Genomic DNA, 72,089 nt, shown 5'->3' on the forward strand with positions numbered 1-72,089 from the left:
ACTGGCACGTTGACTCTCCGCCTCGTATTGTGACCCATGGGTCTTGGTGCCTATTGTTGTATGGTGGATGTCCTATCAGATATCTTCATTGGGATCCTGGGTGAGTGGAAGTAGATTGATGTGCAGCCAATCCTATGAACAGAACCTTTTCACATTATCTATAATGCCACGCTCCTTTTACTTGGACACATTTCGAGGACTCCTACATTTAGGTCGCACTTGGAGAGTTACGACATCACCCCATTGATTCAAAAGAGGCTTTGATACATTGTGGCACTCATATAGGAGGAGGAGCAAGATTTCGCACTTCTTTTGGTTATTCTTACATGATGGCCTCCTCATTAATCTCAATGGAGGATTATTTTTAGAGTAAACATCACTTGTCCCAAATGCCAAGTAGCTTTTGAGACAGTTTTAACATTGCATATGGGGGTGCAAGTTGTTGAGAGGATTTGGGACTCTATAGCTCAGTTTTTGTGTAGATCGAGGAGATACATTTATGTTACTTGGAGTGCTATTCCTTGGCTCACTCCGTCTAGTCCATAAATATTTTTTGAGGGTAGGTGTCTAGACACCGCCATAATGATATGTAGAGGTGTGGCCCAATGTTGCATGCTATTTGCTCATACACAATATAGACCACCTTTGCAGGGGATGATACTACTTGGGAGATCATCGTCATATCATAGCGTGGCAGATTTGGATGGCCATATGCACAGAGGCTATTGAGGGCATTCAGATATACCACACTCGTTGCATTTGTACTATATGGAGAGATATTATTCACACTGCCACGTGCGCTTATATACAGGGACCATCTTGATCTGTACAAGCAAAGCAGACTATTTTCATGAGGGAGTCGGATCAAGGGATCTTTTTGTCATCGACCCTTGCGGCACCCTTTGTGCCCCATATTGGTTGAGATTACTCTATATTCTAGGATGACGTTAAAAAAAAAAAAAGAGGGAGTGGGATCAAGGGAGCTTTTTCTTATCGATCCCTAAGTGACTCTCTTTTAATTCATACTTCCATCCTTGATTTTGTATGGTCTATTCATACTTAACATAAGTCTCCTTTTTGCAAACAACAACTACAATAATAATAATAATATAAATAAAGAGATGTTAGAAGACCTTAGCTAATCTTTGGACTAGCTTCAAATTAAGCTTTGGGATCAAGCTTCGGACTAAACTTTTGCTTAAGCTTTAGATAAGTTTAAGCTTTTGTTAAGCTCTTTGGGCTAAGCAAAAATCGAGCACAAAAGTTTTAAAAATCCTCTAATCAAGTAAATTTCCTTAGTCTCGGAACCAATCAAGCTCTAGCATCGCTCGAAAATCAAGTAAAAAATTAGCTCAAAATCAAGCTCTAACACTGCGGCTCCAAAATCAAGTAAAAAATTAGCTCAAAATCTTGTCTCAAGATTGTATCTTAGGCCATCATTCGTGGGCAAAGAATGAGGTAACTTGACACAATTAGTGATCAATGAAGCCCAAAATTCAATAGTTAAAAATCGATTGATACAAATTGCCAACAGTTAATGCTCAACTCAGCCAACCGGTTTATCGTTTACACAAATTGTCAATAGTTAATGCTCAATTCAACCAAATTGACATAATTAGAACTAACGGAGAGTTCTTATCACTTAAATATGCATTGACTGTGTAATACATTTCAATCACTAACTGCGTCATTGCATTGACTATGTAATACTAATACAACACTAAAGTAATCCGCTCAAATATTATACTCACAATTAAGCCATAATTAGTGTCAATTTGATCCAATCAATAACTAATCAACCCAATATGCAACACATAAGTAGTGGTCAAAGCTTGTGACTTGTAACCTCTAGGTTATGAGTTCAAGTCCCACTAGGCTCTCTCATGTTATAAAGGGACACCTATGCTCGTTTGATGTGTTTGGTTGCTCGGGCTCTTGCCCCTTGAACACTCGAGTGACTCTTCCTCCTCGGGTGGTGGATCACCCGAGATAGGAGGATCCATACGAGACCCCTCCGCTGTTCTAGCGCTCGACTCATCGCAGTGGTCATGGGGGATGCCTAATTCGTGGCTCTTGCCCGATGGTACGTGGCCCTTGCCCGACCATGATAATTGGCTAATTGTTGTAAGGGGAAATCGGCTCCACCCACTTGAGTGGGCCCCGGGTGTGTACGAAAAAAAAATATGCAACACATAATCACGTAAATTTAATGTGATTGTAGTCCTAATTAAGCTAAAATTTTAAGCACAAATAGTAATGAGATTATTATCAATTACTAATACTAATTAGCCTCTAATGAGCCTAAATGTTTATATAAAATTAGGATTGGGAGAATAGAAATTAAGCTTATTAAATAATCCCCAATGCTTAACATCCAATGTAAAATCCTACCTTAATTTAGCAACAATTGGCTTTGTAATGAAACATAACTGAGAGCATGAGGATAGAAACTAGATGAATTCTACAAGAAAAAAAGCAAAAGAATCTACTTTGATTACTACGTAAAGCAATAGAAAAAAATTAGCAATGTAAATGTATCAATTACTCTCATACCATACAAGAATTGAGTAAAATTACTCTCATACCATGCAAGAATTAAGTAAAATGAAGCATAAACAAGCTAATGCACATGCTATTTCTCTTGACTACGCAACCATTCCATGTAAGAATTGAGTAAAATGAACCACAAACAAGCTAATGCACAAAGCGAGGCTTCAAGGTAGTACATTGTCCAACCCCTCCACAAAGCAAGGCTAGACATCATCGATCCCTTGACTTAGAGGAGAGCTTTGTTGGGCAGGCCAATTTTCAATGGCAAGGGGAGATGTGTTTGGAAGGAATTTCTTTTTGTCCCCATCATTGCCTTAAAAAAAAAAACGACATTCTAGTGTATTTGTACTAGCCATAATTAAGAAAAATCGATTGAGATTTAAATCAGTGCCTCGAAAAAAAAACAACATTTCTAGTGTACTTGAACCAGTCAGAATAAAGAAAATCAACTGGGATTTGAAGTAGCCCTTATTTTAAGTAATGATTTTTCATATATTTTATTTATAAAACTTGCATATTGTAGAGATTTTGGAAACAAAAATTGGATAGATTTAAGAGTTATCTTTATTTTGATTTGTTTGAAAATATGTTTTTGTAAAGCATTGTGTTGCCGTCGCCGCCCCCATTTTGACACGTATCCCCTCCGATGATGGCCCTTGGCCCACGAGCACACGTTGTCGTGTGGCCTACGTCTTCGAAGCAATGTTCGGGAAATTTTTTTTACTGAACCTTACATGAATCCTTTTTGCCCATGGTTGAGGAGGAAATTATCATTTTGAGCATGCATTTTCTTTATATTTTCTCCAAAATATAACTAAATCTTGAAATTTTTGAAGAGGGTTTTTTTCTTCTCCTATAATTTTGAAAAGGTTTTTCCTCAAGTTGAACAAGTTTTAGGCTAAATCAAACCTTTCTTTCCCCAAACCCTACTTCTGAGCCTAGGCTCTTCCCTCTCTCACATTACTTGAGGCCATCTCAACTTGCGTGACCCAAAAGGTCTCTTGGTTGCAATTCTAAGACAGAGAGCCAACCCCCTCCCCTCTCCTCTCCTCTCCACAGATGTAGCAGTAGAGAGGCTAGCAAGGGGGGGGGGTCCTCCCTCTCTTTGTTGTAGTTGGCGGCCAAGGCCGGCTACAACCAAGTTTTTCTTCCTCGGACGAGGACTACCCAACTATCCTCATCGATCCAGGTTGCACACGACCCATCGTCGCGCTTGTGGATTGAAGAGAATTACTCAGCTTTAATGGGACCCAAAGGAGTGACATTAGCTGTGCTGTAAAAAAATATGGCATTCTAGTGTGATTGTATCAACAATAATCAAGAAAATATGGCGTTCTAGTGTGATTGTATCAACAATAATCAAGAAAAACCAGCTGAGAAATTAAGTAACCTATATTTTAAGAAATGATTTTTCATTTATAAAACCAACATATTGTAGAGATTTTGAAAAAAAAAAAACAGATACATTGGTTTTTTAAAAGCAGAGGGCATTAGCAAGAACCCATCATTTGGTCAAAGACCCTTTGGTGTTTCCTTTCTTTCAATACTAGCCTATGATGGGCCTACGCATTTTGTTGGAGGAGTGGACAGCATCCAACTTCTGTTGACTTCTTTCAAGCCCAAGGCCTCTTTAGGCTCTGAGAGGGTTTTGTGGCCTCACGAAATTACCCTCTTCCTTAGACTACCCGTAGCCTAGCAATGGGCGCAATGTATGCGTAGTTAGCTAGTGCAAGTCGTCCAGCTTCATGTGATCATTGTAGCTTCAAGAGTTGAAGCATCACTATCTTTACGTTTGCTCGAAGGTGCACACGTTTGGTGGAGTATTCTACATATATATGTTCACCTCCGAGCCCAACATGTCACCTTGAGCATAGTTTGCTTGAGCCACAAAAATGGGAGCAGCTCTACTTCAAGAGGACGAAAGACGGCATAGATATTTCCCTTCATATCACTCGGACGGATTTCAGCCATCCTTGCCTCCTCGGTGTGAGTGCCCCTATGGACCGTGAGTTCAAGAGTGGGCAACCACCAACAAAACCCCCTCCCCCCTTCCCCTCCCCTCCTACTTCCATTCTTTGTGAGGAACCATGCACCAAAGAATGGAACCATGCACACGTCTTCTTCTCACTAATAGAAGGGTCTCTTCCTGTGAGGAGGGGAAAATGTTTAATTGAGCCACAACAATGGCTTGAGACATAAAAATAGCTTAAGACAAATTTATGAATTTTGAAAAAGAAAACACAAATCAACTTAGAATTCTATGAAACTTCTTGAGATCAACTTACAAGTCTATGAAACTTCTTGAGAATGCTTGGTTAATCTTTATTTTTTCGTGGATTGATGAACCCAACTACGACCCCTAAATGGCCACTCAGTGGTAGATTTCGGATCATATCCACGATAGAGAAAGCTGGGAACATGGGTTTCGGCTGGGAACCTAAATACATGAGTATACCACGAGGTAACGAAGGTTGTACCGATGAACCAACCACCTAAAGCGAAGTAAGCGGTGGGAAAAAGTCTCTTGCATCTTTACTTTTAGTCCTGTATTGGCTGCCATGACACACCAATGTCCTGAATTGGAGGCTATTTGGAATAGCCGATTAGTCCTGTGGGTAATTATCAAAATATTATTCTTCACTTATAGGTCACGTTAGTGCTTCTAATCGAACTTCCTGGATTCTCTCTTGCCGGATTGAGCTAATGAATAGATGGCTATCCCCCCCTCTTTTTTCTCTCGAGAATGCATCCACTTATGGTATAGTTCTTGAAATTACCTAATTTTTTTTATCAATTTTAAAACTACTAAAAATATTGTAATAGCCTTATCTTCAAGAAGACATGTATAAAAAAGTCTCTTCAATTAATACACAGTACATGCCATAGCAAAGTACGTTTAGAAAAAATAATTAATTTGATTTTTATTGTGCTTAAAAATTATGTAATTTTAATTTTTTATTTTTAATAATAATAATAATAATTATTATTATTATTATTTGGTTTGGGGGGGGGGGGGGGGGGGGGGGGGGGGGGGGGGGAGAGGGGGTGTGCCTATATGATGACCATGTAAGACTGCGTTTTTGAAACTTTTTTGGAACGTGATAAAGCACCGGTTAAAAAAAGCAACCAAGTATATGTAGATGTCCAGTGCAGCTATTCATTCCCCCCTTAAATGGGGATTTATGCGTGGTCAATCCCTCTGTGAGGGTATAAAAGATCATAATTTTCCTCTGTTGAGGTCGACCTCCAAATCCTTTTGCTCACAGTAGCTCTCTGGTGCACTTTTGAATCCCTTTCACTGGAGAGAGAATTAGCATGAAATCATTCTCATACAAGAAAATAGCAACAAGACACACACATTCACACACACACACACACACACACACACACACACACACACACACAGAGAGTATAATATTAATGTCTTGAAAACACCCATGGCTTTATGAGACGAAAAAGTAGTACAAAGAATCCATGAGAATACTGAATCGTGGAAAACTTGGAAAGAACAGAAAAGAAAATTAGCTATCTATGCCCTGAGAATATGTGAATAAAACATACAGATACATCATGGGCTCATGTGGGTAAAGTAAGAGCAAATACATCATGGGGTGTTACAGGGCTGTGGAAAAAGAAACTAGCTAACAGGGCTGTGAGAGCCACATGGCTGATACACAATGTCACTATATGTGGGATGAACGGAAGATAGAATAGCAGAGACTCAGCTAATGATGCCCTCCTCCTCCGCTGATAAATATGGGAACCACATGAGAAATTTGGGAGGTAGAAGGGGGGAAAGGCAAGCTACAGGTGAAGCAGCAGCTAGACCAAGTGGTAAGTGGGGTAGAGAATAGCAAGTAACAAAGGGCTAAAAACATTATCCCAGCAGAAACATAAATAGTGAAAGCCTTTGCCAGTGGAGGTTTTTCCTCCTCTCATGAGTCAGATCAATGGAGCCTTTCAAGCTCATTTCCTGAACATGAGAAAGAATTTGTGAACCATGATATTACTATTAGAGAGCTGACTTGGATATATGTAGTTAGTTGACTATTATCACTTGTGCGCATTCATTTAATGTACATTTCTTGCACCTGCAAGCTAACTGCACAACCCTCACCGTGTGCACATATCATGAACAATATAGAAAAAATTCAGTAGCTTTCAACTACGTGAAGTACAAGCTATGGATCAGAGATCCAAACAAGTCAGCTTGACTCTTTTAAATGAGCGAAAAACTGAGTGCTTGCTGGGTTAATCCAGTAGATTATTAGAATACATAGGATGATGAGAAACAGTATCATCAACCTACCAGACAACCAAAACAGACAGAGCGGCAGAACTTACATCTTTATCCCTCTTGAAACCCACATTTACATCCTGATTCAAAGGCTGTGCGAAGTCTGGATACAAAGGAATTTACACCTTCAACAATGAACCATGGTTACCTTCAGCAAGTACAAGAATTTTGAAGTGTCTGCACGAGAGATTACAGCTCCATACTCTTATAAGTTCCTATTAATAAACTCACATATCCGCTCTTCCATGTACATCCTATCTTTCAATCGCCGAGGCATGTGCCTCTCATCAGGAAAAACAAGGAGCTCATACTCTTTGCCTGCTGCTATGAATGCATTTATCAGTCGTGCTGTGTGCCGGAAATGGACATTCTCATCTATCATACCATGGACAAGCAAGAGCTTCCCTTTGATTCTAGGGACATGAGGCATCACGGAGCTATTTTCATAGACCCTAGAATTGCTTGCAGGCATGCCCATGTATTTTTCTGTGTAGAAAGTGTCATACCCATCCCATGCCGTAACCGGGGCCCCGGCCACAGCACATTTAAATGTATCAGGACAGCGGGCCAGACACATAGCTGCACAATACCCCCCATAGCTCCATCCGTATAGACCAACATTGCCTGGGATTGTCAATCCTCGTTGGATTAACCACCGAACACCTGTCTCTTGATCTTCTACATCCACAAACCCAAATTTGTACTTAAAGGATCCTTCAAATTTTAATCCACGCCGTGCTGTGCCCCTGTTATCAAGCTACAGTGAAATGCCACAAGAATCCACAATGTCATGCCATTAAACAATCCACATCCTCATTTGAATAAACAAGAAGAAATCAATAACTCTTGTGACCACCACGTAATTGAGAAACTAACAAGTTCATATTAGCCTAAAAAAAGAATGAAAGACCTTTGACAATGCTTTTACATCCCAAATGTGTCAGCCAGACACTTAACATAGCAGTTGGAACTGGGCACACAACTCTGCAAATCAGTAAAGCAATTGGGTTCTGAAGTGCTTGTGTGCTGCATGTATATATTGAAACTCTAGAGACATCGTGAGGGCATACTAAGACAGCATCCCAAGGACACCTCCCATGCCTAAATCATCAACTTTCGACAGTGAGGACTACGGACCAGGCTCAGCCCGCTCTGATCTGAGCCCCCTCCACCTCTACCACTTGGGGGTGACCAGAGAGTGACCTCGATTATAGTGAGCGAGTTGCCCCAAGCCCCCAAGGGGGCGACATTCTACCTGCCAGCTACAGATCCACGACCTCCTCAAACAGCATAGAGAGATTTGACCCCATGCCGTATAGGAGTTTCTGGGAGGAGGATGGTATTACCGTGTGACCATCATGTAGCACCACATGGCTATCCTGACTTACATAGCTATTTTTATGCATATTTCTATTCCCATGGTTCATTAATCATCATGGATACTTTGTACTACATTTGGTCTCGTAGACCTTTGAGGTCTTTTGTAGATGTTAATATAACTTTCTTTTCTCTTTCTTTCTAGAACCACTTCATTCTCTCCACCATCAGATCAGTTCTAGCCGAGGTAAGTATTGTCATTAGTTGATCAGGGCATATCTCACTCTACACAGGATCATCTGCTGATTACATGTACATAGACTAGTGTTAGATGTTTTCTTTTTACCTTTCTTTTCAGTTTTCCATGGCTCGGTATATCCATGGTACCATTGTATCACTGAAGGCCTCATAGACCCTTGGGGTCTTTTGTATTACTTTCTTGCTTTCTTTCTCTTTCTCTGTTGTGCGGGTGACCAGCACCTGTCGGGTGTGGAAAGTCCTCTCCAGCTGGGGTTGAGGGGGTCTCTTGTCAGCTGGTTGTCTGCTTGGTAGCGCTAACTGTCAGCAAAGAAAAAGATATATTGGAAGTCCACAAAAGCAGCACTAAAGCATTTCTCCTCTTATGTTTTACTGCCTCAAGTAATGCTCTTAGGGTGAAGATGTGGTCCAGTGTTAGAGCAGATCCATAAGAAGCCTGCCTTGCCATGACTAAATCCCTCCTATCTCTGCCCAATCATTGAGGTACACATCACATTCTGAGCCACAAATCTTGGTCATCAAAAGTGCATTCATGCTGGTGCAGTAATTTTTGGGATTCATAAGTCATGCTGACCTTGGGAACCAACTGAGAAAATGAATGCAAGCCTCCCAATCAAGGACTGGTAGAGGGAAATCATGGCGAGTGAAAGTGCCAAGACACTCGCCGGGGGGGGGGGGGGGGGGGGGGGGGGGGGGATCCTACAGGGTGGTCAACCGATTGCGGGGGGGTGGCTGAGTTGACGACGACGGTAACCTGATCATGGCCCCGGATCCCTGCAAGGCATATGTCCTGTGTCTTTGATGGAAACCTCTTGAAGTTGGCCCGTTCTCTGGTATGTCCCAACAGGCCTAGGATTAGGGCTAGGGGTGTGTAATAACCCAAGATTAGAGTTAAGGCTTAGCCAAGGCATGGGGACTTCGAGGGTTCACACGTGTGCTAAGGGTGCTAGCAAGATGAGGACTACGAGCCTATAATTAATAGCCTAGGGCTAATAATGGCTAAAAAACTTATAAATAAAGCAAGAAAGCTAATAAATAAAGCAAGGGCCAATAATAGCCGGGTTATTACTATATAAGTGACCTTGGGCTAACTTATTAAACACAAGAGGTCAAGTAGTCATGCAGCGGCTTGGGATGCAAGATCTCGAGGCCATGGAGTTGCAAGGTGGGTAGTTCAGCCTGGTGGTATGGGACGCTAGGATGGGGCCATCGGTACCAAGGCTCGTGGTAATTAGACCTCAAGTAAGTGCTCGCCTGCATGCGTGATGTGAAGGGCAGCAGGGCAGCACATACGGCCGAGTGTCCAGCATGTGCACAGCGCCGTAACAGCAGCCTGTGTGCACAGCACACAGCTGGCCTGTATGTGTCATGTGCAGGGCGACGGGGCAGCTAGGCAAAGTATCTGAACTATGCGCAAGGCTGGGTTGCAGCTGTTGGTCGTACTGGACAGATCTGGTCCCTTGCTTTTGGCAGACAGGGATGGGCAGTAAGGCAACCACTGTGTGGCTACGTCGCACAGGGAGAGGGGGAAGATGTTGTACATGAACAAGGTGTAGTTACCGACCATGAGGCTAAGCCTGAGCCATGGGGCCATCGGTACGAAGCAGGCTCGAGGTAATTAGATCTCGGGCTCGGGAGTGGTTCGAGGCACTGAACCTATGGTTGGGTGGTGAGTCGCTTGCCACAATTCATCACGGTCATGTGATATGTACGACGATGTTGGGTCTATGAAACTTCGTTAGGGTTTGCGTTCTAGGTCACATAATCTGTGGGTGTGGTCTGTGTAGCCCTGACACTCTCTCGGCGAGACTGAGTGAGACCAGTGCTGAGGGGCACCCACACAATGTGAGAGTGAGTGCCCACGGGGTGACCACTGGGCATCTTGAAGAGGGGGTTCTAAATCAAGGGTTGTCGAAGTGTTTCTCATCAGATAACTAGATAACTGGCTAAGTCTCTCCTCATCAGAGGTCAGGGGTAACTGGGTGGGGGCTAGCTTGAGATAACCCAAGCTTTGATTAAACTGGCAACGAAGCGGTCCTTGAAGGAGGAACTAATGCCACGGGCTTGGGCCTCCATGAAGGTCCACCACACATTAGGGGTCTAGTGTCCACCAAGAGTCGGCGTGCAGGCCGAGATCCGAGCGTGGAGAAAAGCCTTCCATGGCTCACTCCCTGTCTAAAGGCCTCGAACAACCAACCTATTGCTCTGAATAGCTAGATCAATGATGCCCAACCCACCACAATGACGAGTCACAAGCCTGAATAATAACCCTTCAGGCCACCTTGGCCCTCGCAAGACAGTTGTATGTCCCTACCTCAAGAAACATCTGGATCAGCTTTTGCACCTGAGGCATGCCCAGGAGAACGCCCACCAAGAGGTAATGTACCACATGCTGCCTAGAGCAAGACGGGCAAGCTGCTGCTCTGGCAAAATATCAATCCCCACCTGACATCACAAATATCTAACTAGGGTGCCACGATGAATCCATTGAAAAGACTCAATTGGTCTCCATGCCAGGGTGGGTGAAGATCCAACCCAAAAACGACGACTTGTGCCAGTTGATCTGAAGTCCTGACGCCATGCTGAAGACCTCAATGGCCTGCGCGAATCTCTGAAGATTTCCTTCCTCTCTTGAGAAGTAGGCGGCGGTTATCATCTGCAAACTCGGAGTCTAGAAGCTCCTCATGGGAGCGGATGGGGAGACGAAGATCCTCCAGCCCAGTCCCCAAGGTGGCCAATAAGCTGCTCATTGCCTTAGCAACAAAGAGAAAGAGTAAGGGGGCGAGTGGGCACTCCTGACGACGGACTGATCTGGTAATCGGGAACCTGTCCCCTTTGGTCTCATGATGAGAACCTGACTGTGGCCAGTGGAATAAAGCGCTAAGACTCCCCGGATCCAGCCGGCTGAGAATCCCATCAGAAGCACAGTTCCTTGAGGAACTTTCATTAGTTTTGTTAGTCGGTCAATATTTCGTCCTTACGAATGTTGGGATTCAAAATCAATTCAGTCCTGGAAGGACTACTGTGCAAACTCGTTGATAGAATCTCTCTTGTTTAGGACACTCTGAAAATTGTCCGATAGGATCTCTTTGGATGGTTGAGATTGCTAGGAGATTTGGTAGCTTTTAGAAAAGTTGACCTTCAATTTTTGCCCAAGTTCATGGGGTGAAAAAAATAGCTTCAACCTAACTTGCCTTGTGAAGGTTATTGATTCATACGATAGGCTACTGGCATTCAGAGAGCATATGGTATCCGAAAGAGCTTACTGCCTTTCTGGTGGATGGCTCAGGGAATGCAAGATGACTCGAGGAGTCGGAATGACTCAAGGAGTTAGGCCTTTTTAGGCCAAGGCTTGAAGATGACTTGAGAAAATGATTTGTTCTCTAGAAACAAGTTCCTTCAGTTGGTAATCTACTATGACCAAGAAGCTCAGTCATTGAAGGACGATCTCTCGCTTCTAGTAGATTTGGATAAAGAAGAAAGTGTGGAGGTAGGATAGAGAAGAACGTTGGGGTTATACCTTTTGCCAAATCAAAGCAGTTGTTGGGTTCAGCCTAGGATTGGACAAAGGAGATCTTATGATTGAACACATGTTCCATTCAGATTTGGACAGGGGAGATCTTACGATTGAACACATGTTCCATTCAGATTTGGACACATGTTCCATTCAGATTTGGACAAGGGAGATCTTATGATCGAACACATGTTCCATTCAGATTTGGACAAGGGAGATCTTGTGGTTTGTATATTGTGCCTTGAGTACATAGTACATACTCAAAGGACTTCTCTCACATTCTCTCACATGAACGATTGTTTCAATTGCATGGGCGTGCATGAGGTGGGAGAGTTGATACAACTTGTTACTTGCGCATGTGTTGTTTGAACTTGTGATGGGGTAATGAGATGCTGGAACTTATTTGCACTAAGTGGGCTAATGTTTGCTGACAATCAATGCAAGATGACATTTGGTATGACACCTAAGTTGTACTGCGCATCTGTGCTAGGGTGTTCTGGTAGAACTGTTGCACTTTGTGGTTGACTATCTCAACTCTTGGATTAAAGTGAGATTAGATTAGATATTTCAACTCTTAGAATGGAGTTGGACTATAGTGAGCCTTTCAACTCTTCAACGACAGTTAGATTAGTTGTAAGCAGTTGGATCTTTGTAGCAAGATCTACAAGAGGAGTTTCATACTAGCTTAGGTAAGATCCTATGGGTGATTCGCTTACATTGGTGTCTCCTTATGGATTCACCAAGACGTGAATCTAATGGAAGGGGGAGATAATGTTACGTCCCGACAGGCCTAGGGTTAGCTTAACCTGGGGCTAGGGGTGTGTACTAACCCACATTAGGGTTAGGGCTTAGCAGGGCCTGAGGACCTGGAGGGTTCACACGTAGGCTAAGGTCGCTAGGAGGATGAGGTTTGGATTGGTCGTGGGTCAATGATTAATAGCAAGGGGCTAGTTATAGCTAAAAGCTTATAAATAAAGCAAGAAAGCTTATCAATAAAGCAAGGGCCAATAATGGTTGGGTTATTGCTATATAAGTAAACTTGGGGGTACTTATGAGTTATTAGAGGTATTCATGCGGCACGGACATGAGAACTGTCAGGGGCAAAACCTCAGGGCCATGGAGCTATGAGCGGTGGGCTCGGAATGGTGGCACGAGACACCAGGTTGCGGTCATCTAGGCTTGGCAAGCTCACAACAATCAAACCTCAGGCTCGAGGGTGGTTCGAGGTTACAGTTGGGTGTGGTGAGTCGCTAGCCACAATCCATCGTGGTCATGCGATGCGTACGATGTTGGGTCTACAAAACCCCTGTTAGGGTTTCTGAAGTGTGTGGATCTAACCCAGTGTTGCATAGAAACGCGTTTCTTACAAAACGCAGGCAGAAAAACAGCACAAGAGAGAGAGAGATGTAGGCGTGTAACTCTGCTCTGATATACACAAGAAGATCCCGAGGAATGATACAAATGAGGTATGGGGGCTGAGGACCTATATATACCCCCCTAGAGGGCAGTCGGCCAGCATAAGGAAAAGCCCACGACTGATAAAAAGGTCCACGACTGCATAAATGCAGTCGGCCAGCAATCTGGTGCCCAAAACTGATCAAAACCAGTCGGCCAGCAGCAAGAGTGCCCACGACTGATAAACACCCAGTCGGCCAGCACTGTACTGCTCTTGGCACCCTCTGGCAGCCCTCCCAAGCCTCAGAAAAATGGGAAAAAATAGGGGAAAAATACGGAGAGTGGGGAAAAATGGGAAAACACCTCATAAGGGCGGGCACACCCACACAAAGGCCCTGGTGTATATATCTAGATAGGAGATGACTTCTAACACCCCCTCTCAGCTCCTGGCTGTGAAACCAACCACTGGGAGCTGGGGTGCCGCCTGAGCAAATCCTGAGAGAGCGACTTCGTGAAGAGGTCCACCGTACTGTCCTCCGTCGAACAGAACTCTAGCAAGATGTCATCAGCAACGATCTGTTCACGAACAAAGTGCCTCGGGATGACCATGGGTTCCTCCAGTGGAAGCCCAAACCTGCAATGTAACCTCCTCCTGCTCCGTAAAACTGCTCCTGGGCCATAAGTAGATCCCCTCGTGTCCGAATCTCCTCCCCAAACCGAGTCACTCCAACCGCGGAGTCGGCGGACTCCATCCAACAATCCCCCTCCTGTGTACAAGAGTCCATGATCCTTCGCATGTCGCAGAAACCACAGGAAACGCAATCCTGCCTCCCGAGGAGACATCTGCAACCAAGAGCTCAACTGCCTCATCAGGAAGCTCCCGTCCAATCCGGTGTCCATCAACCAGATCAATGAACCATCCAGCTTCTGAGTCACAGAGACATCACACTGCTCACAAGGATCAACACCTGTTTTACGGTGCACAAACAAGTCCTGGAAACCTGATGAAACCTGTCAACCACCCCCTCTGAATCCGGAACCACAAAGCCTGGAGAAACCACCTCCTTCTGCAAGTAAGCACCTGCCACCTGCCTGGCTTTCCGAAAGGTCCCCGTGGAAAGAACATCCTCAACTACTGGAAGTTCTATGTCCCGAACACTACGAGACATCAGAGCATAAGTGACCTGTTCAGCTTCCTCTGACTCACGAACACAAGAACTACCAACATCAGTACTGGAAAGTTCCTGCCAACTGCTGCCATCTACTGGCAAGCTATCCACCATCTGGTCTCGGAAAGCCCGCACCTGCAGCGTATCCACACTTGAGTAGCCATAACCACACTGCCACTCATCACAATCCTGAGGACCTGGGAGAGAGAGTGCTGAAAGCTTGTAAACTCCATTCTCCACTCTGCCTTCCCAAACCACTTGGCCTGTTGCTTTGTCCCGGAGAGCAACAAAATGCTCATCAAACTCCACACGTACGCCAGTCTTGCAAACCTGATGCACTGACAACAGATGAAAACCAAGTGCTGGAACATACAACACCTGGGAGGAATGCTTCCCCCTCTACCATCGGGAACTATCTCCATCCTGCCCTCACTGTGAACTGGGATAGTGGACGTATCCCCAGTAAGAATATGACCAGAAAGCCTGCAGAGATCCTGTAAACCGGAACGGGAAGGAGTCATGTGCCTGGAAGCACCACTATCGAGAATCCAATCCCTGGTATCCGTTGCGGAGAGTCCTCCAATCTCCTCCCTGCCTGAAGAAAATGAAGTATCGGTGTCCATCACCTCCAGGTGCACAAAAGCCGGAGTCTTCATGATTGCTGCTGAGGAGTCTTCACCCTTCTCGGTCTTCCGCTTGGGACACTGCCTCCAGTAGTGGCCTTTCTCGCCACAATCATTACAGGTCCTCTTTGCCTTCAGTTTCTCGCGGTCAGCGTCGGACTTCTTCTCAGAAGACTTCTCCGATGAAGCCTTCCCTTTGCCCGAGTTACGGCCTTTCGACCGTTGGCCAGTTAAGGCCTCCGAACCTCCACCCTGAGGAGGGTTCGTGAATCGTTTCTCTTGGTCCAGGACCATGGGTACAAGCTCCTCCCACGTGATGGTGCTGAGCCTGCCACTGGTAATCAACGACGAGTAAAATGCTGAGTACGAAGAGGGCAAATGTGACAGCAACGTGATGGCCATGTCCTCCGACGATATCTCCTTCCCAGCCTGAAGAACTTCCTGTTGAAGAGCCTGCAGCTTGTTAATATGCTCCCGCATCGTCGAGACGACTTTGCAGGTCTCATAACCCACATCTGTACTTCCAAGGAAATCCTCTTCATGGGCGATACCCTGTTGTAAAGTGAGGCCAAATGCTGCCATATACCTCTGGCCAGCGTCATGTGCTTGACATGATTGATTACCTGCGGTGTGCAGTTGAGGAAAATAAACGAACGGACCCTGGCGTTGACACGATCCCACATCTGTGTCTGGGCCTCCCGGTAACTCCCCTTCCTCTACTTCCGGCCGTGGAATACCAACAACGACGAAATCGGCGAGATCGTAGGATTCTAGAACGGATTCCATCATCACCTTCCATATGCCGTAGTTGCTCCCGTCCAACTGACGGTCCACCGGGAACGTGGGGAGTGTCGGGATCTTCACATGTCTCTCGGCCATCTCAAACAGATCTGCCATAGCGGGGATGTACTCTAAAAAGGGTGGGTGGGTGGGAACAAAGAAGAACTAAAACCTGCAAGTGGCTGTCCAGCAAATCAGCCCGCCTTCCTCTTGCTTCTCCTCTTCCCGATCAGCCCGAAACAGTCCACCAATCAGCCACAAAACAGTCCCCCTCTTGCTCACACAAATCCCAAGACCTATCTAGAGCTCTGATACCATGTCACAATACGCAGCGGAGATGATGACCAGATCTGGGAACACACGAGCAAAAGCAAAAACGCAGGCAGAAAAACAGCACAAGAGAGAGAGAGATGTAGGCGTGTAACTCTGCTCTGATATACACAAGAAGATCCCGAGGAATGATACAAATGAGGTATGGGGGCTGAGGACCTATATATACCCCCCTAGAGGGCAGTCGGCCAGCATAAGGAAAAGCCCACGACTAATAAAAAGGTCCACGACTGCATAAATGCAGTCGGCCAGCAATCTGGTGCCCAAAACTGATCAAAACCAGTCGGCCAGCAGCAAGAGTGTCCACGACGGATAAACACCCAGTCGGCCAGCACTGTACTGCTCTTGGCACCCTCTGGCAGCCCTCCCAAGCCTCAGAAAAATGGGAAAAAATAGGGGAAAAATATGGAGAGTGGGGAAAAATGGGAAAACACCTCATAAGGGCGGGCACACCCACAACAAAGGCCCTGGTGTATATATCTAGACAGGAGATGACTTCTAACAGTGGAAACGTTCGAAACGTTTCGTACTATATGAAACGCGTTTTTTTCAGCCCGATTTTAATAATGCCCTAGAACACATTGCCGTCATTTCGTACATTTTTTCCATGCGCGTTTTCCAGAGGCGGTTCCCTGCATGTTTCTCGACGGTATGTGTACCAACTGGCCAGTGATAGTGCACCTATGAAATCCCCGTATCATCCTTGGTGTCCTTGGGCCTTGTGGAGGTCTATTCGAGGGGTAATTTTCCTTTATGCTTTACGTACGTTTTCTCTGCAGAGCTCACAGATAAGCACGCTTTTTACTCTGTGCTCAATCTTTCTTGCATATCTTCCGCTCCTTGCTCTATTGAGGCCCAAGGCTACCTGCCTTGGGCAATATAGAGTGAATTTGGAGTGGTTTTACAAAGGCAGCTTGATTGGGTGAGCCATGTATTTTCAGTTGCATCTAGCATGGTGATCTTTGTGTGGTCTCTTATAAGTTATGTCATAGGGCTAAATACATATTTTTTTTTGTATATTCCAAGTTAAAAATATACATATTTTTTCTATTTTGTTTGAAACCTTTTTGGACCCGTTTCTTACCTTTTAGGAAACGTTTCAAAACATACGAAACCCGTTTCATACCTGCCGTTTCAGAAACGCCTGGCAACACTGATCTAACCCCAATCCTCTGTGCTTCTATGTTAGATAACCGTTGGTGAGGTCTATAGAGACCTTACAGTCTGTTACATGCACCTCTCCCTACAGCTGGCCCAGCAATGGATGCTACCTATCTGGCAATGAGCTAGACCTATCACAACCATCCTTGTCGCATACGAGTCCATCCAGTGTCAAAACCAGGGTGCCCAGTGCCCAACTGCTCATATATGGTTGTTCCTCATAAAGAGAGCCTTACAAAGTAGAGCGAGTACAAAAAATAATAAGGGTGGAGCATCGATTTCTAACGATCTTGACATGAGGCTTTATTGAAGAGCTTTGCAAGGAATGATGCAAGAGTTGCACACAGTCATGAGTAAATGATCTAGATCGTAGTGCATCAATGCCATCCTGCATCGATCTTGTTGCTAGCTTCAGCCCGCCAACACCCCCCCCCCCACCCGGGCCCCTCTTTTTGCACCCTATTCAGCCTCTCCCTCAGCCCATGCGTAGCCTGGAACAGCACCACGGCACCAGGACAGCAGCTGAGTTGACTTGGGTTGTACTTAGGCAGTTTCTTTCTTTGATAATTTTTTCAGCCTTCAAAAACAATTTTGGCAGGCTTATACTTGGTACTTTTCCTCACGGAAGTAATACAGTAAATATAGTTGAGGTATTTGTTTGTGCTTCCTGACTTCCATTGCTTTCTTCCCTCTGTTAAGTCACTTGCACATAGACAGACAGGTCTTAGTAGCTATACAGATCAGCCCATCACGTTCCACAGAAGGCTAAGCATCTTATGGGACGCCAGTACTAAATATTTCAGAATGAAAGGGTTTCAAACGGTCCCACTCTCCTTTTCCAGGAAAATCTACAAACTCAGAAGAAACTGTAAAATAAGCTACAGATAATGTTAGCTTCCCAATGTGATCAAGTCCTGATGTACTAAACAGCCGAGTAACAACCTGCTAAATCCCGTTTAAAAATGCCAATGGCTTACTCCCTAATGTACTTACAACACATCATATCTGTAACCTGTCTTTCCCAGCCGAACTCAATACACAGCTACAGGACATAACTGGGAATCAAAGAGCATACTCTTTACCTATGAGTCTTGGAAATGATTCTCTGTTTCCCCAGCTGGGCAAAAAAGCCACACCCTTTGCTAAAGCCTATCCTCAGCAGCACTCTCCTGGAAAATCTCCAAGCGGAGGGAGCCCACACCATCTCTAGCTCCTGAAGCCTGTGAAAGAGCTTTTTGAGGAGAAGAGTGTTGAAGGTCTCCAAAAACCTAGTAGTTTTTCAGACTAGTCCAAAGTTCTTGTATGGTTGAAAATATCTACTCAAATTCAAAAATGGTCTAATAGTTACAACACGCAAAATACAAATTAATGTTAGTATTTTCTCAAACAGTTACTAGCACATGCAGACAATATCTACTACAGAACAAGTAGACACTTACACATGCAGATGATATCTACTACAAAACAAGTAGAAACTTACTCTCCAGACAAGGATGCCTTTACTTCGAAGGTACTGTGCCCGCATGTCTACTGTATTCATCCAAGTGTTGCAAACCGTTTGCACATTTGGACCCCCGTAAACGCTCACAAGAGTTCTGTACGGAGGTGGTCCGAACTGCTTTGCATCTGGCTTGTAAACAGCTCCATAAAGAACAGTACCATCAGAAGCTGCAATCTGCACTGTATCTGGTGGAAAAAGCTGCAACTTACGAGCACGTGGTGTAGGAGCTGGCTGTTCATAAAGTGGTATCAATACCTTCCCATCTTCCAGATTACAAACTAACACACGAGGTGGTGTATGCAGAGAATCATGCATGTCAACAAACCTTCGCATCTGGTGATCCAGAACGACCACATGCCTGCCTTCATCCTGTGTCAGCCTTTTTGGTTTTGGCAAAGGTAGAGTGGGATCTGGAAACAGTTTTGTGCTGTAAAGGTGAGTTTCAAGAGGACTATCTAAAGTTCCTATGAAATAGACTTGGCCTGAATTTTCATCTACACCTGCTATCTGCTCCACCATCCAATCACCCTGAGTCAATGGGGTTAGGCAAAGCCCATTACAATCATAAAGATACAAGTGCCTGAAACCTGATCTCTCACTTGCCCATATGAAGCCTCCAGCTAGCATGTCAAACCCCTTCTGTAAGGGAGTAAAGCAGTCATGGAGATTTACCCAGATCTCATTTTCTTCAACCAAGATGACATCCCGTGTACCTGTTCTGATGTCAAATTTAAGAAGCTTTAACCGTGAATGAGAACGATTAAGAACCTGTGCAGTAAGTGTATTGTCAGGCATCCATGTTACTCGAGCCAAGTACTCTTCATCTTCTTGGTCTTTCCTGTGATGTCCACAGTGCAGGTCTGCCCACACAATGTCCCCTCCGGATGAGGGCACAATCCCAAGCCGCACCTTCACATTTGGGTTGCCAGCAAACGGGTAGGCATGGTCCTCTTGAGCATCTCCACCAAGATTCGACTTGCCTGGGTGCATAATTCGATAAGGGGGTACTACAGATGCATCAACCTCAGCAAAGGCAAGAAACTTGCTATCTGGAGACCACCATAATCCATTTCTTCTCTCCATTTCCTCCTGTTCCAAAAAGTACAAGCTTGAGGAAAGCAGAAAGCTCAAGGCCTGCGAGATAGAAAGCTTGAGTATAACTTCAAGCCCACAAAGCAGTAGAATCCTTACGAGTGGTTGTGAAGGTACATAGAGATTACCTGCGCAATGTACTCTGCTAATCCATGGGTCTGCATACACATTCCAGGGTTGAGGAGTTAGAAAAGTAGAGCAACCTTTCTATTATCTTCACAAACGTTGACAGGACATAACTTTTTCTTATCTAAGCCGAAAGGCCAGAACTGCTAATTGATTTTTACTCTAATCGTCAAACACAGACATGCAACGTATTGTAAGCACAAATTTGCAAAACAAGAACCTAGTAGCAATGAAAACAACATAACACTTCAAACCATCAACTTTACCTTTCCGATGCCCCTAGCTCCAAAAGTAATTTGTTTGGGCTCGCCAGAACTTAGAGGAGCCACGTACAGCTCTTCATCCCGTACATAAGCAATTAAGCAGCCATCAGGAGACATAATTGGGTCCAAAAGTGGAGATGAAGGACTGCTAGCTATTTTAAGACAAAGCTCTGTGCTAGTACCCATCTGTACATAAATCTGTTGAGCAATAAGGTGTTAACCCTCTCTCTCTCTCTCTCTCTCTCTCTCTCTCTCTCTCTCTCTCTCGCTGCCCTCTCTCCCGCGTGGGCTGGCTCTGTTCGCCGCCGCCTTCTGTTCGCTCTGTTCGCGCCTCTGTGCGTAGCCACCGCCTTCGCCCCTGCTCGCCACCCTCTCTCCCGCCTGGGCTGGCTCTGTTCTGTTTGCCTCGCTGCCCTGCTCGCGCTATGCTATTCTGTTTGCCTCGCTGCCCTGCTCGCGCTATGCTGGCCCGTCTCCCTGTCCGCTAGTCCCACACACCCTGCCCCCCTTTTCCCCAAGGCAGCAACATAACTCTTTCGAGCTGGGTTCGGAACACTTTCCAGGATCATGGACTTCCCGGATCAGAGATGCCTGGGACTTTTTCTTCTAGAGCTTCGTAGACACAGGGAGTCCTTAGTGAGATCCAGATCAGCTGTACTTGCTCGAGGACCAGCACAAAGAGCTCTCACCAACTTCTTCCATACCAGCACTCCAAGGGCCGATCCACCCATCATACCCAGACCACAGGCTAGTGCAAGAGCTCGGCCGAGACGTGTGACACTCGACAGAGCCACCGAGTTATGCAGAGCATGACGCTCCAGACCCCATGGCCCTCGCCCACGGCCACGCCACCACAGGAGGATCTGGGCCATCATCTCCCATCATCGCAGGACCTTCTCGCGCCAGCTCAGTTTTATCACCTTGAGCACCGTGTCACAGCGGCCCATGAGTGATGTATTAGGGTGATATGAGAGCTCTCTGCTCATGTACCTAGATCAGATTTTATAGTTATAGATTTTTGTTATCTTTCTTTATAGGTCATCAACATAGACCACAATGATAACAATCAACCCCCTCTCAAGGAGGATATAAAGGTTCGAATCTGCATGAGAACGGCGCAGGCCGAGTTTCTGAAAGAACTCATCAATCCGCTGGTACCAAGCCCGCGGAGCCTACTTTAGACCATATAAAGCCTTCTTGAGCCGGTACACATGATCCTGTTTGCCCGGAACAACAAATCCTGGCGATTGATCAATATAAACCTCCTATGTAAGCTCTCCATTCAAGAAAGCCGACTTGACGTCCATCTGGAAAACGGGCCATCTATGATGTCCTGCAAGTGCAAGAACGGTGCGAATGGTAGTCATCTGGGCCGTCGGAGCGAAGGTCTCATCGAAGTCGACACCAGGGCGCTGAGCATAACCCTTGGCAACCAACCTCGCCTTGTGCTTGTCCAAGCTGCCATCAGCTCGGAACTTTGATTTGAAAATCCAACGCACACCAATCACCTTACGCTGCAGGGGCCGAGGCACCAAAATCCAAGTGCTATTCGATAGCATCCAGCTCTGTCTCCATAGCATGACGCCAAGACTCATGTGAAAGAGCCTCGTCTACAGAAGTGGGATCAGAAGGACCATTAATGATTGTAGACATAAGAGCATAATTAACAAACATGTTGCCCTCATGAATTTGTTTCCCTGTAACTCTGGAAGAACGCCGAAGAGAACCAGGCGAAGGAGCAGAAGGAAGCTCACGTAACCCACAGTCACGAACTGTCTGATAATACCAACCAGGTACAGATATGCTCGAACTCGCCGGAGGAGGAGCAGGGTCATCATCATCTGACTGAGAATCCTCAGCTGGAGGTGTAACAGTAACAGCGGGAGCAGGAGGAGGAGGAGGAGGAGGAGGTGCAGGAAGAAGAAGCTCACCACCTCCCTCTGAAGATGTAGGAGTCTCGTCGAACACCACATCACGGCTCACAACAACTTTACCGGCTTCAGGATCATAAAGACGATATGCCTTGGACACAGTGCTGTATCCGAGAAAAGTCATGCGTTGAGACTTCGAGTCCAACTTGGAGCGGTGCTCCTTAGGCACATGAACATACGCCGTACATCCAAATATCCGAAAATGAACAACGGAGGGCTTCTCACCATGGAAAGCCTCATATGGAGTTTTGTCGGGAAGAGCAGCAGTAGGAGACCTATTCTAAATGTAGACAGCAGTGGAAGCCGCCTCAGCCCAGAAACGTCGAGGTAATGAAGAATGCTCAAGCATAGCACGGGCCATCTCCATAATGGTCCTGTTCTTCCTCTCGGCAACTCCATTCTGTGATGGAGTATATGATGTAGTAAGCTGTCTCCGAATGCCATGTGTCTTGCAATATTGCTGAAACTCCTGGGATGTGAACTCACCCCCTCCATCGGTCCTGAGAGCCTTGACTGAGTGACCGGTCTCTTTTTCCACCTCGGCTTTCCAATCACAAAAGTGATGAAAAGTCTCATCCTTGGTCTTCAGAAAGAAAACCCAAGTATATCTGGTAAAATCATCCACCATAACGAGCATGTACAACGCCTTACTCAAAGACGCGGTACTCATAGGACCACATAAGTCTGCATGAATGAGAGCAAGTGATGTCGAAGATCTGTGTGTCGCCTCTTTTGGAAAGGCGGCTCGGTGTTGCTTCCCCTGTAAACAAGAGGAACAAGCAGAAGACGGAGTCTTGATGGTTGGTAATTCATCAACCAACCCATCCTTCGAAGCTCGCTGCAGAAGCTGATAGCTCAAATGGCCAAACCGAGCATGCCAAAGAGCAGAAGAAGCACCAGAAGCAAGCAGAGCGGTTAATTCGTAGAGGCCACTATCTTGGACTCCCTGAGCCAAGATGCTACCAATCGCCTTATCACGAATGGTAATCTCATAACGAGAAAAGATCACCTCCGCATCCTGAGCTGTAAGAGCACTCACTGACAAGAGGTTAAAAGCTAAATCTGGAATATACAGAACGTTAGAGAAGTACCTCTTGTCCTCGTCAGAACGGAAGATGGGGATAGTGCCATGACCATGCACTGGCACAGAAGAAGAATCACCCAGAGTGATCTCGCCTGATCTGGCAATGAAGTCCTCGAACCAATCTCGATGGGGTGTCATATGAGCAGTAGCACCGCTATCAACAATCCAAGACCGTGACTGAGAAGTCACAAGAGCAAGTATACGCCGAGTACCTGCTAAGAGAAGAATTCCATCATCCTTCTTGGGTTGAGACACTGCCGTTGAGGAAGAGTTCTTTGCTGCTTCATCACGCTTCTTCTTGTGACATTGGGGTGACTTCTTGCCACAATAATGACATTCAATGTCCTTATTCTTTGAAGATTCGTTGTCTTTATCCTTATCGGAATCCTTGGAGAGTTCTTGTCAGAACCCCCTTTACCTTTCTTTTGTTGAGTCTTCCCTTTATCTCATGCTGCCAAAGCTCCATCAGGGCCACCGGAGGTGCCAGTCCGCTTCTCAAAGCGAGACTCATTTGCATAATGGAGGGGAGAACTTCCTCCCAAGTAACTGGAACAGGACGAGGAGAAGAAACCAGAGACTGAAAGTATGCATCAAACCTCTCTGGAAGTTTGGAGAGCAACCGAATAGCCATATCCTCTGTGGAGATGTCCTTGCCACAAACAGCAAGCTCGTCCCGGAGATCTTTCATCTTCGAGATGAAAGCAGATAAAGATGGAAACGCAGAAACTGATAAGTTCATAAGTTGCTTTTCCACTGCCAAAATCCGACCCGGAGACTTAATCTCATAGAGATCTGCAAAAGCCTTCCAAACTTCATGTGCAGCATCTGCTGTACGCACATGAGAGAGAACAGCATCCTGACACTTCAACATTAGGAAGGAGAGAACACGTCGATCATTCGACTGCCAAATATCAATCTGTGCCTGAGTCACACCACCGAAGCAAGGGTGGGAGGGGTGGCATTGGCTGGTGTAACAAGCCAATCCCAGAGATCCACGCCACGCAAGGCCGATTTCACCTTCACCTTCCATAGGGTGTAGTTGGAACCATCCAACTTGGCAGACTCAGCAAACATATGAAGAGAAGTGGGAGCAGCCATCACAAAAGCTTGGGCTCAATCTCAAAAAATGCACAAACTCTGAAGAAAAAGTGTCCTCCACACAGGTACCAAGAGTGCCACCAAAGCCTGCAACACCACAAGCCCCCTCTGCAAAGGGAAAGGACCACTGGAGAGGAAAACGCAGCAGTGAACAAGTGCTGTCCTGTAGAAAACAAACCGCCTGCAGTCCAATCTCCAAGTGGGCAATGAAACGCTGATCAACAAGAGCCAGACGGCTGAATCGGTGAAGCCAATCTGAAGAAAAAACGACCAGCAGAGTGCTGTCCAGAAAACGCAGCAGCAAAAGCTATGGATCTGGAAGAAAACGCAAAGGAGAAGGTGCTGAAAACAGGGCTGAATCTGGGGCAGCAGAAAGGTTGCTAAACCGGGAGCTCTGATACCATGAAAGAGTGCAGAGAGCGGAAGCAGAGTGGCACTAGAATGTGCTGAACAGAGAGTGCAAGAGAGAGAGAGATATGGAGCAAACTATGCTGAATATACTGAACCAAAACAGTCCCAAGCAAGAGACAGTGTTAGTCTCATAAGTGAAGGAGCAAATATGTACAAGACTGAATGAGAAATGAGAGGCCAACACCCACTATTTATAGTGGGGAAGTGCTGGCCGACTGGAAAAATGCCAGAATGGTTAGGAAAAATCCCAGAAAAATAGTAAAAAAGGGGTGGCCAGCCCACAAGCAAGGGCCATACAAAAGGGGACCAAATGAGCACCATAAAGGGCAGAAACTGGGGGATGAAAGTGCTAACACTTGTGCGCTGCTCCTACAGCCATACACCGCCGCCACCTTGGGAAGCTACCACCGACGCTCCGCCCAGCAGCGCCCTCCTCAGCCAGCTCTCTGCCATGCACCTCTGAGCTTGTGTACTTCTGCCTGCCGCTGCGCCCGCCAGTTGTTGTGCCACTGTTTTGTGCGCCTGTCCAGCAGAGCCTTTGCCCTTGCTTTGTGAACTCTGCGCCGCCCTGAGCAAAGCCGACCAGCAGTCAGCGCCAGCAGCCACCCTGACAACACCGCCACCTGCAGCACCTCTCTACATATCGCCGCCGCCCCTATATAGGGGCAACGCTGCTCTGTTTGGCTGCCTCCGTGTGGTCTATATCTGAATAAGGAGAATCAACATCTGGTAAGAAAGGCTGGTCCTCCAGAATCGTGGGTAGACAATCCATGTTGTGTGCTCTCAAGGTCTTCAATCCCTTTGTTCACGATAGTGGTAAGTGGGTGAAGAGGTTGGTTGTCGCGGGTGTAAATGGGTTGGTCGTCTCCCAATGAAAGACCTCGAACGGGGCTCTCCAGTAAATAAGAAGTCCCATCCTCTGTGTGGTCTATATCTGAATAAGGAGAATCAACATCTGGTAAGAAAGGCCGGTCCTCTGGAATTGTGGGTAGACGATCCATGCTATGTGCTCTCAAGGTCTTCAATCCCTTTGCTCACATGGTATCAGAGCTATCGTGAGCAAAGGGATTGAAGACCTTGAGAGCACAAAGCATTGATACCACGTGAGGGCAAAAGGATGAAAGAAACAGATGTACGAGAGATCAGAGAAAATCACCACAGCATGAAATGAGTGAGTGTGTATATATATGATGGTGAATGAAATCGAGTACAAGAGCTCGGTGTGAGACTCTGATAGGGCTACATAGAAATGAAGGAGCGGAGAGGGCTGCTGTCCTGTGCTGATGCTGAGGGTGGAGAGGGCCGCGCGATCCAAAGCAAATGGTAGGCTGCGTCCTGAAGTAATGAGCAGAGAGGGCTGCTGTCCCCATGTCGAGGTAAAGGAGCAGAGAAGGCTGCTGTCCTGGTGATGGTGGATGAGGGCGGGAAGGCCACGATCCCGAGGTAGTATGAGCTGATGTAAAAACGCTGAAAAGCTCTACTGTAGCAGAGAGGGCTGCTGTCCCATAAGCTGAGGAAGAAAACGCTGCTGAGGTCTACTGTAGCAGAGAGGGCTGCTGTCCCATGAGCTGAGGAAAAAAACACTGATGAGGTTTACTGTAGCAGAGAGGGCTGCTGTCCCATGAGCTGAGGAAGAAATCGCACATGTGGTGATGATGATGCTGATGTAGAGCAGATGCCGGCAACAGCAGCAACAGGTCGTTTTGTGCCATGTTTGCAGATTTATGATGCGCGCAAGGTGGTTCCAAACGTAGTGAACGATACGTTTGGAAAACGTGCTGAAAAGATTCCAAACGTAGTGAACGCTACCCCCAATATGTATATATACAAAATTTATAGTTTACTTATAAAATTTTGAAATATGAAGTTTGAAGATTCATCAATGAGCATTAAAGCACTTACTAATACTATACAACCTTTAGTTTCAATTTTGCGAGAGGGAGAGGGAGAGGGAGAGAGAGAGAGAGAGAGACTTGAGCGCTGCATAGAGACGCCCGCGGGAGAAGACTTGAGCACTGCACAGAGATGCCGCACAAAGGCTGCCACACGCACGTAAGGAAAAACCAAAAAAAACGACGTTGACTTGCATCCGTTTTTTTAACCTATAAAATCAAAAGTGCACATTCACTAACGTTTCCAAACGTTAGTGAACGTTCCGAACGTTTGGATTACATCACAACGTAGTTTGGATGCAGCTATGGATGCGCCTACTTATATGAGATTTGGGCTGCTGGTCGGCCAGCAACAAGACCTGAAAAAAGGCAAAATAAAAAACCCTTTTTGGGCTGGAAAAAATACCAATTTAGGTATTTTCACACACCCAGTCCCTCTACGAGTCTTGCTTTGACTCTCGATTACCCCCACCAATGCTTACTTCATCACCTCTCCCAAAGGCATCGGATGAGTCCTCTACTGCAGCTGGATCTTCTTCTTCACGCTTTGAGAGGAAGATTGGCCTACCTCAGTGGGTTCAGCAACTCTTAAGAGATTCTGGTCTCACTGATGCACAGCTCCATAACCAAATCTCTACCACCATCCCTGGACCTCGTCGTTCATCTCGGGCTTCCACATCTCATCACACAGTGAATTATGCTCTCATGAGTTCTCTCCAAGAGATCAATGAACCTGAGAGTCCAGAGGAGACTCTTACACAGCCGCAGTCGTGGCAAGCCATGGAAGTAGAGATGTCCTCTATTGAGAGGAATCACACTTGGTCTTTGGTGCGAAGGCCTTTACATCATCGTGTGATTGGTGTGAAATGGATTTTCAAAGACAAGTTTAGTCCAAGCTTTCAGAGACATTTGAGATGATTGATCTTGGCCTTCTTCATTTTTTTCTTGGGCTAGAGGTTTGGCAAAGAGATGATTGTATCTTCATTTCTCAGAAGAAGTATGTGTAGAAGTTGCTCTCACTTTATGGGTTGTCAGACTGTACACCTCTCTCTTGTCCCATGGATTCCAATGCCAAGTTATCAAGAAGGATGATACACCATTGGTGGATTCCACAGAGTACCGGCGGCAGATTGTTGGCTCATTGCTTTACCAACACCCGTCCAGATATCTCCTATGAGTGTTCTCAGACAGTTCTCATTAGCCGCTCGAAGGTCTTAGCTTTGAGAGTTCTTCGTTATCTTCGAGGTACTTCAGATTATGGCATCACCTATTCCTATGGTGCTGATTTGGTTGGTTTCACAGATTCTGATTGGGTAGGTGTCACCAGCCTGGACATTTCCCAGTCTGAAAGGGGTCTGGTGGACTCCAGGATGTTTAAATATTTGGAAAGTACAAGCTTTGGGAATGGGGGATTATCCTAGAATACAAAGGACCACACTCCTAAAAATTTAGGAGAGTTGCTATTTTTGGCCCGACTCCGATGGAAATTCTGTTCGCGTCATTACATCTGGAATTAAGCAGATACCAAGAGTTGGCAAAGTGCCTATGACAGAATGTCTACCGGTTGGGATATTTTTAGAGATAAAGTTTATGGAAGGACCCATCTCTTAGATTGGGACATGTGGCAAGGAGGTAGACCAAAGTGAGACAAGTGGCCTGACACTTGTTAGAAAATGGATCAAAGTGAGACAAGTGGCCTCGCACTTGTCACTCCAGCTATTGTGTGGCTCTCCACTTGTCATCGTAGCCTTCTCTTGCCATTTTAGCTCATGGGAGGCCCAAATCTATAAATTGGAGCCCTCTCTCTTCATTAATGGAGGCTCTCTTGCTCCACACTAGCCTCTACCACCGTTACAGGCTGCCCTAATGATGGCTACTCTCTTTCTCTCTCTCTTGAAGGCTGCCCATGAAGAATACCGGCTGTTGGGGACTGTTTTGGAGGCTTCCATCGCGAAGAAATACTGAAGGCAAGGGTATTCAATCATTTATTATGATTTCTAGCCAGTGTACTTGTTGTACCAGCATTTGTACTTGCTGTACCTGCTGTAATAGCCACCGTACTGGTTGTACCAGCCACTGTACTTGCTGTACCAGCATTTGTACTTGCTGTACATGCTGTACCAGCCACCGTACTTGCTATACCTACCACTGTACCTGCTGTACCAGCATTTGTACTTGCTGTACCAACCACCGTACCGGTTGTACCAGCCACTGTGCTTGCTGTACCTGCCACTATACTTGCTGTACCAACATTTGTACTTGATGTACTTGCTGTACCAGCCACCGTACCGGCTGTACCAGCCACCGTACCTACTGTACCAGCTGAATGGAGAGTTGTACTTGCTGTACCAACTCTATTGCATGAAGACCCGTGGTTTTTGGGGAAGAATCAGTACCCACACGGAGGTATATGGATTATATTATTGGCTCAGCATTTCTACAGCCTATGTTCCGGCTTGGTTGCCTGGTGTTGGGCTGTGTTATGGCATTTGTATAGGGATAATCCGGCATCTCCCGTGGGGAGAGTAAGGCCCTCAAAGCTTGTACATGATATTATTCTCCTTGGGTAATAAAATACTCCAAGGGGGGGGGGGGGGGGAGGGGGGGTCGGCCCATTCCAGCCTCTATGCGGTGTCACACGTTCAAGCTCCATTTGCAGCATTTGTGGATGTTTTGTCCAGCTTTATGTTTTATGCAAAGTGATGATGGATATGTGTTAAGGCTGTGGCCATGTTTAAATGTTTTAATATGCATTGATGGTATCAACAAGTGTGTCAAAGGCCCTAGTCCCCCGGGCACTCACCGCCGCGAGTTTCATTGGTATCAGAGCATAGGCTTTCTTGGAAGCGGAGGCTTCCTTCTATCAATAAGGAAGAGAAAAGATCTCAAGTGGGGACCACACTTACCATCATTGCTGTTAAGCATGGCTAGCCGCTTCATAGCTTATGAAGCAAGAGCATGAGCAAGTAGGCAGCTTGTTGATCTAAGGATTTATGAATTCACAAAATTTATCTTGGAAGTATGGAGTTGGCTTTATGTGCACACGCTTAGCACTCTTTCCATATGGATATTGTGGATTATATTATCAAGCTTACAGGCAAGCTATATGGAGATATATCTTAGGATATCTTAAGGATATGGTGACGAGATATTTCTTCTGGCTTCATAACCAACCTGGCAAAGAAAAGCTAAGTATACTTTGAGTTTGCAAACTTAGTGCTTTTGCTATGAAGTGTTTTTGATGTTCACTAACCCTTGTATAGCTATGCAAGGAGAAAGGTGTTGTTGTTTGCCTTGAGATGGTTTCAGGGAAACACTGTTTATGGCTCCCTTTAATGGCTCCCTTTAATGGGATGAATTCTTTTCATGGCTCCCTTTATTGGGATGGAATATATCTATGGAGATTTCTTTCTTGGACGAGATTTATATAGATATTGGGCTTCACAAGCAATTTCTATGGACGAATCTGTCTGAGTTTATAGAGAAGAAATCTTTGGATATCTCATGGATATGATGCTTTTATGGATAAAATCCACCTCTACTCCAAGGTGTGTGGTTAGCACGGAGTATGTGGTAAGAGTTATGGTATACAAGGATTATGGTATACAGGTCTATGGATTCCTGGACTTCTTTTCTAGGAATTTGGATCCATCCTCATGTTTATGGATTATGTTTATGGCTCCCTTTTACTGGGATGGATTATTCTTTTTGGCTCCCTTTATTTGGGATGCATTGGACTTATGGAACTCATGGTTCACTTACCTTGTGTAGTGTTCTCTTGTCCTACGTGCTCTCTTGAAGATTGTTTCTATCATGTGTGGGTGGAACAATAGAGAGCAGATGGAAGGGAACATGGGCACTTCAAAGGGTAGTGACGAGCACAACATACCCTGTGTAGTGTTCTCTTGTCCTACGTGCTCTCTTGAAGATTGTTTCTACCATGTGTGGGTGGAACAATAGAGAGCAGATGGAAGGGAACATGGGCACTTGAGAGGGTAGTGACAAGCACAACATACCCTGTGTAGTGTTCTCTTGTCCTACGTGCTCTCTTGAAGATTGTTTCTACCATGTGTGGGTGGAACAATAGAGAGCAGATGGAAGGGAACATGGGCACTTGAGAGGGTAGTGTGAGTTGGTGGCCGAAATGCCTATAAACTATGTGTAGCAGAAATGCGTATGGAACACCAGGTTATCTATGCCTGCGAGTGATTGTTTTATCTTGTTACTTGAGCCCACCTCTCATCCAAGGTGTGTGGTCAGAGTACCAACACGGAGTGCAAGTGGTAAAGTGGACATGACGGGACTTACGTCTATGCCAAGGGTCATGTGGACCGATGTCTTGTTGGCAGGAGACTTATTTTGTCTCGCCCATTTACTTGGTTCATGGATTATGATATCTGGACTTATGGGACTGTTTTGTCTCGCCCATTTACTTGGGACATGGATTATGATATCTGGACTTATGGGACTGATTTGTCTCGCCCATTTATCTTGGGACATGATTATGATATCTGGACTTATGGGACTGTTTTTGTCTCACCCATTTATCTTGGGACATGATTTTGATATTGGTATTATGGAGACTTATTTAGTCTCGCCCATTTCTTTGGGACATGGATTCTTCAGTTATATTGGATTTTTGAGACTGTCTCGTCTCGCCCAATCGATGGGACATGATTATATCTTGAATATATGGCTTGAAGCTTAAAGTTGCGGACAACTTTTAAGAAGCTGGGGAGGATGTCACCAGCCTGGACATTTCCCAGTCTGAAAGGGGTCTGGTGGACTCCAGGATGTTTAAATATTTGGAAAGTACAAGCTTTGGGAATGGGGGATTATCCTAGAATACAAAGGACCACACTCCTAAAATTTAGGAGAGTTGCTATTTTTGGCCCGACTCCGATGGAAATTCTGTTCGCATCATGACATCTGGAATTAAGCAGATACCAAGAGTTGGCAAAGTGCCTATGACAGAATGTCTACCGGTTGGGATATTTTTAGAGATAAAGTTTATGGAAGGACCCATCTCTTAGATTGGGACATGTGGCAAGGAGATAGACCAAAGTGAGACAAGTGGCCTGACACTTGTTAGAAAATGGATCAAAGTGAGACAAGTGGCCTCACACTCGTCACTCCAGCTATTGTGTGGCCCACTTGTCATCGTAGCCTTCTCTTGCCATTTTAGCTCATGGGAGGCCCAAATCTATAAATTGGAGCCCTCTCTCTTCATTAATGGAGACTCTCTTGCTCCACACTAGCCTCTACCACCGTTACAGGCTGCCCTAATGATGGCTACTCTCTTTCTCTCTCTCTTGAAGGCTGCCCATGAAGAATACCGGCTGTTGGGGACTGTTTTGGAGGCTTCCATCGTGAAGAAATACTGAAGGCAAGGGTATTCAATCATTTATTATGATTTATAGCCATTGTACTTGTTGTACCAGCATTTGTACTTGCTGTACCTGCTGTACCAGCCACCGTACTGGTTGTACCAGCCACTGTACTTGCTGTACCAGCATTTGTACTTGCTGTACATGCTGTACCAACCACCGAACCGGCTGTACCAGCCACCGTACTTGCTGTACCTGCCACTGTACTTGCTGTACCAGCATTTGTACTTGCTGTACCAGCCACCGTACCGGTTGTACCAGCCATTGTACTTGCTGTACCTGCATTTATACTTGCTGTACCAACATTTATACTTGCTGTACCAGCCACCGTACCGGCTGTACCAGCCACCGTACCTGCTGTACCAGCTGAATGGAGAGTTGTACTTGTTGTACCAACTCTATTGCATGAAGACCCGTGGTTTTTGGGGAAGAATCAGTACCCACACGGAGGTATATGGATTATATTATTGGCTCGGCATTTCTACAGCCTATGTTCCGGCTTGGTTGCCTGGTGTTGGGCTGTGTTATGGCATTTGTATAGGGATAATCCGGCATCTCCCGTGGGGAGAGTAAGGCCCTCAAAGCTTGTACATGATATTATTCTCCTTGGGTAATAAAATACTCCAAGGGGGGGGGGGGGGGGGGGGGGGTCGGCCCATTCCGGCCTCTATGCGGTGTCACACGTTCAAGCTCCATTTGCAACATTTGTGGATGTTTTGTCCAGCTTTATGTTTTATGCAAAGTGATGATGGATATGTGTTAAGGCTGTGGCCATGTTTAAATGTTTTAATATGCATTGATGGTATCAACAAGTGTGTCAAAGGCCCTAGTCCCCCGGGCACTCACCGCCGCGAGTTTCAGTAGGCTGCATTGATACTCGGAGGTCTACATCTGGATATTTGTTGCTACTTCTTCCACACCGAGGCTGAGTACAAATCCTACCTTCTCTCCTCCACTAAGGTACTTTGGATTCATCAGATTCTGGAGCATTTGTGGTGTGCCAACACTTCCCCGATTACCATCTTCTTGGATTCTCAGAGTGCTATTGCTCTAGCTCAGAATCTTGTGATACGGAGACGATCCAAGCATATATTGAGGTGCATTATCATTTTGTACGCGAATGGATCGGGCCGGGACTTCTTCGGATGGCCTATTGTTCTACCAAGGACATCTCTTCACCAAACCACTTCCGAGAGCTACTTTGGAGGTGTTACTTCAACGTGTTGGTATTGGACCGCCCCTCTGGCGCTAAAGAGGAGGTGTTGGAAAATATATTTATCATCTCCAGATGGTCTACATGAACCCTAGCATGCTTGACACTTGTACTAGTAGAGGCCCTGCATTAGCATAACTAGTAAACATCATTTAGGTTTTTTCTAGCACTTTTTTGAGTCTTTTAGGCTATTATGGCACATTTATGGCTCACGACTGTTGTTGACCTGTGTTACAAACCTGTGTTTTTCCCTCTGGACAACAAGCAGGTGGGCACGCGCATGGGCACGCGCATGGGCACAGGACGCACAGTGTGGACAGGCATTAGTTGAATGTGAAAAGGAAACTCATAAGTGTGGCCAGCCCAAGTGTGAAAGGGGACAAAAGGGATTTTGGGGTTATAAGGTTTTTAAAACCTTTGATGATAAAAATAAATATTATTTGAAGGCATGCGTTTTTGCCAAGTTGCTTTTGGTGTTTTTGGAGAAAAAAACGCATCGTTTTCTTTACAAATCAAAGGGTGGCAGAGTCAAGAGCAGGGGGAAGGTGGCCGGATGGTCTTCACAGGCACATCCCTTGGAGTACTGCCGTTGTTGGGCGCTGCAGCCGCTACTGATAGGCGCAGCTGCGCATGGACGGGCGGAGCCGCTGCTGCTGCTACTGCTACTGCTACTGCTGCCGCTGCCGTGCTGATGCTGATGCTGTCGCTGTCGCTGCTGTTGGTTGTTGCTGTCGTGCTGACGCTGTTGCTGCCGCTGCCGCTACCATTGCCAATGCTGATGCTGATGCCACAGGGTGATGCTGCTACCGCTGCCACCAGTTGCTGCTACCACTGTTGGGCACTGTCAGGGGACTGAGCGCATGGCTACAGCCAGATGGATTGCTGCTGGCACATAGATATCAAGAGTGCTATATGCACGGGTTGCCAGCATCCAGCGACCAGATAGGTGGGCAGCTATGCTAGCTATCAGTTAGGTGGACAGCCAGTTGGGCAGTCAGATGGACGCAAGGTGTGGGAAAGCGGTGCAGAGGATGGGCACACAGCAATGAATTTGACCAGGCACTGGTGGTCGTGGAGCAGGTTACTTGCATGTGACAGCCAGGCGGGCGGGTTTTCTTGCATCATGGAGCAGACCGCATCGCTGGGGCATCTCCACAGCCAGACTGGACAAGCTTAGACCTGCATGTGTGGAAGCAGCCAGGCAGGCGAACTTTGGTATCATGGATTGCAGGCCTTGTTTACGAGATTGGGATACAGAGGATCAAGTTGCATATGCGCAGGATGATGTTCTTGGAAGAGATGTGTTGTTACTCTTCGTCTTGGACTTAGGTGTATTCAGGGATTGCTTGACACGTCCTCTATTCTTCTCTCTCTAGGTCTTGGCAACCGTGATTTGATGGTTTATCTGTCATGGAATCAGGACATTGGGCTTTCGAGAAGAAACAGGACTTTGGTATCGAGGATACAGGACTATGGTTTATGGATACACGTCTATGGTTTATCAGATACAGGTCTTTGGTTTCGTATGGAGAACATGTCTTTGGATTCATGTGAACAGGTTCTCGTTTTCTCGAGGTTACATGCAAGCTGCGACTATAGGAAGGACATATGGTTTGGTACAGCTCTACTACTATTTGGGAAAGGGTTTGTGGGATCCATGGTTGAGATGGAGAAGACCTTTTCAAGCAGGGAGGTGTTGTAGAGGTGTGCCTTCTCTATGGAATGTTTTGCTGTAGTAACGAGAGATCTTATTTGGAAAGTCCTGGGTGAAAAGCTATAAGGGATCCTATTGGTAGAGAATTCGACAAATTGTACTTTGTACTCATTTTTTATCAAGTAAAAAAATACCGCAAGGGGCGCCACTGCGTTTTGGGGCCAATCGGTGTCCTTGTACTATTTGCAGGAGCACTCTAGCTCCACTATCTGTTTTACTTTTCCAAGTTCCCATGGGTGATGAAGTGTTTTGTGTGCGAGTGTTTGTTTCACCGCCCATCAAGTTTCTGAAGGCCGGTTTCAGCCTGCTACTTGCTCATATGTGAGGTATATAAGGGTTCTGACCCTTCTCCTCATTTCTCATCTCACTTTTGCATATCTGTTGGAGGTCATTGGCTGTTGCAACAGTCTCTTATGCTTGTAAGCACCTACGGGCTTCCCTCATGCTCATTTACAGCAATAAACTACTGTCTACAGCCTTCTACAGTTTGTACTTGGGCCTACAACTTGCCTTTTCTATTTCTTTCAGTAGCTGGGCATTTTCTCGTCTTTTCTCACGTAAAAAGCATGTTTTTCTCTCTTTATTTTCTGAAATTCAGAATGGCGCAAAGTTTTCATGCAGTACCAACTTCTTTATTCTCTTCACAACCTCTATGGAACCCGAACTTCGCTTTAATGAGACAACCTATTGGACCATGAAGAGCACCCTCAACCCAATGGGGAGCCTATTGAGTTGGAGGAGGTTGAAGGACTTGAAAAATCTTACTTTGAGGAGCAAATGACCAAACTCTGGGCTGACTTGCAGGCTGATATTCAGTAGTTGTAGGACCAGGTGTTAATTCTTTAGAGGGCAGTGATTGGATCAACCCCTACTCCAGGTACGGTTGCCATGGCACCTTCTTTCACGTTCCCGGATGCCTTAAAGATTCAAATGGTGAGGGGTCTCCTCCTTACTTGGTGGAGACAACTCAAGGACAAACCCACTACTTGGGCGGATTTTGACACTTTCGTGATGAGTTCCTCCAGGTAGAGGATGGTACCCAAGTTTGTAGACTTGGAAATGGCAACATGTCTTTTGCTACATATTTTACAGAGGTTTGGAGAGTTGCAGTCTCAAGCAGGGCACATGGCTACGACTTTATGTGGATTCTTTATCTATAGACTTGCCCGGGATCACAAACTCCAAGTAAGAAATAATCATAGCACAACGCTTGAGAATGCCATCAAGTATGCTAGGATTTATAAGGAGACCATGGCTAGCCAGACTCAGAAACAAGTCTCTCAAAATCCCCACACTCCAGGTAGGTGCAAACAAGGTTCCCAACGCAAGTTTAGGTTTGGGAAGGCTTCACAAAATTAAAATCAAAGCCAAGCTTCGGGTGAAGAACGAGAAGAAAACCCACCAAGGTCTCCAGACTTTTCGAGATGGTGGATGTTTCATTTGTGGCCAGAAGGGCCATATGAGAGCGAGTTGTCGACTGGACTGCGACTGACGACCTCGCCTGCGAGCTCCGCTTCTCCCCCCCCCCGCTGCTTCTCGCCATCGCGCCCCCCTCTCCCCCCCGCCAGTCCACCGCTTTCTCCTCCGTCCTCTCCCCCGCCTCCTTCATTGCGCCCCTCTTCGCCAGCTCTCCCCCGCCTTCTGCCTCGCGTCCTCCCCCGCCTTCGCTCCCCGCCTCCCTCCTCGTTTCCGCCTTCTTTCCCCCCGCCTTCTCTTCCTTCGCCACCTTCCACGCTGCCTTCCCCGCCATTCCCCCCCGCCGCTTGCTTCCTTCCCCCGTCATCTTTTCCTCCGCCTCTCTAACCCCTTCGCCTCCTTCTCCCCCGCCTCTCTTCTCTCCCCCGCCACCTCTCCCCCCTCCGCCTTCTCCTGCGCGGCGCATCTCTTCCCCTCCGCCTTCTCCCTCTCCTCCCTTCCGTCTCGCCCCTCCGCCCACCACTAACTCCTCCCCGCCTCAGCTCCCCCCCCCCCCCCCCGCCCCGCCCCGCCCCCGCTATCCTGTAGCCCTCCGCCTCTCTTTTTCCTCACAGGGCTGTGTCCCTCCCGTTGGTGACCCCGGTTTCTGGCCTTTTCCCTCTGGAGGACTCCATGGAAGCCGCTCCGACTAACCCTGCCGATTCCGGTCTCCGTCTGGAGTTCACAGCTGAAGATCTTCAGTTGTTTGTTTCCACAGTTTCCGCTCTTGAGGCCTCCTCCTTGGTCTGCAAGATAGTGGGTAGCCGTCCGATGCGGAGAGAGCTTCGCGACCTTCTGCAAGGCAGCCTTGTTGGCGTGCCCGCCAAGATTGTCAGCGTAGATTTTTTGGGACGTGGCTACTACCAGGTGGATTTCGAGTCCCCACAGGCAGCTCAGATGGTGCTGGCTCGGAGCCCCATTGCCCTCCGCTCATCCCGGGCGTTCCTGGCGCGATGGACTCATGGTTTCGACCCCGCTTCTGACCCGCTAGCAGGCGCGACAGGTTTCCCCGTCACACTATCTGCTTTCCTGGACTCCGTAGGGAGTACTTGCCCCTCTTGTCATCCATTGGCAAGGCGTTCGGGCAGGTGGTGGAGACGCCTCAGACAGCGGCTTCAGTGATTGCTCGGGCAGCAGGACTCCCGGCCATTCGGGTTGTGGTTCCGTCACCGGAGTCCCTCCCGAACACGATCCTTCTCCCTTGTCTTTCTGGAGGACATATGATACAGCGCGTGGAGTATTCGGGCCTCCCCGGCCAGTGTTACACATGTCGGGAGATGGGCCATCTCGCACGCGCCTGTCCCCGCAAGGGGGTTCATCCTTCACGCTATGCCGCCTCTGGACCCCCTGCAGGAGACCCGAGGGGTGGCCATCCACCTCAGAGACCGGACATCCCTGGCTCGCCACAGCAGGCGCCATCATCTGACGAGCAGGCCCCGGCGGAGGATGCCGCGCAGTCCCAGGAGGCTGGCGGATGGCAGGAGGTTCGCTGGTGGAGACGCCCGGCCCGCAGGGACCATCGCAGACGCCAGCAGACAGCACAGGCTAGCGGACAGGTTGGCGGACAGGCGACTCCGGTTGGCGTACAGGCACCTACCCGCACTTATGCTCCTGTCAGGGATAGGCGGCCAGCAGGTCCCACCCCGATGGACGAGGATTCAGACTCAGTGCCCGTTGAGGCCGTTGGTGGAGCCTCCCACGTGGAGACCCCGCTCCCGCCTCCCCCCGCGGGGGGGGCCCGCCCCCTCCTTGGAGCAGATTCCTGAGGATCCCGGGCCGCACTCTTCGACCCCCGGCTCCCCTTCCCCTCACCCGGAGAGCACTCCTTCCACCCCCCCCCCTCTCCCCCCCAGCCCCCCCCTCCCGCCTCCCCCGGCGGCCCCCCCTGACACCTATCCTCTGGCAGATGCCTCTCCATCCTCTCCTCGCTCTCCCCCCTCCTCGCCGCGAGCCCCCATCCCTCCCTCGGCCTCTCCAGGATACTTCGCCAGACCACCCACTGCCTCGGGGCAGCGCAGCTGGGTAGGCCAGAGCTCAGTCCAGCGGCTGTTCCACCGCCACTCCGGGCCGGTGGAGATGGCGATCCTTGCTTCGCCCGCCACAGAGTTCTCTCCAGCCTCCCCTGGGGGGCCCCCGCGAGTGATGGGGCTACCAGTGGATTACGGTTTTTTCAGGTGCCTCCAGCTGGATGCTGGCCCGTTCGAGACACTGGTCGCGCCCTTGCGAGTTTGCGTGGTGTGCCATCCTTCTCGTTCTCCCTCAGTGGTGAGCAGCATGGTGGCTTTCTCCTTTCCTCTCAGTGTTGCCCCAGACACAGCATGGGATTGCAACTCTGTAGAGGAAGTTTTGCGTGATCAGATACTGGAGTTTTCTCACCACTTCAGTGACTTGGGGCTCACGGACCTATTGCAGACCCGATTACACTCAGCCCGCATGAGCTTGTTTGGTATAGGAGACTGGCGGGCGGATCCGGTCCACACCTCAGTTGAGGCGGTGCTTCTGATTCTCCTCCATGCCGCCCCGAGGGTGCAGCCTACCTTTAGATACATATATGCAGAGGATTGGTCTCACGCCTATGCCCTGGACAGGGCGAAGGCGGAGTGGGGCTGGACACAGAGACAGGTCACCCTCTTTTTGGAGAGACTCCGCACCCGGACAGACAGTGATTATTCTCCCTCCAAGCCGGCGCCCAAGACTCACAGAGTGGAGGGCAGATCATCTGGGCCGGCTGAGAGGGGTGAGCCAGTGGAGGCTGCTTCACTTGCCATAGCTCATCCATGAGGATCCTCTCATGGAACATCCAGGGTCTCGGTGGACATCGCTGCTACATTGGTCGGGGCAGACTTCGCCAGGAGATCCAGAGGGCTCTCGTTGGAGGACCCATAGATATCCTTTTCATCCAGGAGCACCACCTTTCTGCCGGGCGTACCCGCACCTGCGGGAAGATCTTGCCAGGCAGGAGTCACACTTTTTGGTCACCGGCATATGGCTCCCAGGGGAACCAGGGTGGAGTATGCATCTCAGTCAGCGACGAGCAGCTTCTATCCGAGGTTGTGGACTCTGGCATTCTGGTCCAGGGTCGTGCGCAGTGGATCATCCTTCGGGTTGGGGAAGACCGCATTGGCTTCCTCAACTTCTACGCCCCTAATGGGGCGACCGGGAGAGCCGAGTTCTGGAGCACCATTAGGCAGTCCCTCCCCTTGGCAGACCACTGGTGCCTCGGAGGGGATTGCAACATGCTGGAGGATGCAGAGGACAGGATGGGGGGCAGCCAGGAGACCATTCATGGGCCGGAGCTCGCTGCCTGGGAGGAACTAGTGCTACAGGTGAGAGGCCAGGATCCGTGGACTCTCCCGGAGTCTGGCAGGTTGCAGGGGAGTCTATCTTTCTCGCGCTCGGATAGACGGGCCACAGGAGTTAACCTTTCCCGCATCGACAGGTTTTACATTGATGAGTGGGCCTGTGATAGAGGTGGCACAGTGGGCATACTCGCAGGCTCCTCGTTTTCAGACCACTTTCCAGTGCTTCTCCAGATCGAGGACCCCACGAGAGGAGAGCAGGGCTAGAGCGTCCGGATTCCAGATTGTCTCATAGAGGAGCCCGAGATTGCGATCAGAGTTGAGCAGGTCTGGCAGGAGCTGCAGTTCAGGAGAGGATCGGCAGCCAGCGATCTTGCCAGTGGCTTGCAGGAGATCAGCCAGATGCTCAAACAGGCTGCCTTGGACCGGCTGGAGGCCTTCAGAGAGCAGGAGAGGAGCCTACAGAGGAGTCTAGCGTCCCTCCAGAGACTCCAGGAGAGGGATCCTACGAGCCCTTGGATCTCAGAGCAGATGGAGTCAGCTCGCACTGAGATCAGATCCATCGAGGAGAGGAGGGTGGAGTTCCGATTCCATGCTCGGGCTTCTTTTTGGACACAGGCTGGAGACAGAGTGACTCGAGATTTCTTTGAGGCGACAGGGCCTCGCTTCAGACGAGAGGGTCTCAGGCGTCTTCGGCAGGCTGATGGCCAGGTTGTGGTGGATCCCCCCAGGGTTCGGGCTATAGCCACAGATTTTTACAGGGATCTTCTCTCTGCTGAGCCAGCAGATGACAGGGTGAGAGAGGCTCGGGAGGCAGTCTGGAGCTTCACGAGACCGGTTGTGCCGGCCCATTTACAGCACTCCCTTCTCTCCCCCTTCTCGGATACGGAACTGGAGGAGGCTCTTCAGGCATTACCTCGGGGCAAATGCCCAGGAGAGGACGGTCTTTCGGTGGCCTTCTTCCAGAGGTATTGGGGCCTCTTACATAGGGGCTTCAGATTGGCATTCCAGGAGATTATGGAGTCAGGAGTCGTGCCGGACAGCATGGCAGAGGGGTTGATCCACTTGATCCCCAAAAGAGGGAGGAGACAGACTGGAGATTAGACAGTGGAGACCGATCACCTTGCTAGGCACGGCCTACAAGGTCCTAGCTAAGGCGATCAGCAGGCGGCTTCAGCCTCACCTTCCGGACATCATCCACTCCACGCAGACAGGCTTCATCCAGGATAGGAGCATTCTGGATAACATTTTCTCTTTCTGGGAGGCTACGGCTCTGGCTAGATTTCGACAGGAGGATCTGGCAGTGCTCCTTCTCGACTTCGAGAAGGCATATGATCGGGTGGACTGGGCCTTCTTGGAAGGCACTATGGAGAGGATGGGCTTCCCCCCTCAGTGGATCCGTGGGGTCTCTGCACTCTACACATCGGCTCATAGCCAGGTGCTGATACAGGGCGTGCGCGGAGAGAGGTTCCAGCTCTCGCGCTCGGTGCGGCAGGGGTGCCCCTTGGCGCCCTTTCTCTTTCTTTTTGTGGCGGAGGCCATGAGCATTTTTTTGACGGCACAGGATACAGGTTTGCGGGGCCTGCAGCTTCCCATCCACACCTCGGAGGAGCTCCTAGACTCGGAGTTTGCGGATGACACTGCTGTCTATCTTCAGGGAGGTGAGGAGAACCTCCGCCGCTTCGCCTTAGCCATGGACAGGTTTTGCAGAGCTTCGGGCGCTTTGATCAACTGGCACAAGTCGTGTGGGTTGTGGGCCAGCTCTATGCCCCCCCCGACTTGGAGGCCAGTTGACGGTTTTCAGTGGCTGCCCCCCGGCACTACAGTGCGTTATTTGGGATGCTATGTGGGCATTGACATATCTCCGGAGCAGCAGATTGCCCCCCTTCTTCTGAGCATTCGGAAGAAGCTTCTGTATTGGAGTACCGCTCGTTTATCTCTGGCTGGCCGAGTAGTTGTGGCCAACCAGGTTTTGCTTGCTACTATGTGGTACATCACTTCTTGCTGGGCCTTCTCACGGGCGTGCATTGGCCAGGTGCAGAGGCTCATCAGGAACTTTCTTTGGTCCGGTGGCGACGGGCGGCCCGCCAGGGCCAAGGTGGCATGGGCGGTGATCACTCAGCCGAGGGACAGAGGCGGCCTGGGCATTGTTGATCCTATTTGCCAAAGCCGAGCATTGCTTGGCAAGTTGGTAGTTCGTGGCCTCCTGCCAGGCGCTGAGCCGTGGAAGGAGTTTCTTGTTTCCAGGATGCTCAGCCGCACCCCTTCTCTTAGCGGCCCCTGGACCCCCAGCATCAGGTGGATCTTTACAGAGCAGCGATCCAGAGGAGTGGGCCTTGGCTTCGAGGAGCGTTTTGCAACTAGCCTTCTGAGGGCCTGGGCGCATCTGAGGCCGTCACTCTTCCAGACTCCCCCGGGCACCGATGAGGAGCGCCTGAGGCAGCCTTTGATCTGGAACCCCTTGATTCGTCTCCCCAGTGGCCATATGGTTGGATCGCGGTCTCACGTGTCGTGGGGCCCGCTGAGCTCTGGCCCAGCCCAGTCCCTAGACGACTGGATAGGTTTTCAGCAGCTGCCTCTCGAGGTTCAGGAGAGGAGAATCAGTGGGATGAGGGGCAGAGAGTTGATGAGACAGGACATTGAGGCGGCCATCCCCCGGGAGTGGCGGACCCCAGTACAGGACCCTCCACCTCCACAGTGGATGGGTGTCTTTACTCGGCATGAGATCCTTCTAGCGGTCTGCGGCACAGCGGAGAGAGTCGCCCCACTCACTTTCGAGGTGGGAGAGGGTGGCCAGCTTCAGAGGACACGACTAGATTTGGATGGGCTCCAGGGATGTATTCTTCAGAGGGTGCGGGTGGTCGGCTTTCATCAGAGACAGTGGTATGTAGACCCCTCACCGGCCTCGATAGGGGAGGACTGTTCTTGGAGATTATGGGCTTGGGACAGCAGGCCTCTTATTCGCCTTTAGTGGAATCCAGGTGAGTGGTTTTGGCGAGATCCCTACTTGGCCCCTACCAGCCCAGGCATCCCCTTTTTTCAGTACACAGCGAGGCTGGGGCGGCGGATTCAGAGACACAGGATAGCGAGCACCCCGGCGGCGGCCGAGCATTGGCGGCGACAGGGGCTCTCCCCTGCCTTTCTTAGGGACTTCTGGCAGCGCCTGTGGGCCAGCTTCCGGCCCCGGAAGGTGACGCTGTTTCTCTGGCTCCCAGCGCATAGAGGACTGGCTGTGGGGGCTTGGCTAGCTTTCGGCAGTCACCCAGCGTCCTGCCCTCGGTGCGGCCATGCACAGGAGTCGCAGCGGCACTGCTTATGGGATTGCCCACAGGCACAGCAGGTCTGGCAGCGCGCTCTCAGGATGGGTTTTGCAGGCTCACCAGGTGAGATGCTGGTGACGTGGGGTGCGGTGGCTTGGGCCACGGACAGAGGCCCGGCCCTTGGATATGAGGACGTCCCTGGCAGTGCGACCATCCAGGTCTCTGACAGGGCGATGGCAGTGGTTCCGACGCCAGACTTCTCTTCGGCAGCACCTCAGGAGGGGGTCGGGCACAGATGGGAGATGATCAGCAGCATGACGGCTTGGCACATTTGGAGAGCCCGATGCAGGGAGGCCATTGACCGCCAGGCGACTCCACCGGCGGAGGTCATACAGGCCCTCTGGGTGGACATCATTCACACCTTGAGAGGACACTGGGGGAAACTCCAGGGCGACTCGGATCGCATGAGAGGGCGCCGCAAGGCTTTCCTCCGCACTTGGCAGCCTGGCCCTTTCCTCACCGCGAGGGGCGAGGATGTCACTTGGCACTACAGGCCTCCAGTTTGGCTTTTCTCACCTCCCACATGTACTATTAGGTAGCCCCCCCCAGAGAGCGGCCAGCCACGGGGGTGGAGCTCAGGAGTTCACTGTGTTTTTTATCCCTCCTTGCGAGGTGAGCTTTGTAGCCTTATGGCGTTTTCTCATTAACTAATAGAAGGATCTTTTTTCCGGGGAAAAAAAAAAATGAGAGCGAGTTGTCCACATGCGAAGAAAGCACCCAAAGAAACTCACGTGACTGAAGTAAAAGGTAACCCTAAAATTTCTTCCATTGATACTAAAGCTCTAGATCATAGTGCCTGCATGGTATGTAACTCCAACATGTCGATCTTCGCTCCCAATGATCGTATACGGATGTATGGATCAACACTGAGGAAGACTATGCACATCCTTTTTGACCCTGGTAGTACTCACAACTTCGTTAATACCAAACTTGTGCAAAAGTTGCGACCAAGTGATGTGTCTACATTGTGGACCTGGCGACGGAGCATGGACAGATTTGGGACCGACGGATTTCTCAATTACCGATCTCTATCCAAGATTACATGGAGCCATGATGTTCATTCTAGGGAAGGAATGGTTCTTTAGCCATGATGTTCATGTTGATTGGAAGGGACATACTTTGTCCTTTGCTACGGAGGGTCTTCCAATTTGTCTTAAAGGTGATTTTGCAGTCCCACCCTCTACTCTTGTAAATTCAGCAGAACATAATAATATAATTGGAAATTCAAATTATGAGGTGTTTCAGTATGTTCTTGATCCCCTTCCATCTAATGTTAATTGTACTTTGAATATGCTTACGAAGAGATAGGCTTTAGAGGACTGTATTCGGCATCAAAAGACAATAGTAAAACCTCTATCTTTCTCTTTGTATATACATGTACTCATGCTTGGGTCTCATAGACCGTATCCGGCATCAACAACACAATAGTAAAACCTCTACTCTCTTTGTATATACATGTAATCATGCTTGGGTCTCAGAGACCGTATCCGGCATCAAAAAACAATAACATCATCTCTCTCTCTCTCTCTCTCTCTCTCTCTCTCTCTCTCACACACACACACACACACATGCACACACAATTGCTTTGAGAATAGCAAAGGAGTGGCACATACCCCTCCAGGCAAAGGCACAATGAGGCAAGGTGAGTCTTCCCCTCCTTCTGCCCAGTCATACCGGGTAATACCTAGGCCACGTTCTCTTAGCCTCTCTCTTCTCAGTTTCTCAGCCATGGACAGATTGCCTTCATCCACTCCACCGCCTGGGGGACTCACAACCATCTGCTGCTGTTGCGTGGCAGGATCGAAGATAAAGATCTTTCTGCTGAGTGTGCTGTCAGGGCTGAAGAGGTATGATATGAGCTTGTCATCGGGGCTAAAAGCGACCGAAGACGGTGCTACATACCCTGGAGGGGGGTACTGCACAATGTCCTCTACAGGGAAAGGAGTGCAATCATCCTGGATATGGCTCTCTGCTGTACGAGGCATGGCTGTTGCTGTGCTACAGAAAGAAGCCCTAGCTAGCGATGCAGGAACCGTAGAAGAATTTGCTCGCTTGACCTTTTTACTACCGGCTGCTCCCCGTACGTCCACCGATTGCATCCCAGACGCAGACGCGCAAGAGTTCCCTATTGAGCCGTTCTCCCCTTAAGGCTTTCGCTGTTTGAGCTATTCTTCTGCCGGCCGGTAAGCAGTCTCCTGCCTCTTCTTCTACGTCTATTGCCAGTCGCCGGCCACCCTTACACTCTTCTTCTTGCAGCTGTGTTCTGTATCATAAATCAAGCTTTTCCGCTCAAGCCCTAGAAAAACACTGTGCATAAAGCATGCGAACCTGTAGCTCCTTCAAATTCTGTTGAACTCTCTGCACCAGAGCGATCGAGCTTTTTCTGCTCCAACCCTAGAAAAGCACTGTGCGGAAAGCATGCGGGCTGGAAGCTCATTCAAATTCTGTTGGATTCCTTGTTCTTACACAGGACCCGCAGTAATCAAAGCTTCGGCAGCGAAACCAAGCTCGCGGAGTAGTCCAATGGTCGTCCCCAGCATCGTAGAAGCCAGGAAAGCGAGGGGGTGGGAAACTAAAGGACCATGTGCGGAGGGCAAAGAGGGGCGTGTGAATTGGTTTACGGTGATGATGATGATGACCTCGAAGTCTGGTAAAGGAGCCTAAGATCCACCGGACTGGAGGAAAAAACCACACAGGATGATGACTCAGGCAACAAGCAACTATTTAATGCAGGCTTTATGCAGCTACTTTACAAGGTAAGTTTCCAGGTGTCCCTCAAGTGCATCATTATACAGCATCCAATTCTTTAATCTAGGTAGGGGTGGTCTAAAGCTGACTTGACCAGTCATCAATTCTCGAATCTCTCTATCTCTCCACTCCACATATCCCTCCTTTTCACTTGGTGTAGAGGAAGAGCCTGTTCGTCAATTCTCGAATCTCTCTCTCTATCTCCACACATACACCAATAGCCACAGGGCTCCAAGTCACCACTGCTCGCCTAAAGCACTGTCATAGAGGACGAGCCTGTTCTCGAATCTCTCTCTCTCTCTCTCCACACATACACCAATAGCCACAGGGCTCCTAGTCACCACTGCTCGCCTAAAGCACTGTCATAGAGGAAGAGCCTGTTCATCAATTCTCGAATCTCTCTCTCTCTCTCTCCACACATACACCAATAGCCACAGGGCTCCTAGTCACCACTGCTCGCCTAAAGCACTGTCGTACAACCCTAGGGACTCGTCCAAAATGGGGCCTAAATGCCAACATTTTTGCCCAGTGTGAACAACCTCGTAGCTGACTTGACCAATCTCTCTCTCTCTCTCTCTCTCTCTCTCTCTCTCTCTCTCTCTCTCTCGTGTTCGAATCTCACTCCCATTGGATAGATCATATTTGGTCTCTTGGGATTATTCCTACGACGTTAAAAGAGCTTCTTCAAACGGGTGTGTGGGTAAATAAACAAAATGGGCTAACCTTTCTATCACCCAATGTGTGGTAGATTGGTTAGCTCATGGAGTTGTTATTCAACATGTCTTGTGTTCGAATCTCACTCCTGTTTGGTCTCTTGGGATTGTTCCTACGACGTTAAAAGAGCTTCTTCTTCTTCTTCTTCTTCTTCTTCTTCTCTCTCTCTCTCTCTCTCTCTCTCTCTCTCTCTCTCTCTCTCTCTCTCTCTCTCTCTCTCTCTCTCTCGTCTTAGTAGATTGGGAAGGTATTGTAAGAGCTATGTTCCATTCAAAGGAGCGGAATCAATATATAGTGTTGAGCAGATAGGTGTAACTTTGTATGCATGCGAACATTGGATGGCAAGGATTGGATGAGAGATGGTTTCGGAAAAGATAGGTTCACTTTAACTTAGAGCCTGCTCATTTTTTATAAAATCCTTCTCAAATAGATGGAAGAAGAAAAGATGCCCTTTTAAATTTTCCAAAAAATGGTTATAATTTGAAGAAGATATAAAGAATTTTTTCTGTTCAAAGTCACCTATCTCCTCTTCAACCTATGGGAAAAAGGATTCGCATAAGGCTATATTTCTCTTTAAAGGAGTGACTAACCTTGAAAGGAGTCCATAATGTATTATTAACGTATTCTTTGATGGGCATCTCAAAAATGTGTCTATACATCTAAAATACCCATCAATATGGGCATCAAAATTCTCTCTCTCTCTCTCTCTCTCTCTCTCTCACACACACACACACACATCTATAAATGATGCTACATGTTTGGAGTGGGAGTCACATATGGGAAAAAGGCCTTACTATAAATGCTTGGACATCTATGAGGTCATTGCCTCAATGCGCACAATTTGATTTGTTCCCTCCCTATGGACATTGCACTTCAATCCTCATCTTTCTTAGTTTACTAGACATGCTAACCTTGTCTTTGTGTTATTTTGCACCAAGCTTGGACCATTGTTGATCTTCAAGCACATTTATGTAAACAATTGTCTTCGGTGTCTTTTCCATATGGGAAGCCCTCTTCAGACCTCCCATATCATGTGGTTGTAGTATGAGGAACTTAACTATAAGACCAAACACTTATAAAAGCATTAGAACTAGTGATAGGTACCCTCATGTGTCACTTATCTAAGGCAACCTAGTGGGAAAAGGCTTATAAAGTATACAAGTCAATTCCATGTTGTAAGAAGATTCCTTATTGTATATAATAAGTGAGTATTCTCTCTAGTCTCTTGCAACTCTCTAGCCTAAAGATTGTTGTGTGGAATTGCTATTGGGGTATGCTTTTCCACAATCTTCTCGTCTCCACATATGGATGGTGTCTTACAAGGACTCCAAGTCTCGTGGAGAATGGTTACACCATTTATCAAAAAAAGAACGACCTCAGTGAGCATTGAACACAACGAATGAGCTCTCCTTTACCAAAGGGTGAAGCTCCTTGAGCTTGGCTTATTGATAAGTTTAGTTCCCATAACGTAGACTATTTCTTTAACAAGACCCTTGATTTTGCCACTTCAAAGGGCCATGATGAACACTCAAATGAATCACTAATTCAATGCTATCTTAAGGTAAATAAGCCTTGGTTAAAGTTGTGATTCAATGAGCCATCGCATGTGGCAAAATTAGTGCATAGTTTTTTGACAAATGGTTTGACAAATGGTTTAATTAGTATAATAAGCCTTAGTAAAAGACATTCCAAGGCCATAATTAGGTAGAAAATTATCGCCGGTCAACTGCAAAATTGGACCCATTCCTTGAATTTAATGCTGTAACAATTGCAAATATGGGTCCCCTCCTCAAACTTAGGCCTGAAATAGAAAATGATCGTCGTTAACTGTAAAATTGGGCCCATTCCTTAAATTGAAACCTATAGTAACTACAAATGTGGGTCCCCTCCTCAAAATCTATACCAATCTTGGCTCACATGTGCAAACATGTGCATGCTTTACGGGGTCCTTAAACCTTAAGCTTATGGTCCCCAATCTCTTCAATACTTAACATTATGTTATAGTAAGCCCTTCCCATCTACACTCGTGATCCTCCCTCCATTAAACTCACGGATCTCTAGCGATGGCTTGACACATGTGCAAAAGAGTGAAACCCCTACACTCATGCTCACAAGCTCCTAGGTATTATTTTACAAATTATGAGGATGCGAACTTTTTCTCCAAAGCTTCGAAGGAGGAAATTTTTTTTAAAAATTGCATAGGTCTAAGCTATGAGCATGTTTGCTCAAGTCCGTGAGCTTGGACACTCACATATGAGTTTAAAAAACAAAAATGCCTTCAAGCACCATTATGAGAATAAAAAAGTAAAGTCCTACTACCTTCCCCCCTTTTCTCCAAGAAAAGTGTGCCCCTTTCTACAATGTGACGATAGATTTTACAAAGAAAATTTTAAAAAAGCCTCAAAGCAATCACCATGGAATTACCCATTCATTTTACATTCCAAGACTTTCCTCCCCTTCTCTGTGTTCAAGTGAGCAAAAGAACTCAAGAGTGCCCCATTTTGCAAGGACCCTTGTAAACTTTTGAAAAACGAAAAATCCATCTCTCCCTTTTCTCACTCATCCACCAAAGGGTCTAAGTTTTGGACAAACCTCCAATCTTGGAAAAAACCAACCACCCCCCACTCAAGCCCATGACTATTGCACACTTATTGAAAGGTGTTTTTTCTTTGAAGAAACCTTACAGCACACTTCTTGATTAATACAAACTCTTTAAAAGGATCTCATAAAATAATTAGCCCTTACTTTTGATTCTTCCCAACTCCTCAAAGATTCCAAGGCTAATTTGCACCTTGCACCTTGCACCTTAATTTCATAAGGCCAAAACATCCAACTTGGGTCAAAATACAGACGTGATGTTAATTACTTAACCGGATGTGAGCATAAATCACAAGTGACCAAAATTTCATCACTCTCTACCAATCCACATGAACGTTATTTTATTGACCTTAAAGCATAATCATACTCACAAATATGATCATAAGCATTGCCCCCATGAGCATGACTATATCTCTTATGAGCACGCTATCACTTGGCACCTCCCTGCTGCTCGGCCACCACGTGGCACTTCCCTATAGGCTCATCACAAGGAGCGTACCCTGACGTTGACACAACATCTTGCACCCTGATATTACTAGGTCGAGTTGTCAACATGTACACTGCACCTTCTGCCTTCAAATCTTCTACCAACATGATCTTACTAGGAATAGAAGGGAAGAAGCAAAGGACATGGCGGAAATAAAAGTGAACACAAAGAATTGTGTCGGAAGTAATTGGAAGTAGTGGGGTCATGCTCGAAAGCATAAGCGAGAGTGTTGAAGGCGACGATGGTGGTCACTGGTGGACGAAGTTGTAATGGGCTGAACAAAACTGTAATGGAAGTAGAAGGTGATGTGGGGGCAGGCATGGAAGGGGTGCTGAAATATATGGTTAAGAGGACAAGGGTAGACAAAAATGGAGAGTGTCCTGTGACGAGCACACATGGAAACAAAACACACAAAAACAAAAACATCCAAACAAGGGCCGTGGTGGCAAAAGATGGAGACAAAAGGAGGGTTGCAGAAGTGGCTACATGGAAGGAGAAATCAGACAAAGAAGAGGTGGTTAGATAGAAGTAGGGAGAGAAGCAAAAAGTTATATGTATTTTTTTTAATCTTTTTCTTTATAGGGGAGCGAGAAGAGGTGGCTATATAGAGGGCACAAGTAGAGAAAGAAGCAAAAAGTTATATATATATATATATATATATATGGGAGAGAGAAGAGGTGGCTATATAGAGGGCACAAGTAGAGAAAGAAGCAAAAAGTTATATATATATTTTTTATCTTCTTCTTTATGGGGAGAGAGAGAGAGAGAGAGAGAGAGAGAGAGAGAGAGAGAGAGAGAGGATATTCATTGTGTTTTTTTTTTAAGGTTAATGAGAGAAAGAGTGGGAGAGAGAATGAAGGGAAGGAGGAATTTTATTTGTTTTTTTTTAAATCTTATGTCATTTCAACCGAGAAGAATGTAAAGACTCCCAAATTAGCTTAACTATTTAAGGAGGTTTTTAAAAAAAAAGAGTATAGTAGAGAAAGAGAAAAGAAGAGTAGAGAGGGTATATTTGTTTTTGTTTTGAGAGAGAGTAGAAAAAGAGAAAAGGAGAGTATAGAGGTTGAGAAAAGATAATAGAAATAGAGATAAAAGAGCTGGTCACATGCACCTAAAAAAGAGAGTAGAAATAAAGATAAAAGAGCTGGTCACATGCACCTAAAAAAGCGCAAGCAAAAAACCCTTAAAAACAATGAAAGGGAGTGAGTGGGTTATTGCTCTTGAAACAAGAAGGTAGAGATTTGATTCTTTGGCTAAGGCGTGATGCAAGCTTTTGAGTAGAGCCTTCTTCTTTAATATCTTATTAAGGAGCCCCTTATGGCAGCTCCCCAAAGAACGCGGGGGCTCCCCTAGCTCCCCATGTGGCGGAGCATGAGGGCCCCAAGTTGTTGGTGTGATGACCATAAGAGGAGCACTCCTAAGTAACCATGTCACACTTAGACTCCCTTAGTGCATCTGAGGGATACTAAGCATGTAACACATTTGACTTGCAGCCTGCAAACACATCCGACTTGCAGCCTACAACACGTCCAACCATTGAGCGTGCTAGTAGCTTGCAACATGTCCACGTCCATGGTCTGCTGACTGTTGAGTGTCAGAGTGTCTACAAGACATCAATGTCCACGTCCACGGTCTGACTGTGCTTGCATGTCCACATCCACATTCGCTTGTAGGTATGCCATCTTCGTTAAACTTTAGTATCTTGAGAGAGAGCCGACATTGAACTTCTTTTATGAGAGAGAGAGAGAGAGAGAGAGAGCATCTACTAAAGACCCACTAATGGGCCTATGAGCTAATGTGACTTAAAAATCTCCATGGCATACCTCATCATGGAATGACAAATAAAATTAAAATAAAACAAATCAAAACTATCTCACTAGAGTGATACAAAACTATCCATGGAAATCTCCTCATGGAATAGCAGGAGCACAAAACATGAAACACAGGAGGAGCATTATCCCCCAATAGATGGTATCCAAAATATCAAGCACGGGGCTAATGAGTATGGCCAAGAGGTATCCCTCAGCTATGTCACGTGGAAAGGTCGCTCGATAGCGATGGAGCATGTCCTTGATTTAGAGTTACTAAGGGGATCATGGCCGATGACTAGGGGCTTGGGGGCTGTCCCCACGAGATCCACTATATGGGTGTGCTCTCTCCTTTTGGGCTTGGAAGAGGTTGGTGATGGTGGTAGGCTGGTGAGGGAGGGATCGGGGTGGCTGGGGCTAAAGCTCTCTTAAGAAAGTGTCCTTATGTTTGTAAAGCTCGAGTAGGAAGAGCCCTAGGCAATGCTAGTGGAGGAAGTTAATGATCATGGAAAGTGGGCTAAATCCCTCATGGAATAGATAGCGGATCTCATAGTATATTGGGCTAGCGGCATATGTAACTCTCCTCTATCTCAACCTTTAAGTGGTGTGATCGGCATATCCTCTCCTCCCTAAGTCTCCATATGAGCTCCTCTACTCTAAAGACATGCTCAACCCTTCCCGTCTCCACTTTGAGGCATTAGGATAAAACCCATATCTAGCCAATCACTATTAAGACAAGGGTAAGGCTAAGGGGAGTTAGGCGGTTCATGGGAGTCCGGATTAGTGTGGATGGCCAGGGCTATAGTTAGTTGGTTAGGGTCTATATCCGATGGTGAGTATGACCAAATGGGCTGAAGCGAAAGCGACACGTAAGGCAGATGCGAGGACCAACAGCCAAGTTCCTCTTTGAGGTCTATAGTGCTGCCACATAGTGTGAAAGAGAGCCTCGCCAAGCCAACGCGCATACCATAGAATCGGGTGCAAATGGCTGGCAACACATCAGTCATGCACATCGTCGCTCGTGAAGGACAACCATCTGGTGGGGCCAACAACTGACCGTGTGAGGAGAGTAAACTTTTTCGCCATAGCCAAGATGCCCGTAGCGGAAGTGCCACACAACAAGCATAACAACAGTGCAATCAACAACAAGGAGCATGTGCAGACAAGCCGCATCACTTCATATAGCAGTAGCAAGAGTCTGATTTTTGGTGAGTTGGTTTTGGTCAGGTACTAGACTTCATCTTGCACATGAATTTGATTTGTTACCATGACCTCTGAACTTTCCGAGCATCCCGATGGGTCAACAGCATGGCGGTCATCCATCTATGGATACCAATATGGCTAATTTGGATGTGGGTGATCACAAATTTGTGGATTTACATGCACACACTTTATAAGAATCATGCACACAATGTATTAAACAAAGTTTACTTGTTCTTTCTCAAAGTTTATAGACATGCAAGCAGCTCTCCAGCAGTTAGTTGTGCTAATTTAGGGTTTCAGAGTGTCTCGGTTGATACTCTGGGGGCATCTACCCCTAGGGGCTCAACTCAAGACATCGAGACGCCCGATAATCAGGAAGTGGCAGCTATGCTCAAGAGCATGAAGCCTCCTGTGTTCCATGGGGAAGAGAAGGAGCATAATAAAATGCAGTGAACACTTTTTTACAAAAGTGGACAGACTTGCACCTTTTGAAGCATTCTCCTGATGCTATTCGCTCTCTTGAGGCAAGTCTTATGCTTGAGGGCAAGGCCTAAAAGTGGTGGATGATCCTCGACCAGAGTGATCGACCTACGTCATGGGTTGCTTTTGATACACTTTTTTAGAAAGAATTCTTACCTGAGAGCGAGAAGGATCACAACTGGAATGCTTGGGACAACTGTAAGATGGAAGGTCTTACGTTGAACCAATATATTTCTAAGTATCGTGCGATAATTCTCAAGCTTGAGGGTTTGGATGATTTTCAGAAAGTATGAGGTTTTCTGCGTGGTTTAGATAATGAATATAAGACTAAGGTTAAAACCTAATACCCTAAAACTTTAGAAGAGGCCATAAAGAGTGCACATATCTTCGATGATAATATTGAGAAGAAACAAACGGCTAAGAAACCTTGGGTTGGAGCATCTGACTTTCTTAGTTCTAACGGGAACAATCGGAAGGGGGCCAAACAAGGTAGTGAGACGTGGTTAAGAAGGCTAAAGATTCAAGGGGTCCCTCGTCTCCGCAAGATTATGAGCAAGCTAAAAAGGAAAAATTATGTTTTATTTACATGGCTGCTAATCATGATAAATAGAATTGTCCAAAGAATCGTGGCAAGGATGTCGATAAGGGCAGTAGTAAGGCAGTGCACACGGTCCAAGTCTTGCCACTTGAGGGTTCTCAAAAGTTTTCTCAGGTTTAAGTATGCCATATTGATGCCACGCATGAGTGTTGTGTAACCTCTACGATGTGGGTACCCTCTTTCAGGCCTTATGATTTGGTTTAGATGCATGGACACATCAATGGACGAAGAGTTTGTGTCATGATTGACGATGGGGCTGCACATAACTTTCTGAATTATCACTTGGTTGAAAAATTAACATTGCCACAAAGCCCTAGTGAACATAAATACATGGTATCTCTTGCTAATGGGCATGATAACCATGTATGGGACACGGTGGCTAAGCATGTACCACTCATTATTCAGGGACATGAAATGCACTTAGATTTTCAGGTTATGCATATTACTAGAGCTGATGTTATTTTGGGTCGTGAATGGTTATTTCATTTAGGACCATCTCTTCTCATAGTTATCTAGATAATACTGTTGATTTTGAGGTCAATGGTAAATAAGTTCTTTTGCAAGGTGAGCGCGAGGTTCCCCCATCTCCACCCATTTGTTCTGCTAAAGTGGATCGCCTTGTACATGCTCATGAAATTGAAAATCTCTTTTTGTGTTACATGTCTCCTTCAGTTTTGTCTCATGATGATGCTAGTGGTGGTGATTTTAATTCCAGTTTGTGTATCTCTACCAAGGGTATGGAAAGTGATACTTCTCTTCATGATTTGCAGTATATTAAATCTCTCAATTTTGTCATATGTGAACAACATGTTAGTGTTATGCATAATAATGAACAAGCTCAAATTTTTCCTAAGCTTACTCAACAAGTTTCTAATTCTTTGCAAAGTCTTTTGCTTGAATTTCGTGATGTGTTTCCAAGCAACTTGCCATCTGGTTTTCCCCTTGAGCGCAATGTCCGGCATGCCATTGAAGTGCTCAAAGATGCTAAACCAATCTGCAAGCCTCCGTATTAGCTTAGCGCTAGTGAAGCTAGTGAGGTCGAGCGTCAGCTTGCTGACTACCTCGCTAGGGGCTTCATTAGCCCTAGAAATTCACCATGGGCATCACCAATTTTATTGGTCTAGAAAAAAGATGGATATATGCGTTTATGCATGGACTATCATGGTTTGAATACAATCACAATAAAGAATAAGTATCTGTTACTGCGAGTTAATGAGCTTTTTGATCAACTGCGCGATACTTTAGCAAGATTGACTTAAGATTGAGCTATCATTAAGTTTTCATCTGCATGGAGGATGTAACTAAGACAGCTTTTCGTACCAGATTTGGGCATTACGAGTTTTTAGTTATGCTATTTGGTCTAACTAATGCTCCAGCTACGTTTATGACACTTATGGATAGCGTGTTATGCCCATATCTTGGTCAATTCGTTATAGTATTTCTTGATGATATTTTGATCTTTAGCCGCACCAAGGAAGAGCATCTACAACACTTACGATTAGTATTTGATTTGCTAAGGCAAAACACACTTTACGCTAAAGAGAGTAAGTGTGAGTTCTTTGCCTCGAAGATCCATTCTTTGGGTCACATAATCTCGACAAAGGGAATTCAGATGGATCTTGCAAAGGTAGAGGCAATCCTTAGGTAGACCAATCCGGAGGAATTACAAATATTCCTTGGGTTGGGAGGGTTCTATCATAAATTCATCTGAGATTATGATAAATTAGTGGTTCTAATGATGGACCAATTAAAATCTAAGGATCACAACTTTGCTTGGGGTGATGACCAACAACAAAGTTTCGATTGTCTTAAGGTTGCCATAGCTATCGCACCTGTGTTGGCAATAGTAGATCCTAATCAACCGTTTGTGGTTGAAATGGATGCTAATGACCATGCAGTTGGTGTTGTGCTTCTTCAAGTAGGAAGACCAGTAGCTTTTGAGAGCAAGAAGTTGGATTGAGCTCAGCAAAACTATTCTGCATATGAGCGTGAGCTTTATGCCATTATTTATGCTCTAGGGAAGTGGAGGCATTATCTCTACGGTGTTAAGGTTGAGATTGTCTTTGATCATGAGAGCATCAAATGGTTGACAACTCAAACTGATTTGAAAGGTCATAAAGCTCGGTGGGCAAAAATCCTCCAAGAATTCCACTTTTAATTAAGGTACCGCAAGGACAATGTCGTGGCTAATGTCTTAAGCTGCATGCCCCAAGTCAACTCGTTGAGTTTCACAAAGTTGAAAAGTGAATTTTTAGATTCACTCAAAGGAAAGTGTGAACATGATCAGTGATATGCAAGGGTGTGGAAATTTGTTAAACACAAGGATCCCTCCCACTTTGTAGGAGTGAGTGCAAATGATAGTTCCACCTCTAGCTCTTCTCTTTATAGGGATGAGTTTAATTGTTGGAAGCATTTTTCCATTGATAATGGGTACTTGTTACACAAAGGAAGAGTATGTGTACCCTCAGACTCAAACACTAGGCGCCAAATACTTTATGAATGTCATGATAGTCCAAGTGCAGGTCATCTTAGCATTAGAAAGACCTGTGTTTTGGTTAGAAGGGAATTCTATTAGCCTGGAATCCACAGGAATGTCCAAGAATATGTTTTGCATTGTCAAAAATGCCAGGTCAATAAGGCTGAGTGTCTTAAGATAAGCGAGCTATTACAACCCTTAGAGATCCCTGATGGTAAGTGGAAAAGCATCTCTATGGATTTTATTGTAGGTCTACCTATAACTAGCAGAGGCCATGATGCCATTTGGGTTGTAGTGGACAGGTTGACCAAGATGTCTTGGTTTATTTCGACTAAAACCACGGTGAAAATGCCAGAGTTAGCTCGGTTTTTCATTGAGAATATCTATCGACTCTATGGGCTGCCAGCCAATATAGTTAGTGATAGAGATCAGAAGTTTAATAGTCACTTCTGGGGCAAGCAGTGTTCAAAAGGTTGGATACAACGCTCAGTATGAGCACTGCTGACCACCCCCAGAGTGATGGTCAGATAGAAAGGGTCAGCTAAGTACTCGAGGATATGCTACGAGCATATGTGATTAAATGGCAAACGAATTGGGAAGATTACTTACCAATTTTAGAATTTGCCTATAATAGTTCGAAGCATGTCGCTACAGGCTTTAGTCCTTTCATGCTTATGTATGGCTTTCAACCTTAATCCCCAATAGTTATGGGATTAGCTACTAAAAGAATTTAAAAGGTTAAAGATTTTCTACAAGATCATAATGATATGCTGAAGATCGCTAAGGAAAATGTTAAACAGGCCCAAGATCGTTTACAAGCATTATGCGGACAAAGATCGCAGAGTGGTCACATTTGAAAAAGGTGATTAAGTATTTCTCAAGGTTCCCGAGTTCAAAAAATTTGAGGATGGGCAAAGTGCAAAAGTTGTCACCTAGGTATTGTGGACCTTTCATAATACTTAAGTTTGTACGTGAAGTTGCCTACAAGTTAGCTCTGCTAAAACATTCCAAGCTTCACCCAGTTTTTCATGTTAGTCGTCTATAAAAACGTCTAGGCGAAGATGCCAATGTGGTGGATACATGTGTTCTTGTAGATTTAATTGAGCCTCCAGTTTTACTACATGAGCCAGAGCGCATCTTGGATTTTCAAGAGAATCGAACTCATCATAGAATTAGACAACATTGTCTAGTTAAGTGGAAGGATAGATCGGAAGAAGGTTCAACTTGGGAGGACGTTAGTACTCTCAAGACCCGATACCCTACCTTTGTTTTCAAGGACAAAAACTCTTCCAAAAGGGGGGAGTAATGTAATGTCAAGACAAGGGTAAGGTTAGGGGGAGTTAGGCAGTTTAGGGGAGTCCAGACTAGTGTGGACAGCTAGGGCTATAGTTAGCTGATTAGGGGAGTCCAGACTAGTGTGGACAGCTAGGGCTATAGTTAGCTGATTAGGGTCTATATCCTGCAGTTGTCCTATTCTCTTCTAGGAGGTCTCATAATCACAATCCGCATGGCATGGGGCATGTGAACACTTAGGTAGCCTGGTGTTACATTCTCGTAACGCCGCTACGGGCGTTACCACAAGAGGGGACGGCCTCTGGCTCACCACCCAGCCATAGAGGAAGAATGAGGATTGCCCCTCATCCCCTAGGCTATATAGTGTGTGTCCTACCGTCCACACTAGCCTGGCCGCCCATGACTCCACATGGGCGTCCTCTCCCACTGAACCCCGGATATAGACATCCGGTCTGCCGTCGGTCACAGGCGTTACAGCCTACGTGACATTACCCCCCCTTAAGAAGAGTTTTCGTCCTCGAAAACAAACTGGGGAAACCTTATGGAAATTGCACTACGGCATTCCCAGGTAGCTACCTCCTCATCCCTATCTATCCATTTAACAAGTACCTCCTGGTACACTTTATGTCGGGTTTGTCTATCTCGATACCCAAGAATCCTTTCCGGTTCATGTGGTATCTTTGGTGGAGTGATCAATTCCACCAAAATATCTAGAGAAACTACGTTCTCTAACCCGTGAACTGATTTCTTCAGGTTACTAACATGGAAGCAGCCTACGTGACACCTGGTTTCTCAATGAATCCATCCTTAATGAGTGTGAGGAAGTGATCTCTGTGAAAGTGCATCATTGGTGTAGAGGCTAAGAAGATCTAACCAGATAACCCACTTTGTGTCCTCATGAGAGAGCTAGAGAAAAGGGGAGTCCTAAAGGGGTGGGACGCGGTCCACATAGATTTGATATCCTAAGAACAAGTGGAAACTTAGGCATACCATACACTAGGGTGGCCCTCAAGTGCTAACTGTCTTGAGGACTGCGAGAACCTTGTGGGAATCCATGTGATTGATGTGATGGAGTTATGTGACTGCGGGGATCCATGTCACTATCTCAAAGAGTGAGTCCTGAAGGGGTGGGACATGGTCCACGCAGATCCCATATCCTAAGAACAAGTGGAAAATTAGGCATACCATACACTAGGGTGGCCCTCGAGTGCTAACTGTCTTGAGGACTCCAAGAGCCCTGTGGGAATCCATGTGACTGATGCGATGGAGCTATGTGACTATGGGGATCCATGTGACTATCTCAAAGAGTGCATCAACTACCATTGAGGCTATAGCAAACTCTGCCTTGATAATATGGTGTGGGATTGATGGTTTATTGTGGATCATATGAGAGAGCATCATGACATGGACCCTCTCAATTCACTGCCAATCCTCATCATCTCCATACATCAAGGCTGGTGTGATGAGGGTGTCAAAAAGCCAACCCTTTGTCCTAGGCTCCTAGAAAGGTGCACGTAAGCACTGCCGTCGCTCAAGTAAGCTCAATGCTACATATCCCTATGTCACTCTAGCATGTGTTGTGGGGAGCACTACATAAGTAGAGTATAGAGCTTCAACACAAACAACATGTGAAGCCACATGGATGCAACAACTCTAGTAGACTTGGAGATAAAGTTGAAAGAGCCAATACCTATATACATTATTACAACATGAGTTCCATTTAGTTGGCCAAGAATCCAATGTTTCATGCTTGTATGAGAAACACATTGAGGTACATTATCACTGTGAGAGAAAAAATTCTATAGGGTAAAGTGGATTTAAGGTTTATAAAGGCTAAAGATAAAGACATGAACAACAACTTAGCTTGAGCTAGAGGGGGAGTGTTAAAGAAAATAAGCTCAAATAATTGTCAGATATTTAGTAGTACTACATTTTCTACACCCTTGTGTTCTTTTCTTTGAGCATTGTGTGTGTGAGTCTGGCTCCACATTCCATGTGATCTAATGGTGGTATCACAAAAAAGCTTCCATAGCTTGCTTTTTGGTTTTCATCTTCAATGTGTTCAAGCTTTCCAAAGCATAGCCTTTTGGTTTTTATCAAGTCATTTCCTTTCAAGTTGAAGCTCTTCAGTGGTGGTGTAGCTCTTTAAGCTTTCCATTGCAGCTTTCTTTCTCTCTATATAATAAGAAGGCTTCTATGTCTTACAATATTCACTTGGTCTCCTCTGTATGTGAAGCTCAATATGGATGTGATTGCCTCCAATTTCGGCACCAAAATTAACAATTAAAAAGTGTTGTTCATTAATAAATTTAATATTTTATGCATTAATTCAAGGCATTTCTTAGCCTTTGTACTTCATTTGATATACCACTTTGTAAGTGCTTTGGTAATTATATAACAGGTCCGTAAACTTGTAAAATCCAATGCACATTTTAATTTGTTCATTTCTTTGGTAGCATGAGAACCTTAGTCAACTAGAAAATAAAGCCTCAAATTGAAACCTTAAGACAAGTGAAAGTTGTATACTTTTTCAATTTAATAAATTATCAAGAAAAGGTGGTTTGGGTGGGTGGAGAAGTGCATGACTCCTTTCTCATGAAAAGGGAGTTATGACTTCCTTTTTTCCCTATTTTCCACTTTCTTGTTTCTTGCATTCCTTCTCTATCTTGTGCAACCATGTCTCCTTTTAGTGATGGAGAGGGTGAAGAAGATCAAGATCATGGCATAGCTTAGTTTGTGTGTGCAATTTTTGGACATTTCCTTGTATTAATGAGCTTCTTTATCTCCTTTCCAAAGCTTAAAGCTAAGCTTTCATCATATACTTTGTTAGCTTTTTACCCATCATTTTGGACCACAAGGAGGGCATATCATTGGTGCGTTCACAAGGAGAAGGGCTTGGTCTTGAGGTTTGAAAAGAGATGGATTTATTTTTGTTGTGGTTTCAAAGAAATCAAAGTAGAAATGCCATGTTTCCTATGATTTTCTCTTTGATACAGGTAAGAATAGTATCACTGTGGGCAAAGTCATGTTGCTTGGCCCTTTGAAGAAGAAGATAAATAACTCAAGGTGGCTATAGGAGATGAAGGCGGGGAAGTATGGAGCAAAGAGGTGATGGTATAAAAAAAAAGATGCTATTCAAAGTAGCCCTACAAAGAAGCCACGTAGAAGAAGTAAGTAGAACCTTAGCGAGTGCCCTGCTTCGCTCACCTTGTCTCTCGCTTCGAAGAAGATTCCAAGGAGAAGATGAAGAAGGTAGCGCTGCTCATGTGCACAAATAACGGGCCCTCGTAGCTTGGGAGTTACAGCGCTGCTGCTTCCTCCAATCTTCATGGCAGGCAAAGGCAAAGCTTAGTTTCATAAAGATCAAGTGCTGCTCTTCTCACATCAAAGCTTTTCTCTAGTATAGCTGAGAATGAGATGGAAGGCTTGTCATGGAATCTTGTTGCTAAGGGCTATGATGCCAACTTGTAGTACGGGTGGTGGGGTGACTTGCAAGTGTTAAAGGAGGAAACCAAGCGAGTGATAATCGGGGGATAAAGAAGGCGTGAAGGAGTAGAAGATGTAGAAGGTGAAGCAATAGGATCCCTAAAGAGAAGCACAAGACAACGAGATAGGACTTGAGTGCAAAAGCAATGGTGATGTGGCTCATACGTGTGATGGTGTGGTGGGGTCTATGTGGGCTTCCACATAGTGGTGATAGCAAGATCTTCACTCAAAGCTGGTTGGTCGTCTCATCGCTCTCTATATTCTACAGTGATTTGTAATGTCTAGGTCACTTGTAAATAGTCAGTCACTTGCAATTCGTAATGGCCACACATTAATAAAGGAGATATTTTATGAGACTGACAGGAAACACAATAAGGTAAGACTAGATAAGATTATTTATATGTAAAAGGTTTGTATATAAATAAGGTTCAGGGGATTTCAAATTGGAAATACCTAAAGCAATGGTTAATAGGAATTAAGGTTAAAGTAAAAGAGATGTAGATGGTGCACAAGGGAAGCCCAAAGAGGCCACATAAGTAGGCACCCCCTTCTAGGGGGAGTTGAGGAGGCATTGGAGAGTGAAAGGGCCATGCCTAGCCAATGAAAGGTCAAGAGGCTGAAGTTGGAAGGTCATGCATCACTTAGGCCTATATAACCATGAGTTTAGGATCCATTTGGGATATGGTTAGGTAGAGAATCAAAGTTCTAATCTTACAAGTCCTCAAGCTTATAATGCAAGGAGCATTACATTGGTATCAAAGCTATATCAGAGCTAAGCTCTTTCTTTCCCATGTTTCCATTGAGCTACTTATTGCTAACTCTAATCTCTACTCCTTAATCTCTTCTTTGTTCATTTCCATAAGCTAATCCTTATACTTCTCAAATCTTCTTCATACAAATACCTATTACTTAACAGATTGGGCATACCTCTTGCATAATAGATTGAGCATATCTCTTGCCTAATAAATTGGGCATACTTTGGAGATTCTACATAAAGTAAGTGGAGTACATGATAACCTTGAAGAATCACCGAAGCAAATATCAACAAGGAGGAATCAATGGAACTGTTCTTCACATCATTAGAGACAATTCATATTTACCCAACCAAGTAAGGTCGTTGTGTTGCATCTTTTTTTCTTTGTAAGAAAATTTCCATTTTGCTTATTGTTAGACTAAATGGCTTCTCAAGGTGGGAAGGATGAAAATGGAGAGGAGGAGGAAAACCCAGTGTCCTCTTTCCACATGGAAGAGGATATTCCAAAAACAAATGAAATAGATATGTAAGATTTAGATCTTAATGAGTATGAGGATATAGAAATGAAGGAAATGAAAGGAAAAATCTTTAATATAGAGAATAAACTTGAGAAAATGATGGGTCTCCTTAGCTCTTTGATGGGAGGGGAAGGATTAGGAGTAAAAGAAATATCTAAAAATAACATTGATGTGAGGGAAGGGAAAAAACTCTGGAAAAAGGATTGAATGAAACTATAGTTGAAGAGGGTCCCAAAACTAGAGACTAGGGTATGGTATTCAAAGATTTAAAGGCACCCACTTTTATTGGAGAAGAGGAGAGAAATAAAGATGCAGCCCATATTTTTCTACAAAATGACAAGATTTGCATCTTTTAAGAAATGTGTGCGATCATAACTACCCCATTGAAGCTAGCCTATCCTTACAAGATAAAGCTTAAGTGGTGGATGAGTTTAGCGGAAGCTAGGCAAGTACCTGATTCTTGGGATTCATTCAAGGAATTGTTCTTGAAGGAATATCTTTCTAAAAATGAAGAAGACCGGAATTGGGAGGAGTGGGATAATTTTTCTATGGAACAAAAGAATTTAAATCTCACTCAATATATAGCTTGCTATAGAGAAATTGTCTTAAAACTTGAGGGAATTGTTGGAATTAGGGTTGCAGGAATGCACACACAACTTCAAGAAGATGAGGAAGCTTGAGCACAACACAGTAGTGTATTATGAGTGCCAAAAATGAAAGATAACAAGCCCTAGAAGATAATGGGCGTATATACAATGCACGGGGGAAAAAACCTCCTAGTGAGGGAAAAAGTGCCCCGGCGGTCCTAAGTGTGTTCACACACATCACTACTATAATATGGTAACAAATCCCCCCTGGAGTGATGCGGTGAACAAGAGCTAGCACTCATGTATAGGGAAGTGTCTAGCTATGTGGACGAATCCACAAAAGGGAGTAAGCCCAAAGCTTTGCGAAAAGCTTCGAACTTCTCACGAGGCAGAGCCTTTGTGAAAAGGTCTACAAGGTTATCCTGCGTTGGCACATAAGCCAAACTGATCTCTCCTGCAGAGAGTCTCTCCCTGACATAATGGTAGTGCACCTCAATGTGCTTCGTACGAGCATGGAACACTGGGTTCCGCGCAACTGCCAATGCGCTCTGACTGTCAGTGAAGATGGTGGTGGCAGATGGCTGCCCAACACCCAAATCAGCCATAAGGCGTCTGAGCCACACACACTCAACCGTAGCTGTGAAAGCTGCCCTGTACTCAGCTTCACAACTAGAAGTGGCCACAGTAGGCTGCTTCTTGCTCAACCATGATATGCATGAGCTTCCAAGCATGAAGCAAAAACCACTCGTGGACACGCGTGTGTCATAACAACCAGCCCAGTCAGAATCTGAAAAAACATGTAAATCTGGCGGCAATGATCCCCCCTTGGGATAAAACAACCCAAGATGCCGAGTACCACTCAAATAGCGAAAGATACGCTTCACTGCCTGCCAATGCTTAATGCCTGGGCTATGCATAAATCTGCTCACCTGTGAGACTGCAAACTGAATGTCTGGCCTCGTAATGCATACATAAATGAGGCAACCAACAGCTGTCTGATAGAGTGTGACATCAAAGTGATCTCCAGCATCATGAAGACTCAACTTCAAACCTGTCTCCATTGGAGTAGCAATAGGCTTGCAGTCTTCAAGGCCAAATCTCCGCAACAATGTTTCAATATACTTTGTCTGACACAAAGCAATACCTCCATCACACTGCTTAAATTGTATCCCCAAATAATGATGCAAATGCCCCAAATCTGACATCTCAAAAGAGGCATTCAAATCAGCCTTAAAATCAGCAATATGACTCTCATTTGGTCCTGTGAGCAGCATGTCATCGACATAGAGAGCAATGATTAGATGTACACCATCCACACGTTTAACATACAAAGTGCTTTCTGTTGGACTATTCTGAAACCCATGTGCAGTCAAATATGCATGTATTTTTTCATACCAAGCTCGTGGAGCTTGCTTTAAACCATATAAAGCCTTTTTTAACCTGCACACTTTGTTTTCCTGCCCTCTTTGAACAAAACCACGAGGCTGCGATACATACACCTCCTCATGCAAATCTCCATTTAAGAACGCAGTCTTTATGTCCAGCTGATGTACATTCCAACCATTATGAGCTGCTAATGCACAGATGCTACGAACAGTGGTCATACGACATGTGGGAGCAAAAGTCTCATCAAAATCAATGCCCTTCTCTTGAGCATAACCTTTTGCAACAAGCCTAGCCTTATGGCGATCCACTGTGCCATCAGGCTTACGCTTCAATTTGTATACCCACTTAGTGCCAATGGCCTTCTTGCCAGGGGGCAAGTCACATAAAGACCATGTACCATTCTTCATAATAGCATCGTATTCTGCTTGCATAGCAGCCATCCAATTTTCTGAACTTTGTGCCTCATCAAATGAAACAGGCTCACTTTCATCGCACATACTAGAAACAGCCAATGCATAACAATATGACGCATAAGAGGCACCATGAGAGCCAGAACGAGTGCGACTAGACAAAGGGGCATCCAACTTGCTGTCACGCAAAGTCTGCACCAGCCATCTAGGCATATTCCTAGAGCCCTCAATCTCTTGTCTCTCATCCTCAAGTGCATCATGCACATCTGCATCAGATATAGGCTGATCTGTGCCATCATTTAAAACCTGCATAGGCTGAAAAACTGCCTCATGAGGTATTGCACTTGACTGTGCACCACTGAAAAGAGGCAACAATGTATCATAGACATCACGTGAGCTGATATCTGTCTCCTTAGTACATGAAACCAAGGGCTGAACTGCATCTTCCACAAATACAACATCACGGCTAACCAAAATGCGCTTTGTCTGTGGATGATACAAACGATAGCCTTTGCTCTCAGCACTATATCCAACAAAAATACATTTGACAGCTTTGTCATCCAATTTTCTGCGATGTTGCACAGGCACTAATGCATATGCCAGGCAACCAAAAACACGTAAATGGCCAACAGATGGCTTGCGGCCATGCCAAGCCTCATATGGAGTGACAACCTGTAATGCTTTGGTGGGACACCTGTTTAGTACATAAGTGGCACACATGACAGCCTCAAGCCAAAAACCATGTGGTAGACTTTGACTCTTAACCATACATCTTGCCATTTCCATGAGAGACCTGTTTTTTCTCTCAGCCACACCATTTTGCTGTGGTGTATACGGCACTGTACATTGGTGTTTTATCCCACGCTCAGCCAGAAATGCATTAAATTCTGAAGACATATACTCCCCCCCTCGATCTGAACGGAGGGTGCCCATCTTACTTTCTGACACATTTTCAGCCATAACCAAAAACTGTTTGAAGCGCAAAAACACTTCGGACTTTGCCTTCAAAGGATATACCCATGCATGCCTGGTAAAATCATCAATGAAAGTCACGAAGTAAAGGTAGTTTCCAAATGATGGAGTTTGCATGGGACCACAAACATCACTATGAACAAGCTGCAATCTGCGTTCAGCTCTCACTGATCCATCTTTGGGAAAGGAAGCACGCTGCATTTTACCCAATATGCAGCCCTCACAAACATGCTTGACAGGTGCCTCAAGCTTAGGCAAAGAAGACACCATTTCAGATTTCTGCAGGCGCAGCAAACTTGCAAAATTCAGATGACCAAAACGTGCATGCCACAGTTTTGCATTTGAAATAGCCTGCGTATCCATAATAGCACATGCTGAATCCTCTACACATTTGCCATCCATATTGAGCTTATACAGCCCTCGACATAGTGAACCAGATGCTACAATGATGTCACCACAAGAGAGATCATGAACAGTACATCTGTCATCCACAAATTTTACAACCAAACCTGTTTTGGCAAATGCGGAGACTGACAGCAGATTCTTTTTGATCCCTGGCACATACAATGCATCAAAAAGTGTAAAGGTGTTGCCATTTGCAACATTCAGCACAATCTGTCCAACTCCTTTAACGGGATAAGAGGAGTTATTGGCACAAGTGACAGTATTCCCTGTGGGAGCAGACTCAAGGAAAGTGAATAAACTGCGCTGCGAGGTGATATGCTTAGTGGCACCACTGTCAAAGTACCATACATCTGAATCTACTGCAGACATACATGTGTCATGCAAAGATGGGTCATAACTGCACTGCGCATTGAATGCCCATTCTGTATCTAGCACAACATTAGCAGATTCATTGTTAGAAGGAGAGGCATCTGCAACAGCCATACCAGCCTCTTTCTTCTTAGCCTCTTTCGCAGCCAGCTTAGGACACGCTTTGATGACATGATCATTTCCCTTACAGTACTTGCAAAATGTCTTCTGTTTGTCACCCTTCTTCTCATCTTTGTCTTCCTTCTTTGGTTGCGCAGCATTTGCAGATTTCTGCTTACTAGAAGAAAAGCCAGCTTTACCTTTCCCGCTTCTCTGACTAGCACCGAAAGCTTGATCTGCGACACGCATACTATTCCTGTTTTGCCTTGACTGGTCTTCTTGCAGCAAAACAGAAACTAACTCCTCAAATGATAAGGCATTGGGATTGCCTTTCATCATCAAGCGAAGAGTGGAAGCAAAACCCTGATAAGAATCTGGTAGACCATTCAAAACAGTCTGCACAAGTGAACTGTCTGACAGGATTTCATCTGCAGAAATGAGCTGCTCTTTGAAATCCTTGATCTTTGTCAAAAAGCTATCCATAGAATCACCTTCGTTCATATGCTCATTCTCCAACTGTTTTCGGAGATAAGCAACACGAGCCTCATTTCTTGCCTGATACAATGTGGCAAGTACATCCCAAGCATCCTTAGAAGTCCTGCAGGAGCGAATATGTGGGATAATGGTACGTTTGACAGACAGCGCAATCAAGGCATGAGCCTGCGCATCTCTACCATCCCAACGAATCTGCTCTGCTGAAAGTGGTGGTTCTCGAACAGCTGCTACAGCACTTGTGCCTGCACCATCATCAACAGTACCTGTTTCTGATGTGTTTGCAGCATTCCCAGCCACAATAGGACGTGCATCAATACCCTGCACAATATTCCATAACCCCTTTGCTACCAATACATGTCGCATCATATATGCCCACAATGGATAGTTGGTGCCATCCAACTTATCCTCAGCAGCCAACATGCGGAATATATCATTGTTGTCAGCCATGGCCAATGACTGTACTACTAGATGTAAATGCTGTCTGCAAGAGGTAAACCTGTATAAAATCGACCTGTGCTATATAGCACAGCCCAAAACAGACGAATGGGCACCTGTCCTGCAGATTTTAATCTTGACAGAAAATCTTCACAGTAGGACGATTTTGCCTGCGCAGTACTTGGAATGCAAAAACGGAGGGCGAAATGACTTCAGATCAAAATTCTGAAACGACCAAGCCCTACGGGCTCTCCCACGGCATATACTAACCTGCAGACGCTCGTGAAACCTCGTTGCAATCGGAGGAGATGAAGCGGCAGGTGCCGGTGATGCTGCCCGGGAGGAGGAAGCCTGCTCTGATACCAATTGTTGGAATTAGGGTTGCAGGAATGCACACACAACTTCAAGAAGATGAGGAAGCTTGAGCACAACACAGTAGTGTATTATGAGTGCCAAAAATGAAAGATAACAAGCCCTAGAAGATAATGGGCGTATATACAATGCACGGGGGAAAAAACCTCCTAGTGAGGGAAAAAGTGCCCCGGCGGTCCTAAGTGTGTTCACACACATCACTACTATAATATGGTAACAGGAATAGACAATTTTAAAAAAGTAAGAGGCTTCATTAGAGGCCTAAAAAGGGAGTACAAGAAGGAAGTTCGCTCCAAAGAGCCAAAAAACTTAGATGAGGCTATAAAATTTGTAAAAATTTTTGATGATACCATGCGTAAAGAAAAGGATAAAAAAGTTTCATATAGAAACCTCATGAAGAAAATTTTGGCTCTCAAAAAAGAAAGGGTTTTTTGTTTAAAAAGGAAGAACTTTCAAAAAAGAAAAAATCCAATCCAAGAAGTTTCTAAAAAAGCAAGGTTTTGAGAGAGCGGTTAAAGAAAAACTTTGTTTCTCTTGTCTTGAGTCGGGACATGATAAATGGAGTTGTCCTAAGTCCCAAAGGACAAGAACTTACTTGGAATTGTAATGATAAGCATAAAGGAAAAACAGTGCACACTTGAATTATTTTCATTAGGGAAAACACTTCTGAGAAGCTATTTGCATAATACACTAACATTTAAGCATAAAGAAAAAATTATTACATTGCAAGCAGAGCACAATGTACCATCTTCTCCTTTGATCTGTAATATTGAGCTCCAAAAGCTTCATCAAGATAATGAAATAGAACAAATATTTTTCTATTATGCAATGCTTCAGTTTAAAAACCATTATGAAAAGTTTGATTCAAGTATTTTTAAAGTAGTTAATTCTTCTTTAAATAATTTATTAGAAGAATTTAAAGATGTTTTTTTGAAAACATTGCCAAAAGGTTTACCTCCAGATAGAGGGATAGATCATCCCATAGAAGTTTTAAAGGATTCAAAGCCAATTAGTAAGTTTTAAAGGATTCAAAGCCAATTAGTAAGCCACATTATAGAGTAAGTTTAACTGAAAGACAAGAAGTTGAAAAGTAGTTGGCTGTATTTAAAACAAGGTTTTATTAGGCCAAGTAAGTCTCCCTAGGCTTCACCAATATTTTTAGTGAAGAAAAAAGATGGATTTATGCGCTTGTGCATAGATTATCGTGGATTGAATTCAATCACAATAAAAAATAAATTTCATATTCCCAGGATAGATGAGTTATTTGATCAACTCAAAGGTGCTAAATATTTTAGTAAGATAGAGTTAAGTTCTAGATGTCATCAAGTAAGAATTAGAAGATATCATCAAGTAAGAATTAGAATTGAAGATGTGCCAAAACATCATTTATGACATCTTTTAAGCACTATAAGTTTTTAGTTATGCCTTTTGGTCTAGCTAATGCTTCCGCCAAATTTATGACCATGATGAAAATGATACTTCATCCTTATTTAGGGAAGTTTGTGGTGGTTTTTATTGATGATATACTAGTCTTTAGTCAAAATGATCAAGAACATATTAAGCACCTTAGAAAAGTATTTCAATTATTGAGGAAAATAAAATGATTTGATAAAAAATCTAAATTATTTGAAAGGAAAAAGTTGGACAAAGCTCAAAGTAACTATTTAACTTATGAGAAAGAACTGTTTGCAATTATGTATGCTCTTAAAAAGTCATGTCATTATTTCTATGGTGCCAATTTTGAAGTATTGTTTGACCATGAAAGTCTTAAATGGTTAAGTATTCAAAAGGAGTTAAAAGGTAGGAAGGCTAGATGGGCTAAAATCATACAAGAGTTTGATTTTCAAATCAGATATAGAAAAGGAAAATTTAATATCGTGGTAGATGCTTTAAGTTGAGCACCCATAATAAATGAGTTGAGTTTTACTAAACTAGAAAGTGAGTTACTGGCTCACTTAAAAGGAAAATGTGCTAATGAACCTAGCTATCAAAGTAGTTTGGAATTACTTGATTAAAAAAGATAACTCTGAAATAGAGAGTAAAAAAATGTAGTCGCTGCTTGTGATAAAAAAGTATCACTTAAAAAAGATAATGGTTCAAAGAAATCACTTAAAGAAGGGTTAATAAGTGAAAAAGATCGTTGGAATACATAATATATAAAGGTCGCATTTGTGTACCCAAAGAAGAAAGAAAATATTCATGAGAATATTTTACTAGAATGTCATGACAATTCAAGTGCGGACACCCGATAATTTTTAAGACCCCTATTTATTGGATAGGTTTAAAGAAGGATATCCGAAATTATGTTATAAAATGCCCTAAATGCCAAGTCAATAAAGTTGAGCACCTAAAAGTAGGTGGAGTATTACAACCACTACAAATACGTGAGGGTAAGTGGGAAAGTATTTCTATGGAGTTCATAGTAGGATTATCCTAAACAAGTAGAGGGCATGATTCAGTGTGGGTAATAGCAAATAGGTTAACCAAGTTGGTACAATTTATATGAACTAAAAAAGAAGTAAAAACACCAGAAATAGCTAGAATGTTTATCCATCATCTAAATAGATTGTATGGATTGCCAGCAAATATAGTAAGCGACCGAGATACAAAGTTTACAAGCCATTTTTGGAAAGAAGTATTCAAAAAGTTGGTCACCAAACTTAGTATGAGTACGTCTAAACATCCACAAAGTGATGGACAAACAGAAAGGGTTAATCAATTCCTAGAAGATATGCTTCAAGCATATGTTTCTCATAATAAGCAAAACAATTGGGGTGAGTATCTTCCATTATTAGAATTTGCTTATAATAGTGTTAAACATTATGCTATCGGTTTTAATCCATTCATGCTAATGTATGGATTTCGACCTAGAGCACCTATAGCAGTTGGGTTATAAAAAGAAAAATTATAGAATGTAAAATATTTTCTTAAAGACATGCAAGACATGTAAAACGTTACAACGTTAAAAAGCATAGGATTGTTCTATTAGTTATGAGAAAGGTAAAAGAAGATCAATTGATTTTGAGGAAGGTGATTTAGTTTATGTAAAGGTTTCTGAAAAGTCAGAAACTTTAACAAGTGGAAAAGTTCCAAAGTTAAGTCCAAGGTATTGTGGTCCTTATATAATCCTTAAAAAATTTAAAAAGTGTAGCTTACAAGGTAGCTTTACCTTAAGGATCCATAGTTCATCATGTGTTCTCCATGTGTTTTATGTTAGTAGACTGAAATGCAAGATGGGAAACAACATCATTGAAAAAGAAGCAATAGTTGATTTCATAGAACCACCTATTCTTCCACATGAGCCTGAAAAAATTCTCGAATATTGAGAAAAGAAAACTAGATATTCTGTGTTTAAAGAATGTTTAGTAAAGTGGAAAGATAAACCAAAAGAAGGATCAACTTGGGAAAGAGTGGCTACATTGAAGAAAATGTTTCTTGAGTTTTTTTTAAAGGACGAAAACTTTTCTTTCAAGGGGGAGAAAATGTTATGAGACTAATAGAAAACACTATAAGGTAAGACTAGAAAAGATTATTTATATGTAAAAGGTTTGCATATAAATAAGGCTCAGGAGATTTCAAATTGGAAATACCTAAAGCAATGGTTAGTAAGCATTAAGGTTAAAGTAAAAAGGATATAGATGGTGCACAAGGGAAACCCAAAGGCCATAGAAGTAAGTGCCCCCTTCTAGGGTGAGTTAAGGAGGCATTGGAGAGTGAAAAAGCCATACCTAGCCCAATGAAAGGTCAAGGGGCTGAAGTTAGAAGGTCATGCATCACTTAGGCCTATATAACCATGTGTTTAGGGTCTATTTGGAATATGGCTGGATGGAGAATCAAAGTTCTAGTCTTACAAGTCCTCAAGCTTATAATGCAAGGAGCATTACAAGATAAGGTTTAATTTAAACCTTAATCAATTAAGGTTATAAGATGTGATGGTGTGAATGTCTTACATAAGTTGTTGTTTACATGTAGAACTTCTTAAAGCTGAAAATGATTCCTCTCCTTCATAATTTTAGTGGTGCTTCCGAAGCTCGGGAAAACATCCCACTCATCATGTAAGGTTTAGAAACCATGTAAAGACAAATATTTTAAAGAAATAGAAAAAAGAAGGAAGGAGAAGTCGTGTGATTTTGGGGGAGGTTACAACTTCCTTTTTCCTTTATCAATCCATCTCAACGTATATATATTTTTCTCTCTCTTTGGTTTTTTACAGCAA

At 45.4% G+C, this 72,089-nt stretch overlaps 1 protein-coding gene across 2 annotated transcripts; it reads right to left on the bottom strand.

Moving 5' to 3' along the window:
• Window positions 1-6,797: 6,797 nt before the first annotated feature.
• Window positions 6,798-45,956, bottom strand: LOC147639797 (prolyl oligopeptidase family protein). 2 transcript variants are annotated; one of them, XM_086774122.1, is made up of 5 exons: window positions 44,794-45,956; window positions 20,380-20,574; window positions 20,116-20,145; window positions 18,875-19,984; window positions 6,798-7,604 (listed from the first exon to the last, which is right to left on the bottom strand). In XM_086774122.1, exons 1-5 carry the CDS (start codon window positions 45,277-45,279, stop codon window positions 7,053-7,055), a joined length of 2,373 nt encoding a protein of 790 aa, XP_086630248.1. In that variant the 5' UTR covers window positions 45,280-45,956; the 3' UTR covers window positions 6,798-7,052. The 2 variants fall into 2 exon arrangements, with proteins under 2 accessions (XP_086630248.1, XP_086630259.1); XM_086774133.1 differs by having other exon boundaries at window positions 20,380-20,562; window positions 44,794-45,903.
• Window positions 45,957-72,089: the final 26,133 nt, after the last annotated feature.

Source organism: Cibotium barometz, chromosome 3, assembly GCF_041138505.1.
Source record: "Cibotium barometz isolate CiBa-2024 chromosome 3, ASM4113850v1, whole genome shotgun sequence".
Classification (NCBI taxonomy): Eukaryota; Viridiplantae; Streptophyta; class Polypodiopsida; order Cyatheales; family Cibotiaceae; genus Cibotium; species Cibotium barometz.

Coding starts and splice junctions, on each gene's coding strand:
- LOC147639797 (XM_086774122.1), bottom strand. CDS start 45,279: ATGCAATCGGTGGACGTACGGGGAGCAGCCGGTAGTAAAAAGGTCAAG. Junction 20,146..20,379: donor GAGCTAGGGGCATCGGAAAG/GTAAAGTTGATG, acceptor ATGTGTATGCAG/ACCCATGGATTAGCAGAGTA. Junction 7,605..18,874: donor AAGGCATCCTTGTCTGGAGA/GTAAGTTTCTAC, acceptor ATTTCACTGTAG/CTTGATAACAGGGGCACAGC.